The 72,089-nt window shown below is 36.4% G+C and overlaps 1 protein-coding gene across 4 annotated transcripts; it reads left to right on the top strand.

Annotated features, from left to right (window-relative positions):
* The first annotated feature begins 24,833 nt into the window (after positions 1-24,833).
* Positions 24,834-71,172, top strand: LOC114875166 (ras-specific guanine nucleotide-releasing factor 2-like). Of its 4 annotated transcripts, none has more exons than XM_046286701.1 (29): positions 24,834-24,901; positions 26,121-26,346; positions 27,664-27,842; positions 28,531-29,018; positions 32,315-32,537; positions 35,322-35,452; positions 37,076-37,192; positions 53,037-53,143; positions 54,089-54,236; positions 54,428-54,735; positions 56,517-56,746; positions 56,848-57,044; positions 57,375-57,500; positions 57,696-57,798; positions 60,012-60,263; positions 60,701-60,852; positions 61,017-61,399; positions 61,575-61,684; positions 61,797-61,907; positions 62,055-62,276; positions 62,362-62,541; positions 62,736-63,043; positions 63,621-63,748; positions 65,115-65,135; positions 67,927-68,305; positions 68,530-68,627; positions 68,759-69,041; positions 69,173-69,370; positions 69,517-71,172. In XM_046286701.1, the coding sequence occupies exons 5-29, from the start codon at positions 32,510-32,512 to the stop codon at positions 69,733-69,735; spliced, it is 4,539 nt and encodes a 1,512-aa protein (XP_046142657.1). In that variant the 5' UTR covers positions 24,834-24,901; positions 26,121-26,346; positions 27,664-27,842; positions 28,531-29,018; positions 32,315-32,509; the 3' UTR covers positions 69,736-71,172. The 4 variants fall into 4 exon arrangements, with proteins under 4 accessions (XP_046142657.1, XP_046142655.1, XP_046142656.1 ...); XM_046286699.1 differs by having other exon boundaries at positions 60,692-60,852; XM_046286700.1 differs by lacking the exon at positions 27,664-27,842 and having other exon boundaries at positions 60,692-60,852.
* Positions 71,173-72,089: the final 917 nt, after the last annotated feature.

Raw genomic sequence — 72,089 nt, 5'->3', positions numbered from 1 at the left:
GCACGAGGACCTCGATCACGAAGATAATTTTGAAGGCTACGGTACAGAATTTCTAGAAACAAAGAAAATGCTTTGAATCGTAGATCGTTAGAAGCAGTAGATCAGTCGAGGAACCGAGATTGCGCCGTTAGAAGACGGTGTGCGGCAATCACCGAGAGACGATCAATCTCGTAGCGGCGATTTTCAGCCACTTGTGGTCACCCACAAACTGTAGCCACAGCAGAGACAGAGGGGTAAGGGTGGCTACGAGGGTTGAAGGTCAATCGTTGAACGACGAAGGGGGGAGAAAGGACCGATAAGGGTTCTACGTTTTATCTGGCACCGATCTAACTTCGACTTTCTTCCGATTGTAATCGAAATAACCCCAATTAACGCTAATTTCTCGGTGCTCACGAAACCCTTTCTCAAAGGGTGTAACCGTTTATCAATTAGGACATTTAAAATTCTCTTATTTTCTTAGAAAAGAATTTCCAAAAAAGAAATACCTTTTTCTCATTTGCAAATGAAATATACCCCTTTAAAGGTGTTATTCATTGATCGATGGTAATGTTACATTAAAATTGCGATCATTAATAATCATACATCAATTAAGGATACATCTTCATTTATTGAATAAACGAACGACAATATTTTGATTAATATTTCGCACGTCTAATTCATATTGTTTTACAATATGATACCTATATTTGTCCAGAAGAGAGAGAGAACGATTGGGAATGGAATGTTAATTGCATTTTCGGCGATTGGTGAAATTCAATTTTGTTGTCGTAATTACAGGTGATTTTTCATCCCCTTTATAGCGACGATGTCATCGGACGTTAAGTAGTTAATTAGAGTTTTTCAAGAACCCATATCAAACGGATGACGTTAAATAATTAATTTGCAGTTTACGCAAAGCGTGTTTGTTCGTTGTTTCGTAATTAAACCGGATACCTTTTACGATCGCTTTAAATGCCGATTACAGAGGTTCTCGTTCATTGTACGATTTCCCTAAAATGTTCCACGAAAAATCATGCAAAGAGTAATCAAATACAATGTAACATTGTAATTGCTATAACGATCGGATCCTTTGAAGTAATTTCTCGCTAATTAAAACATTTACATTAAAACATTTATCACCTGCGAACCGCGCTCCGGTCATTAAATTAATTAATATTTTCACCAAAATTCCACGATATCCAGCATGACATCTTATGCCGACATACATTTTTTTTAGTTTGACGTCTTATGACGCCATACGGATTGAAATTGTTAGACTCGCGTTTGTTTCACGCTCGAACCGATCTTCTTTATTAATTATCCTCCAATACTCATGCAAATTGGCTGCGAGACACGTTTCGCGTCTGCAGTCGATTAAGCGAACGTTCGGTTCCAAGTTGCCGGCAAATTCGACAAGATAAATATATCGGCGAGGGAGGACGGATTACCCCGACGCCGATAACGCGACGCCGAACAGGGTGGTGGCCTATGATTTCAATCTAGCCGAGGGCTGTGGAACGGGGTTAGTCGTGACCCCTCTCGCCGATGGAGACCATCCAATTTCCGATCGTTCCCTTTGGCGTCGATGGCACGCCGGTCCAAGTTTACAATTAAGGGAGTACGGTACCCGACACGGTAGGCTTCTCTACGGGGAAAATGGCGGTCGACGTTCCTTGGAAAAACTTGATCGTCCAATTTTTCACCATCGCGAGGACGAGCTCGGTGACGAAAAATCGCGCGGTGATCTTGGCGGATCGCAAACGAATTTCGTAATGGAGACTCGACGTGCGACGGGGGGATGGGTCGGTCGACGGGGGTTGAACGAGTTGAACACGAGCGGAGAAGTTGGCCAGAGTGGCGAGAAAGAGGAAGAAAGGAGCGAGAGGAGAATAACGATGAGGCGAGGAAAAGACAAGGGTGTGTACGGGGGGGAGGGATGTCGAGAGAGGTTGGGCGGAAAGCGCGATGAGAGGGCGGAAAGATTGAGACGGAAAGGGTGCTAGCGAGAAGGATGGACGTAGATGGAAAGAAAATATGGCAGGTGAACGTGTGATAGGAGAGAAAGGAAAAGTGTTCCTGGAAAGGAGAACGAACGGGTGAAAGATAAGTTATCAAGGGAAAGAGGGATGGTAAGAAAATGTGGCGAGAACAATGGAGACAAGAATCAGGGTGAAAAATAAAAAAATAAAATTAACTACTACCTTTCATAATTTTATAAACAATTTATTCAAATAAATTATAAATTTTGTATCTACATTTAGAAATACTAAAAAAAAAAAATAAACAGAAGATTGCTAAGTAAATTCTTAATTTCTCGAAGCAATGAAAATGAAGAATTATACGAAGGGGGATGAAGAAAGAAAAATATAGAAAAGAATAAGAAATCATCGGTTAGAGATAAGAAGGAAAAGCAGCGAAATGAAGAAGAAGAGAAAAAGGAGAGACGTAGGGTGAAAGGGGGTGATGAGAAATATCGGGGGTAGAACGAAAAGGCGCGGCGGGGGTGTGAGCGTGACAGAAGGAGAGATTGCAGTTGACTAGCAAGGCTGCCGTAATGAAATCAAGGGTGTAATGGCCCCGTCAGAGCGCAAACCCCCTACGAGCAACCTCGATTCTCTGTAGCCACCCCCATTTTCACCCCGGACAGTTCCCGTACTCTTCTAGCTTTGACGTACCGTAAAACCATTACGCTTTAAGGTTGTTCGAGCATCGAACGTTTGAATGTCGTGCCATTGCGAGAGCGTATCGCTTTTTCCCTGCTTAAATTTACATCGTTTCTTGGCCGATGCCTCAACCCCCTTTTGTTCCAGCTCGGACGGGATCTCTTTAACCCTTTCCCGTAAAAGTGAATGCCAACCGAGGTGACGACGTTAATGAATAGGGGGTTGCAAACTGAGTAGAAGTCACTTTCGGACCTGTAATCGATATTGCTTTTATTTATTTATTTTCTAAGACTATATTACTTTATCGAATTCATAGGTACAAACTAATTTTCTTTGTAATAATTAAAAATTCCAAGAGATACTAGGGGATTATGTTTTATAATTAATGAATTAGAAATTTTAATAATTCCAATAAAAATCTAAGCGATACTATATTTGAAAGTTTCATCTTGTTAGATATACGTGTTTCATACATATTCATTTAGAAAAGAACCAGATTCTTATCGTTAGAATTTAGCGAAACAAAACGAAAGCGCGATTAATTATGAATCGCTGTTAATTAATTAATATCAGTATTAATTTATGAAGAAAATCTCAATATTCTGCTGACGTACGAACACTAGGGAAAAGGACGAAACACGTTGACCGCTGAGTTTAACACGATTTCGACCACGGATTCCTTGCTCATTATCAACCAGATAAATGAAGCCCACCGTCCGGATCGTTTGCATGCATCATTATCATGCAGATAATATCCTGCAATCGGTTGGTAATGACCGGCGAAATCATTGCGTATAAATCAATAAATAAATAAATAAACAAAATAAATCCCTCGCTGTGGTCGGGTTGGCCAATAACGGGACATTCCACGCGATACAGCTAAACAGAGGCAAAGAAAATCTATATCCAGGATCTGAAGAATACATCAGAATTATTAAAAAAAATGACCTAATTGTGATTAGAAAATTTCTATCGAACGTTTTGGACGACCGTAATGGTCAAAGGGTTAAATTTCATTGTTGGTCACCAGTATATGGGCTACAATTGATAGATCGAAACTAGAATTGAAATTTCGACTAACCCATTGATTACAGTACCATTTCTCCTTTTTGCCGTAACCTTCTTTCTCTGTTCCGGGCTGCATTGCGTGGGCTATCTCGACCGATGCGGCTGTCTTTTCCCCTCATTCTCTCACGGGGAGTTTTGCACACCATGGGTTTCATGCTGGCTCTCATCCAGAGCCGGGTTACGATTTCATCCTCCATCTCCGTTGATCCCGGTCGCGTTCTCTCGCTCCTTCTCCGCCTGCTACTCGACACCCTCTCCACCGATCCGCTCCTCCTCTCACACTCCCAACCCTTTTCTCGGTCTCGCTTACTCACGTTGAAATCGTGCTCTCGGTGCATCGCAAGGAAGTTTTGCACACCACAGAGAGAGCGGTACCGGCTCTTTCGCATCCACAGTCAGAATTCCTGCCCCCTCTCCCCGTGGCCTCGTTCAGCGTCCCTGGTACCCTCGATATACAGGGTGTCGTTTAACCGGTGGCGCAACTGGAAAAATTAACCCTCCTAACGGTGGTAAAAATAGTATCGTCGAAGACAGTGACAATTTTTATATATTTTTCATATTCAACCCCCTCATGATCGCTCTTAATATAAAATAATTATCGTATTATTCACCAAATAGTGGTGTTCAAAAATATTTTTCTATTTATCTCAAATATTTCCAGCAAGGAGACCCAGTTCGCACTTCGAGTTTTATTTTCCACCCCCGATATCGACAAATCGAATAGTCAAAAGGTCGTATCCGCGAACGTGATACGCGATCAACCAGAAAATCGTAGCTCTCTCTTTCTGTTTCCTTCTCCTCCTCTCTGCCTAAACGAGGAAGGGATAATGATTATAATAATAATAAGAGAGCCACCCCTGGGCGGTGTATCATAGACGGCGACCTATTACGCGAAACACGACACCGGCGCCGGTCCGAGGCTGGAACCACTTGTAAAAGAGAGCGAGAGAACCGTATCGATGCGGTTTGACCGACAGAGATGTGAAAATCGAGGGAGAACGAGCACGAGGGATCGGCCGTGGGCGAGCAAAGAGGAGAACGAGGGGCAAGGGGACGGTCGAACGATAGCGCGGGCGGAACAGAGAGAGGGTGCAGAAGGGTGGCGAGAGGGCCGCCGCGCCACCGGTGGTGAAACAGAACGGGGCAAAAAGAACGCCGAGAACGAGCTGGCTGGCTGGCTGGATGGGAGGCAAAGACTGCGGGAACGAAAGAGCAAGAGGGGATGGTCGTATAGCTGGAACACGCTCGAGGGAGCCAGGCTAACGGAGGATGGCGAGTGGGTGGGTGTGAGGGCACCGACGAAACGAGAGGAAACGAAATGCACGGGGATATACAGGGTGTCATGTAACTGGTGATACAACCGGAAGAACTCGCGATTCTACGCTATGTAACACCGAACGTATGAACGAATATCTGTAAGAAAATATTTTTTATAAAATGATTTACGTAGCACTTGGGAGAACCAGATGAACGGTATTGAAAATTTCAGTGGAAATTTTTATTTTTAATAAATCTCACTGATTTTCGTAGAATATTTCATTGCTTCAAATATCTAATACGAGTATTTTAATAATACGGGTAATGGTTTTCTATGGAAATTCAAGTGTCACTCAAATCTAGGTGGCATGAGAGTCAAGGTATTAAAGTTTGATTACAATTTTGGAAAGCAAAGCAATTTGATGATATATAATTATTTTAAAACAATGTATTGGATCAATTTCAAATTTAAAGTTTGTTGAAAATAATCATCTGAATATAAAATATTTGAAATCTGATGTTTGTTCAAAATGAAGCATAAATTAGGTCTTTGAAAGGTTGCATTTTTTCTTTATTATTGCTATATCAAGGTACTTAGAAATTTTTATTTCAAAAACCATTCATCGAATTTAATTCATTTTTTTCTTTATTTTAATCTAGAAGGTTTGCCAAAGGTATTTTCACAAAATCCTAATTAATATTGAAGGATATATTTTTATAAATTTTACAAATTACCAAACCAACTGATTTCGAAACGCCTCTCCACCGTAGACATTTCTCGAAATAGAACAGCTTCGATCTACACACAGTTGGTAGATTTGAATTTTTCACAAACTACCATCTCCGAGGCAATCAATTCGAGGTGCTCTCTTGTGAACCGGGATCGTTTTGCCAGGGTGTGCGTGCCGAGGGAACGAGAGCACCCGAGGGGGAGGCTTCTCGACCGAAATCCAAATCCTCCGGAGGCTTTTCCCGACGTATTTTCCGACCGGAGGAAATCCTGTTAACTCATTAATAACTCGGCCGGCATCCAAGAGAAACCAAGAAGGGTTCCACCAGCTACCATCGTCGACGGCGCCACCAGTGAAACGGTGGCTGCATCGTTTTGCTCGCTGGATTAATGGATGAACATCTAGGATCCATGGCTGGGCAAACGATGGTAGGAAGCTCGATAGGAAAGTTAGAAAAAATACGGTTAATCCGTTTAGTATCCATTATGCTCTGCAGTATAAAAAATTTATTTTTTTCCTTAATACAATCATCCCTGACAGTAGAATTAACCCTTATTACTCGTGTAAGGTTCCACGAAACCTCCTTTTAAAAATTTTATTAAACTCTATTGATGTGTTCAGCAAAAAATTATAATTAAAATAACGTTGCTTAACATTTACAAATGTACTCGATCTAATTTTTCTTTGCACATCGGTCTTCGATTGAGAATTCACGAATTCGCTCGAATATTCAGCACGTACACCCACACAGTCCCGCACAGATAGACGGTACGAAGCAGCAACCAACATTCTTCCGCATCGCTCCCACATTCGGCCAATCCAATCCAGGGCATAAAAGGTTCGACCGAAATTATTGGGAAGACTGGACGTACCGCGAAAAACGGAACCGGGCTATATACGTAGATTCGAAACGAGGGGTTTAGTCATCGTTTTCTAAGCGGCTTCCGTGCCGATTCCAAGCCTCCATAGAGATCAGGGAATACATCGGGTCTCGGTGGTTCGACCCACCGATCGATATATCGACAGGCCCCTATTGCGAGAAGCTAATCGCCTGTTCTCAAATCTCCGCCGACCTCCACGATAATCTTTATCAGCCCGGTCTTTCGCCAGACTTTTATCTTTGATCTCCTGTATCAACCGTCCAACGACGAGTATCGGGTCAATTTCGATCCAGACGAAGTATATTTTAAATTAGGTATTCAAATTTGTCGTCGAAACGTTAGATTAGAATTTTACATCATTAGAGAAATATTTATTGTATTTAGAATTTTTGGTTCCAACAATTATTCTCTGTTTTTAATAAGAAAATTTAGAGACAAAATTTTGATCCTCAGTTTAATTTGTGATAGGAGCTGTTACTTTTAACCCGGATGGCGTCATAAGATGTCACGCTCAATCTTTAAATCGCTTTTAAATATTTTAATTTTCTTGAAATCCAGAGGCACCCGAAAAAGACGATATAAATTTTTAAGGGAGTTTCTCTTTTTTATCGTTTTGTATCGAATCAGAGTCGATCACGGAGGCGCGTTTCGAGCATCGTCGCGTGCCGATTCCTCGCGATCCGCTTTTCGTTCTGGCTCGATCGCTTTCTCTTTTTCCGGTTTCCTGAGGTCGACCGCCACACCCAGTGCACGCCGGGTGAATCGATGGAGGACACGTAGGGTCGATGTTAATGGCCTTGCAACAGGTTGAACGAATCGGTCCGAGTCTTCCGACGGCGACGACGACGTCGACGTCGCGCGCCTTCCTATCTGGTGTCACGGCGATAAGCGGATTGCGGGGAAGAAACGCGTTTCCGCCGCTCACGATCGATAACAGTGAATTATATCGATGCCGTGGAGCTGGCGTTCGCGACCTGGCTAGCCGTGAGCTGCATAAATATTTATGGCACGATTGTTTTTTCTCCTCTTTTTACCTTGCCATCGTTCTCTTCTCTTCGCGATGCGTACCTGAAGACAGTCACTGAAACGAGCTTTTTCAAGTGCGTCCTGTGGAATTTTAGAAACGAATTCTCACCTGATAATAGAGACATTTTTTAATAATGATCGTTACTTCACTTTGTTGAGGTTTAAATTATTTTGTATTCTAATAAAAGGACATTTTGCTTTGAATTATTCCCCTCCTCCTTCGTTTAAATACGTTCCTTTGTTCTTCACGTGGTTATTTCACTTTTGCAATACATTTTACCCCCGAATAATTAACACCAAAATTGACAAAAAGATTTTATGCAGAAAATCCATTTATCCACTGAAAATTTTCGGCTCGCACAGCATTTTACATTTTGCAATTCGTTACATCAATGTGAATTCGGAAACTCGAAAGTATTACAGAATAATAATAACACGGTATACACAACCGCAAAATATCGATCTATCCCGTTTTGCTGTTTTAATTGGCCCGCGTGTATAGACGTGAATTTTTGAAAAGCGATTTTTTTCCACCGGGAAAAAACGCCTTCCACGAAAATAGCAGGGCCAACAAATATTTACAAAATCGCAGCTGTTCACAGCTGTTCACACGAAAGTTTCTCCGTTCATGTTGCACGCGACAACCACCCTCGCAAACAGTATTCCATTAGTACCAGTACAACTGGTTCAGAAAAAAGAATCCAATAATTACAGCCTTTCAAAACACTCATGATCTTTAAAAAACAAGTTGTAAGTTCAGGTTATCAAGCTCTGTCTCATTTTATGTTTTGCAATTCGTTTAACATTTCAAGGAAAATCAACTTTAAATCGAATAATGTATTTTCAAATTATTTAAAAATTGATAACGTTAGATTTAAAAAAATCTTCTATTATTATTTCATTTTCAAGCTGCCTACTTAACATAAAAATCAAAAATAATATTTACATTTTTGTTCACATATTTTGTTATCCTTTGTAAACCTCAGAATCGACATAAGATTATTAATTTTTTAAAGAAAATTAAAATTATAAATGAAAAATGGTGTCGAACAATGTTACAGTTCCTCGAGAACCTGATAATCTTCGGGATAGAAGCAAAGAGCATCGATTAACATTAATAGGGTGGAAAATATCAACGAAACGTCCTGTTTTAAGGCTTCGCTGAAACATTATCGAGCAATCAATCGCGTCTGACATCGAACAAATTTCGATTTCGATAAATCTTGTTCGCATCTGTTAAAGCAAACGACGACATTGTCTGAGGAAAATATCCGCGTCGTTTCGCCACGCCGCGAACCTTTGACGGCTAATTATTTCGCTTAATTAAAGTGAAACCCGATGCGACCCCTGTCGGAAATTAAACAACGTTTTCGTAATCGAGACCCGGTCGCTTTCGCGCACCACCCTGCTCTTACCTACGATTTATTTGCGAGAGTAATCGCTCAGTTCGCCGCTGTAAATTTTCCAAAGCCAGACCATAGCCAGAGTGCTGATCGTTTCAATGAATTCATGATTGCTCTATTTTTTCGCTGCGCGTTTCTTTTTTTCCGTTTGCGGTGATCGGTGGTGAGAACTTTTCTCGATTAACGGTCTCCCGATGGTGAATTAACCTTTTGACTGTGTTAACTCGTCATGTCCACTTGAAACGTTAAAAATATATTGAATTTAAATTTATGTGGATCGTTTTCAAAATTCCACGACGAGTTAACTCGTCATCTTCCCTGAAAAGACATTTTCCAAAGACGATTTAATTCGTCACGACGTCGTGTCACTTATAGAAATCCATCACCCATATTAATAATACTTTTATTTTTAATAAATTTCACAATATTTCTATGTATTATTCATCGTTTCAGTGTTCTAATATAAGTATTATTAATTTTTGGATGGAGGACCAGGATCCATATATGCCAATCAACATGTTATTATTGTATACTTAAAAATTCATTACAAATAGGATTTTCCAATTACACTTTGATCGCCTAGCTCCTGTTCCTTCTAAGACTCTATCATTTGGCAGTATCGATCGCAGCTGGAACTAATTTGGCCAGCGACCATGCTCAGCAATGGTATAGTTCGCAGGATCTGGCTACTTGCTACTATCAATCGCAAGTGACACTAATTTTACGTTCGATTGCAATCAACAGTGGTCCGCAGGTTCTGCCACTTAATGGTATCGATCCTAAGTGACCCTAATTCTACCTCGGATCCTAACCGGTACCGTTACCCGGACCACGATATAGTAATTCGTCGATAGAATCCTATCAACCGATCAATTACACCCTCACAGTTTTTTTTTTTTCGGTTCTAAATTTTAGGCGTGAATAAACTGTGCGATGCGCGAGTACAACGTGATTAAACGAAGGATTAATACAGGTGGGCAGGTGCGTTGGCAAACTAATCATGAGAGAGCATTGATACTCGTAATCACAATAATGGATGTGCCAATAAATTTAGTAGCTGCCGAGGAACTTGCGCTTCTTGAACAATATTTGTTTCTTTCAAAAGATTTCTTTCGTCGATGGTCAGGAACGAAAATATTTAACCCTTTCGACTCGAGGATTTTTCATTCTAAATGAAAATTATCCTGCACGTTGCTGTGCTCCTTATTGTCAGTAATCGTTAATCAAAGATAGTGGTCAAATAAATTGAAAACAAAAATATGTAACATAATGCACACGTGCCAGGGTTGAAAGGGTTAGGTCCTTTTATAAAATGAAAAAGAGGAATTCGGTGATCGCAGTCCGAAACCCTAAGTCAATTAAACCACGATTTTCCAATAAAAAATTAAAAAGAATTGAAGCATCCTCCACGAAGAACCCGTCTATTCCAATAATTCCGCTTCAGAAATTCGAAAACTCGCGAAATCCCTGATTTCACACACCGCCAAAAAAAAAGCAGACTCATCTCAAGCGTCACCGATTCCCAATCCTCTGAATTCGCAAAAAAAAAAAAAAAAGAAGAATCAACCCCGTTCGCGCCCGACATGCAGTCCAGGAGGGCCTCGAAACACTTCGAGCGGAAAACCGTCTCTCTCGAAATCGATCAGCACTTCCGGCCACGATTTCCTTCGACCCGTTGCGAATATCCAACCCCGCCACACCCCTTCGACAGCCGCACAGTTATTCACGAACGACCGAAAGTGGCTCTCGATTGATAATCTAGCGAGTACGACTCGATTCCAGCACCCCACCCTTTTGCTAAACGGGAGAGGAAGCGGAGGGCTGGGTGCTGGAGGGTTGAAGATACGAAAGGGTGACATGGGGATATCGAAGTAGTGAAATTTTATGAAAAAATATCGCCAATATCGAGCGGATAAACTGAAGTGTTATTAGCAATTTTTATTTCATAAATAATTTACGAAATTTCAACCAGGGAATTGGAATTACTGTTCCATATAGAATGGGCGCTTTTTTTGGTTAAGATGCACAGTGAAAGGGTTAGTCAGAAAAAATTTTAGTAGTCTGGAATTGTGATAACAGTTAGACGTGGAAGAAGGGTAGATACTAGAGGAGTCCACAAGGAAAACCGGAAAAAGTTAAAATTGGATAAACCGACGGGGCCTGAAAAGCGATTCTCCCTAAGTCCATAGGGGAAATTGGAAGAAGTTAGAACTGGGCAAAGTGGGTTCCATGGGTTTCGTGGAACAGTCCTGTTTACGACCACGGGATAATTGGGATGAATGAATTCAAAGTAGGGGTCAGATTTTGAAAACTGAATCTCTTTATATTCACAAGAGGAAATTTGAAAAAATTAGGATTAAGTGAAGTGAGTTAAATTTAAACTTTACTAATTAGAATAATAACAAAATAGTAGTATTATATAGTAATTAGAAATAAAAATTTAAGTATTCTTAAATTAAACAGTCAAAAATGATAGGGCGAAAGTGCTTCAAATTATAATACCATCATTTACAATGAAAAATATATAATGAAGACTCTATTGTCAAGAGTATTGTCCTCATATTCAATAATTATATTCATTTACTCCAGACACGAATTTGTCACTGCAAGAACGATATGTTATTGCAACAAAAATATATAATTATGAAATACGTACAAATCTGTGTGACAAATTGAAAGATTACATTGGAAAAAAAATATTCGTATTAAACCACTTGTGAAATATTGTTATTTTATTTAATATTCGCGATATGTTATCGCTTTTATGTTACATTTGAAAAGTGTTTATCCATGATTTATAAGAAATGAATCATTCGAGTCAACATAAAATTGATTCATTCATTATTAAAATATTTCTTGAAATGTACAGTATAAAAATCAGGCTTTATTCTACAAAGTAACTTTTCAAATATGCAAATAAAATGATAACTATTATTACAATCTATAAAGAGTACAGGATGGACCTGCAATAATAATTATTCAATAGGGGAGTTGAACAATTTTTAATTCATATCTAATTAGTATCTTGATAATATTGATAACGTTTTCTGAAATTTAAACAAAAATTCCAATATTTATTAAAAATCCATGAGACGTTCACTAACCCTTCTGACCCCTTTCTTCTTAGTTACACTATTGGGGTGAATTCTAAGAAAAATATATCCCTGGAAAGCCCAAGAAATTTATTCTCATTTTATCATAAAATTTATAATTAAACAAGACACCATGAACATTTCTCACGACGAACGAGTTAATTCTCCCTGACCTAAAACTAGTAACCCCCATGCATAATTGCGACCGCTCCAAGATAAATCAAGCAAGGTCCACGGTATAATTTGAAATCAGATCTTAAATCCCCGAGGCGGTGGCTGCCTGAAGCCAACACTGGAACCAAAAGCCAATCGAATACTAAACGCACGTATATACGCGAACACCTCCGCGCACGGATAAGGGTTGAACACAAATGTGGGCATGAATTCGTACACGCAAATACTATGCACACGAACTGGATTGCATAGCAACGCCAAAAGCTCGCGCGCACATTCTGTAATCCCGTTAGGGGGTCGAATCAGGCAAAGCACATTAACCACCGTGAAGGGGATAGTTGCCCTTAACTGCTCTAATTAATATAAGGGTTTCCTCCCGGTCATTCGAGTATCGATAGCATACGCTCGTTATTTGACGTGTTAACCAATTATAAACTAAACTTGCTGTTTAACAACGAAAATTCATTTTCTTATTTTTCCTATGGAAAATGGCTGTTCAAAAAAAAAAGATTCCAATTCGAATAATTGCTAAAAAGAGTGTTCACATATTCGCTCGAAATATCTAGAGATAATTTAGCTCCGCTTTGAAAGCGATAACAGGAAACGGTTCCACTCGAATTAGCTGACACGTGTGGCGAAGTGACGATCGAATCAATCACATCGATAACTTCCGTTTGCGGTCGCCGTGGAAAAAAAAAAGCGTCGTCGTTAAAGCAGATCATCGCATCCAACGCTTCTGGTTGAACTGTTCAACTTTTAATAGAAAACAGCTCCCATTACTCTCCGGAGATTTCGTCCCTCCCGGATCCAAGGGGTGGGACAACGATCCCGGTGACGAGAACTACCCCATCCAGTTCTGGGATGCTGCGTGGTCCAGCAAACGGTCCAACCGAATCTTGATCTCTTAGAAAAGATCAGAAGGTCGTCAACGAACTTCTTTTAACGGTTTCTCCTAACAATAAGATGGTTCCTTTCGAAATCATCAAAAACCATTGTAACTTTGAATTTTATTCACCGTTTCTTTTTTAACCTCCCTCGAACTTTATTTCCGCAATGTTTCAAATTAGCTGAAATTTTTCTTCGAGGTAAGGGATGGCGTCACGAACGAGGCAGCTTTGTTCGCGCCAATTCACAGGGCGGATAATTGCACCGCGTTCCAGCAGAAGGTCGTAGATCCTGCGGAGAACTCGCTACTCTAATTTCCACGGAACGAAATTTTCACGACGACAGGAACGATCGCGATTAATTATTAAACACGCGTCGACAGTCGGCTGGAACACGGAGATTAGCAATCATAAAAGACAAAACGACCGATGCATCGTCATTGATTTTCGACCGGCCACCGAGGTGCCAGTTTGACGCGCGGTTCAGCCAGGTATGATTATCGATTATCGTGTCTAACCGGGTCGAGCAGCCGTGACGTTTTCGTCCGCCGATCACACCGGATAATTCGAATTGTAAAACCATATTTCCGTCGTTTAACGACCACGCGATACGCTTTTTTAAACTTACCGTCACACCCCGTCGTTCGTCGCTTATTTTTACTACTTTTCAGAATATTGGTAGTTATCAAGAGTAGTTATGGTCCAGCATATTTTGACATTTTAAAATAGGAGATGTATAATTACAGTAACTAATTTTTTAGTTACTTTTAGTTTAGGGTTAATTTTTAAGCAGAATTTACACCCTGTAATTCTTCAGCAATAAAAATATATATATTTGAAGGACCGATATCGCTTAAATAGAACCACTTAAGAGCCGACGAAACGTTTCGGTTACCGGCGCTAGAAATTAATTAGCAGCGAAACACGGACCGCGTCGCGGAGTAATTGGCAGCGCGACGACGCCCTCCTCGCAGGGTGTATAAACCGCGGGAAGGGATGCCCTGGGGGTTGTCCAAGTGCATCGACGAGGGGCGCGACGGATAAAAGGACCGAACGACAGGATAAAAAAAAAAAAAAAGAAAATGAGAGATCGATGTAATCTACCATCTGCTAATAATAGAGGCTTTACGCCGTCCATTCATCCACGGCACGGAGCGGCCCGCGTGTTTATGCTTTCAGCTCGTGCTACCCGGCCATAATTTCCAGCGATTTTCGATATGTATCCGTGGCCTCCTCTAAAATCTAGCTCGAATTACGTAATTTCAAAGTCCTGCGACGCGTAATGGACACAAAAGGGACCGCCGGGGATACCATTATGGAGCGAAGCGGAAATGTTAAAATATTGAAACAAGCGCGACGCGGCTACTCTGCTATTCGAGCCGATTTTTATGGAAAATTATGATCTTTTATTTTTTCCTCCCTTTTATTTTTTTAACGGTTCGATAGGATTATAATTAACGCGAGGATATTGGTACCATTTTTTTCTTTCTTTTTAATATTTCATTCATCAGTTAGTCAGAATCGGTTTACTTTTGAATCCGGTTACTCGTTTGAAACTTACCAATGGGGATCGTCGAGTTCCTGACCACCCACGTGCAAGATCTTTTACCGTTCGCGACGAAACTGGAGGAATGACAAAAATTCCATTAACTCTTATCAAAGCCATTTGAAAGCTGATAAGCCCGGTCGACTTCCGAATACCTGGACTCGGCAAGCATTCTTCGAAGCGGCGAAAACGAGTCCACAAAACGAGTATTTGCAATAATTACTTGTGCTATTATACCCTTGGAATTTGAATTAAATAATAATAAATTATTTTAGGACAGGTTTATAAAATCTAAAAATTTAAATAATATTTAAATACAACCACGCGATATCGGGTTAGAATTGTCAGAATTGACTTTCCTTCCGAAGGATTCTCGGATATAGCTCGATCATTTTCCTCGCTCTTTTCGGCTTCCCCCCTTTCTTATTTCTCTCGTGGGCCCTGCTTCAGCCCGAATCTTCCTCTCGCTCCTTCTTTGGTCCCACTCGAGCCTTTCGCTCTCTTCGAGGCTCCCTTGGCGTTCCTTTTTCAGTCCCTTCGACTCGCTTCTCTCTTTTTGGGACCCTCTCTTCTCTTCGATCCTATCTGACTCTTTCTTCCCTCTCGTTTCATCCGAAGGTTACTTTCTTTATTTCTCTCGGATCACGTTTTCTCTTCTTCTTTTAGCGCGACTCCGTCCTGCTTCCGTCGGATCTCCTCGTTTCTCCATCCTGGCCATATAACTGTCGCTCCCCTCGAAGAATCACCTCGGGGATAGACGTCCGGTCGGGCGGGTTCCAGGAGAGGACTGGTCCCTCCTTTCTCCTTCGTGGCCCTCTCGGAATCCTGTTATCGTCACGGCTATCTGCCTTGGGCCGAGTCACTCGACCCGTCCCGCGGAATGCCTAGGATTAAGCCTTTTTCGGGACACGCGATGCCTGTTCCCGAGGTCGGACCATTCGGTGGCGTTAGTTCGCTTCGAAAATAAAGGAGAAAGACCACGAGGATATCGAGTCCTTGATAGATAAACGTTCGATCACGCGATGTCGCGTGATGAATTGTCAGCGATTAACGGTTTATATTTTTAAAATAAAAGGCATGCGATTTCAAAATGACCGAACAAGGATGTGTCTTTCTCTTCCAAGAGAGTCGAGGATATCTTTAATTCCTGGCCGAACGATTTCAGCCCGATTCCCGAACGGTTCGTTTGCATCGCGAAGCTTTTTTCGTGGTATTTAGCCGAACGAGTAGCAATTTCCAGCCGCGATACTCTCGCAGGACTTCGGGGATACCGTGGATAGGGAAACGAGAGAGGGTGATATTCCGGGGTGGAGGGAGAAACGGGCAGAGGGAATTTCGAACGAGAGACCTTCAGCCAAGCGCGAATTAATTCAACGCACAGCCTCTCTCTTCCTCCGTTCTGCACACCCCCTTTTGACCCCCTTCTACGGGGTGGCTGTTCTAAACAGGTACGCTCCTGTTATTTCATAATTATTAAATTATTTTTTATATCATTTATTCGAGAAATTCTTTGACTCCCAATTACCATAGCTTAGAAACATTATTTTTATTTTTTTATTTTTACAGTATTTTCTAAGATACCTCTAATTAATTTGGAAAGGATCAAATTTAATGATCTTTAATTTTAATCATTTTTATTTTGAGATTCTCAATACAGATTAATGAGTTTGAAAATGTTATAATTTAAAAATTTTATGATACCCGAGTGCATAATATTGAAGATTAATAAATTCGTGGACACCCTGTATTTCCCATCCCTCCCAGTCTTCCACGCACACACGCGAGCCACCCTCTTCCCTCGTAAATTTGCCCTCGCCGCTCGAAGGGCTTCGGGGAAAAAGAGAGAACGGGATGACAGACGCCCGGGGATCCTGGCAGCGCGCGGAATGATACAAAAAAAGAAAAATGGGATGAAGGAGAGAGAGAGAGAGATGCCAGGAGAACACTGGTGGCGAAATACCGTACGTCGCCGACCAACGGGAAAGGGGAACGTTGAAGTGGACCGACAACGGGTCGAGAGAGAGGGGGCCTGAAACGGGCCCTTCCAGTCGCGGACACGTGTATTTCCAATTTCCAAAAGGGGAAACGAATTTTTTAACGATGGAGAGGGTAAAAGTTTATACAACAGTTGTCATTTAATTTTTATTTAAAAATTCATGTTGGTTAATATTTTACAAATTCCATTATTTCATTGAAAATAAACAACCACCTTATGAAATGATAGTAAACCATTTATGGATCTAACATTAGAAATCGAAGAAGGGTTAAAAATTCATCGATCCACGTTCTGATCAATTCCCATCGACCAATCACACGGTCCAAGTAAATCAAAGCGTTTGCCTGTTCCAGCAAGTTCACATCTCCGTAAGAACAGCCCCACCCCCTGAAAGAGTCGTGTTCCAATTCACAAAAAAGAAAAAAAAGAGGAAAATTTCTCATAAATTGCAATCTGCCGGCGGCCCGATTCCGCTATCGACGGCGCAAGTGGAAAAGGCGTCGAATAAGAGAAACGACGTGCTAATCGGCTCGTTTACAGTCACGTGCACGCCCACCGTCCGCCTGTGACGTTCGATTTGCATCGGCCACTTAACGGGTGTACATAATATATGTATCGCGGCTACGGCGACCGCAATTCCGATGTCTCACCGCTTGGACCCTCGTCGATCCTCCTTCTCTCTTTCTCCAACCCCTGCCGCGTGTCTCTGTCGCTCACCCTTTCCCCTTTATTTTTCTCACCCACGTTTTTAAGCCCCGTTCACATCGGCGAACTTCAATATTTTTCTACGTCGAAAATATTTGGGGCGGGGCCGGGAATTAGACTGGTTTCTTACAGGGAATTATCTGGCAGGAAAATATCGAAGTTCTATTGCAGTAAATTTTAAGTCTAACTGGGTAAAATAAGGAGAGCTTTGGATATTAATTTAATTTTTAACACTTGCAATTAATTATAATTTTAATTTTTAAATAGGATTTTATCTAGCAAAGCTAATTATTATTCTGCTAATTCATAGTTTAGTATATTAATATAAATATCGGTACATATAACTGATGTGAACGCAGCTTTAGATCTAGTTCCATGTTCGCTCCCTCTTCCTCCTGCCCACGTTACCACCCTCTTCCGTCGCCCTCTATCGTCCGCCTCTGCCACGGCACGTTTCTATCCTCTCTCTGTCTGCGCCTCATCCTCTCCACGGTGTTTCCACCCGCACTCGAGAAAGCATTTCCACCCTCCCGCCGGCGAGAGTAAAGTGAGTTGGCCCGGAGAAGCAAGGACGAAGAGAGGAGGGGGTGGGTCGCGGCGCGAGTGCCAGAGGGCAGGGGCATGCCACCCCTACCTTAACAAGCAACAAGGGTGGAGAATTAATGAGAGAGGGCGCTCTGGCAGACACTTGTGGCTACCGCCCCAACCCTAGCCATCAAACCGAGCACCGATCCACAGAAAACCCCTCGAACTTAACGCACCACGCCCGCCCGACTCGAAATTTAAATTCTAGTTTCGACCTATCGGTTGTACACGAGATACCGTGGGGGAGGGGCGAAAAGTGCAATTTTAGGATGAGATTTGAGCCGAAGTTTTAGGTAACAAAGGTGGGTGCCAATTACGTGTCCCATCTGTAAGGGATGAAAGATCAAAATGTCAGGATAGAACAACAGGTTTTGTATTTGAAATAAATTCATCTTTTGTCATTTTGAAATTGGTACATGATGTAAATGACACTTCATATAGGAAATGATTTTCCATGATTTTATGGATGAGATTCATGTATTAATCTGCATAATGAATATGTCGAAGACATTTGGATCGGCGAGTAATAAATAGTTCAGGGAAATCAGCTGTTCATTAATTATTCATTCAAAATGCTGCTTGTTGCTGCTGTTCAAGTGTTACGTACTATCTAAATGATCTTTCACAGTCTGGTTTCTATCGATACGCTGTTCCCCGATCGAAACTAGTTTCGAAAGCTACCAACAAATTGCTCGTACTTTCCTTAGGAATATTTTCGAACATTTCCATAACCGGTATCGATGATTTACTAATAACAAATGTGTAATTTTATTTACTAGTGCCTTTGTTTAATTCTTTAATTAGAAACCTTCGAATGGAAGTTTCATTATTTTACTTTTTGTTCAAAGATTCCTAGTTCACTAATGACCTAGTTATATTAATAATTAAAAAATATGGAGAATATCGACTGTCTTAAAAAGAAAAGAGGAGAAACCATGCTGGCCGCAAATCGCACCAATTTTCCCCGACAAGTCCCACTACTTTTCCTCCGACCATAATTCACATCGACCCTCCGCGATACTCCTCACCCCGCTCTGCCCTCCTCCAAAAAGTCCGATAGCCTCTCTCTCTCTCGAGTCGTGCAAAAAACAAAACAGAAAAAAAGAAGCAAAAATCCAATACGGATCCGGCGATCCGTGTGCCAACGAGCGAGTAGTTCCCTAGTGGCACCCGATCGAAAAACAGCACAGGAGTCGAAATATAAATTCTAGTCCGACCCTCTGAGATGTCTTAACGCGTTAACCCTTACGCCCCATCACCTCGAACCACCTCAATTTTATCGCACAAACATTTGCTTCCTTCTCTAATCACTCGACAAATATATTTCTTGCATCCAGCATAAGAATCCATTCGATCCAAGCATCTCATCTCGAGTTAAAACCTCGGTCCATTCAACGCGAAAAACCACCCCTTTTCAAGAAACGAGCGCGAGAAGGGAGAGGCGATCTCAGAGAAGGGTTAATCAAGCGAGTGTTAATTAAAAGAAAGATCCCTCGAGCATCCACATTCGTGGATTATCAAAGAGGGTTGGATGCTGATAACCAGATGTCCAATCTCTTCGTTGCCGATCGCGTTTTTGAACGCGGGCAGAAACGCGAACGCGCTCGCGCCTGGTTAATGCGACTACCTATGGACGCATGCTTAATTGCTTTAATTAAAATTCACGCTGCGCGCCGGGACATCGGTCTCGTGGGGTAGCGGGAACACGGCGAAAGGGCGAACGGGGAGGTGGAAGGAGGGATGCGTAGGCACGGTTTATTCGAATGCAGTCGGTGCGTTCGCGAAAGGAAACGGTACCGCTCTTTCTGCCTCGCGCTTGCTTCGGGCTACACCGGGGAAAAAAGGAACGGCAAAAGCCGCGTTCGTTGGTCTCTCCCAGCCGGTTCTCCCCGACCGCTTCCGGTGAGATTTTCTGACCGACGCCGCGGCGAGACTACGCGGACCGAAAATGGTTTCGCTCTCGTGGATTCGGGAAAGTTCAATGAAACTCCGAACGGCTCTGTTTTTCGTTTGATTGATATTTAATCACCGTTAGATAAAACGTTTTATAAAATGACTTTTCCTCATCTCGACCGCGATGCATTTAACGATTTTATCCTTCGCGTATCGATTGCACAATTTATATTATATTTAATAAATCTGAAATGTAACTAAAATGTTCGTTTGGTAGAATGACTTTCGAAGCAGTATAAAAAGAAATTTAAAAAGAACCAAGGAGGTGTAATCAAAGGCAAAAATACCGGGTCCAAAATCAAGTCAGCAGGAAAAGGACAAAGGTTTCGCCATCTGGTTGCTCCCTTGAGCCCCCTACAAGCCTGTCTAATTCCCCGAACCCTCGAGAGGAACGAAAAAGGGGCGGGGGTGAGAGAAACTGGGGGACCGACTGAAAATGCAAAACAAGATGATTTTCGTCACTGCAAGAGATAAAACACCGGGTTCTAGGGTAACTTGATTCCTTTTCATGGAAATGCAAATACTGCACTTATTTTGAAGCATAAGAAGCCTACGTTGCACTAAAGTGTACAGCCAGACATTCGTGTCCCGGTATCGCCATTTTTCTAGCTTCCAATCGTCGTAACTTAATTCCTCGATCAAGCCGAGGAAACGAAGGGAACTCGAGGCTGAGACGGGTCGGGAACAAGTCAGCGCGGAGGAGAAACGAGGGAAAAAGGAAAAAAGAATGATTCCAGCGGAATCAGGAAGGGAGGAGGACGTAAAAACGGTGGCTGGTACAAGGGACGTACGCTCTCACCGGTGGTACGCTCGCGTCTCGTATCGTAAAAATCGAATATTTCCACGAGCGTAGGCGAACACCGGCACACGCGAGCTAGTACCACCTTTATATCTGTAGACGTGACTACGCTACGCCACCATCGTTGCTGCCGCCTCTAGAAATATCAGCTTGCCGCATAACTTCTGTCCGCAAAAGTACAACTTCTATAAATCCAATTTTTCAAAACAATTTTTCTTTCTGTTAAAAAATTTAGCATAATTGCCGCACAGCAATTTTTGTGATTGAATTTTGGAAATCTTGAATTTCTCTAATAAAAATATTTTATTTCACCCTTCCTCAGATTTTCCGACCATTGTTTCTATCGATAGTTTCTCAGAAACGATAACACCGATAGAGTGTACCAGTGATAGGAACGAAGTGGCGGACAGAACTTGCGCAGCAGCCTAATATATGGTGCTGTAACGGTCGTTGGGTGCGAGAGCTCGTGCATGAGCCGAGGGAGAGACAACGGAGAGATCCTCTTCCAGAGCGTGCGAGGGAGATGATCGTCGAAGGCTGGAAAGAGACGAGCTTATATACCTTGCTGTCCGTTGACCCACAGGACCCTCCTGGCTCTGGCAATCCTCGCGACCCTGTTATTTGCATACGCTGACCTCCTTTGCCGATTTCCATGGACAAACACAGACATCCCGCGGAATCTCCAGCCTCCTCCTCCTACTCCTCCTCTCCGAGCACCGCCTTTCGCCGACGTTTTCGCAGCCCGTCAAGTGTTGCTCGAGCGTGGAAAGTCTGACACCGTGAGAGACGCGCATCCGAACCCTGTTGTCTTCGAAGAAGAGGACAACGGGCAGGGACCGTCGGGTTACTGGAAAAATAACGACTGCAAGGGAAAATATATAGCAGGTGGGGACGGTAAGAGGATTAGAACGGGGCCTCGTTAGCGGGACGACAGCGTCCTTCGTTGGGAACCTACAGGGCCCGCGGATATTCGGGTCTGGAAAGATGTAATACGATTGAGGGAGGAATTCGGTTGGGATCCTGGTCCCTTCGATTTATTTTGATTATTGGATTAGAGGAAGAAATATTTTTAGTACATTTATTCGAATCTAGAAGCTGGCGCATTGTTTGTTTATTAGGAATTAATTTTGTAATGGAGACTTTACAGGGGTGTTAATGAAAAAATCTAGACTTCTGGAGTAACACTTATTTTATTCTAGTCTAATTATATTCTATTTTTTGTTTTAGGTAAAATGCTAGCTGCACTGGTGGTAGATCGAAGAGGAGCGAGAAGGGGTTGATTTTCCTGGGGGTGGATGATTGCAATAAGCACTTCATCCTCCCTTGACTTGTGTGATCGTCCAATTGGCGATCAGGAAAGCGCCTAGGAAGATTCCCCAGCAAGTATGACCAGAGTATATTTCCCCCAACCCTTTCCTCTTATTTTTAATATACAGGTCATTCAAATGAATTAATTTTGCAAATGTCATATTTTGATATCAACCCTTGCAAAATGCACACTGATTTGCGATCCATCATTTTTTCATCAGTCCCCAGACACTCTCTCTCACCCCCTCGTCCTTTCGCCATCCCCAAAAGTCGTCGCAAGCTGAATATACTCGACAATAAAGGAAGCCACGCGTACAGACATACGTACGCGGTTAGAAGCTATTGCTCCTGGTATCGCACAATAGGCCTGTGCACATTTACACCATCCCTATCATATCTGGTCCTCGCGAATGAGAATTTCGGTCCTACCTTTCGTCTTCCCTCGATGTCCCTTTCTCTTGATTCCTCTCTGTGCTTGCTTCTCCCTCTTCCGTCGTGTCATTCAAACTATCCATCCCTTTCTGCCTCTCTGTTCGACTCCTTTGACGAAGTTCCAGTCTCTCCCGAGGTCTCTCGCTTTCACGAACTTTGTTACTCTTAATTTCTCTACCGTAAAGTCTTTCTTTGTTCTACGTCACTCCCGCGAGATCTCTCTTTGTCCCTTGATTCTTCTTCCCGTCTTTATTTGACGTTTCTAAACCACTGCTTCCTTCGTTCTATTTTCCCTCGGTTCACTTTTTACTACCATTTGAAATTTCCCCTTTACATGGTATACATATATATGCCTTCTTTTTCGAGTTACTTACCATCAAGAGTTTCCTGCAAGGTGTTCTTCCTTTGCGAAATTTCTTTTTGCTAAGGTATCTTCTCCTTGACGTTTCTTTCTCTCTGTTCACTTCTCAAGTGTCTTTTCCACGTGGCATCTACATACACGTATGTTTAAACCCCTTTCTTTGTTACGAAGTATTCTCCCCTTACCTTGGAAAACTTCATCCTTTTTCCTGGAATCTTACGCTCTTGATGTTTCTTAGTTTTTAACTTCTTACATCAGATTTTGTATTTCTCTTTTCTGAAGCTTCGTACTCGTCAGCTGTTTCGTTCCTCCCATTTTCTACCTTCGAGGTCTTCACCAGGGTTGTATTATATAAATTATTTCGAAAGTTTTTCATTCGAAATGTTGAATACTTACACGTGCCGCGGGTCTGGGTCACGATCGACCTGGCCAGCGTCGTTCGATGGTTAAACAAGACTTATCCATCGAACGCTTTATTGATTTAGGACGAACGGAAGCCGGGTAACCCATTCATTAGCATTTGCCGCTTCTGTGCAAGAAGCGGAGACAAGCCCGTCTGTCGGGGGACCGAGTGGCACGCTTTAACCGTCCAGACGCGGTGACACCCGGCCGTAAAAGGGTGAACGGATTCCTGGAAGCAGGCCAAGAAGCGAGGAAGCTCGCGTGAAAAACGTGACCCATGCCGCGGTCCAGGACCGATACGGTTTTCCACGTGATCCCGAGGAAACTGCCTCTAAGTCACCGTCACGTAGCCACGATCCGCTCCGAGGAAAATTATCCCGCGTCTGTCGGCTTTTATAGCCGGCCTGGGGCGGCTGCTACGAGCGCAGCTGTTTCACGAATACGATGCAATTTCCGCAGTTACAGTCGCCAGGCGTCAACCTCCGCGGCGCTCAATAATTGACGCGTGTCAACGTTGAAATGGGAAACGACCGTTTCCAACCCCCTTTCGCCATCGACGAAAGTGTCTCGAGGATGTATGTAATGAGAAAAGAAAGCAAAAAACTCCCGTGTCATTTTAACGTTAAAGAGATACATTCGAAACTTTCGCGATTATTTGAATTTCAGTGATAGAAAGCCGAAAAGTTCTGAGGACTAATTCAAATCCGCTGGGAGATCGCAGCTATCAGAGCACCGCGATAACGAGTTACTTCTTCGAGCGAGCAATCTTTCGCAATTTCGTAGACAATCGCCGGGGAATTCGATGCACTTGCCGCAATTGCCGCCGATAATCCGCCGACAAGGAACGGGCGACGACGGTCCTACTTGGGCGCTTCGACGAGCTTCACCCGGCCGCCGTGATATCCCGTAAAAGGATAGGCTGCACGCTGGAAGGCAGCCAGGACTCATTCGAAAGGACGTGCCTGGAAGGCTACCAACTTGCTAATGTGTCGCGAGCCGTGCGAGTGCCGTGCGAAACACACGTTACTCCAGTCGATAGAGACTTCCAACTGGCCAGTTTTTTATTCAGGTAATCGCTTTCAGAGTTCATACATATTAATTAATTATAATGGTATAATACAATGTACAGCTGCTGCGGAATGGTATTATGATGGATTATATATATAGAAAAAATTTATTTTTATGGGATCATTATGGGGTAATTAGAATTTTTGTACAAGGTGATCAAAAACTAGGTATAATTATAAGGGTGTTCGATTAAGGGTGGGTATTTTTGGAGGGGATGATAGCTGGGATGACGCTGAACAACTTTTTCCTTTACCAAAATGCTCTATAAGGCTTAGTTTTTGAATTATTAATGAAAATCTGCGCAAACTCGGAGCGCGCCTAGTGCGCAGGCGCGGGCGCAGGAGTGTAGGCTATGAGCCGTGTGCGATGCGCAGCTGAGTAGTTTGTTCGCGGCCGCGGTCGAGTGCGCTTCGTAGCTGACACCTCGCGGCCGAGCCTGCGCGCTCTGATTGGTCGTTATTTTTTTTATTAATAATTTATAAACTAGACTTTGGCGAGTATTTTTATGAAGGAATAAGTTGTTCAGTATCATCTCAGCTATCATCCCCTCCAAGGATGTCCACCCCTACCAGAACACCCTGTTTAATGGTTTTTAATTATTCTTAATTTTTATTGTTACCGCAATTTTTGAACTAATTATTAATTAATTTTTTCTATTATATATAATTATTGTTAGTATTTATGGTACCATCTGTCATAGAATGTCTGAATCATATTTGAAACTTATGCATTGTTGTTAACTTGTTCTTTATAACTGTTTGATGGTACTGTATGATAAAACAGAAGTACAGCTTTTCGTATGCCCTCTATCTAGCAGAGATATTTGCATTGTATGATAGGTCTGTTTTTTAACTGTTTGATTGGAATACGATAATGCAGTAACCTGTGTTATCGTCAGTAAAGAATTGATCGACTAAAAGTAACTTACTAGTTGCAGATATATAGTAATCTTCAATCGTTAATTTACCAATTGTAAATAAAAAAGATATTATTTTATTATATCGAGATCAGGTAGAGACGATTAAATAAAAGGTGCATCGGTTCGTGTAATTAATTTGTAAATCCAAATATGTCGTACCTTAAAAATTCGATTTCATCTTGAATAATAATTAATAAACTAATTTCTGTCTTTAATTTGCTGGTACATAAGCTTCAGTTGATAAATGTGTTATCGTAATAACCGTCATTCAATCTAAACAATTTCGTGTATAGAAAAATCATTTCTCTGACCTATATTTTATATCCCAAAATTATAGTATATTTTTTACAAAATTGATGGATAGGGAGTTAACAAAATCTTTTTATTATTTGCCTTTGAAATTAATTTTAAAATATTTAGTTATTCAAAATTTAATTAATTGCAAGTATGATACAAATATTTATTAAATAAAATAATTCACAATTAATCTACTTAACGTCTATTTCAAAGGTTTGCAATATATTTCACAAAATTAACTTAGTACCATAGCAGTAAAATTGCATCGAAATTACCGCGATTACGATAGTTGAATCGTAAAATCCTCATCTCTGGCGGTGGTGCAATTAGCGCAACGCTATTAACATTTGTTGTTTGGAAACCAGAAAATTACTGCTCGTCTTTTGTCTGCAATTAAATTATCAAATTATATATGAGATATTGTCAGATAAAACGAGTTTCGCAAAAGCTGTACTTCCAATTAAATTACTGTCGGATTCATTTACTTGAGCTTATTCCCTATTATTAGATACTGATAATAATAAATTACTAATGAAGAAAAAGTGATCAGCTATTCCTTGAATTAATTATTCTAATATCTAACAATTTCAGAATTTCAAAATTTCTATTTTGAATACAAATTCTGATCACGCCATTGTTTGGAAGTCAATTGGAATTCAGCAGAAGAAGTGTAATCATAACAAGAAGCATAAGAACACCGGAGGATGTTGATATAGTAGGATATGAAAGCCCGATAGCTGGAACCAGATCAGCGACCTGTTTCGCACAAGGGATTAGGAAGACGAAGAGCAGCAGGAATATAAACAACGGCGATATGGTAACGTACGCATACTAAATTCAGTCTTTGAAGTAAAGTTATGAAGCAAAGTTAAACTGCAAACTGATATTCTATAAGAGTTAATTTATGTCACCAAATCATGATAGACTTTTCATCTTCCAAAATTGCTTACTTAATGCGAAAACATAATTAGTTTTAAATCATGGCTATTTAAAATAATTATTATTCTAATTAACAGTAGAATTACCAGCGTTAAATGCACACTGATTTTTAAATTGAAAATTGAGATTTTCTTTATTTCACCAAAAGCCAATAGAAATTATAATGTAAAATTAGGAACCTGAATTCTGTCATTTTGACCCATTTGGTAATTCTACTGTTATTAATGCGAAAATTTAATTCAATAAACAGAGGTAACATTTCTCTTCGCATTTCCCACGTTATCACAGTCTCTCTAAACAGAATGTTCTTCGCTGTGATAACAAGAGCGCTGAGTACACTTGTAACTTCGTGAAACAATGATTGAGAATCACTACAGCGCTGTTCAGTAAGAAAAAGAGCTGAAATAAAGTAAAGAAAATACTCTTTTAGAAAGTTTAAACCGACAGACGTCTAAAACGTTTGATCGATTGAGGACGAATCCGTATTTCATTTTAACATCTCAATGGAATTGCTAAGAACTTCTTACCGTCCTCCTTTGATATAAACAATTTACCAAACGACGGATTGATTTAAATAATTCATAACAGGAATTTCTGTTCTCAAAACAATATTTTCCATACATAAATATGAATATCAAACACTCTCAAAACATGTGAAAGATTTTTTGAAATCTTGTCTTTGAGAACAAATTTCTGTATGAAGTTTAAATCTACCTATTCTTCAAGTATAATACGTTCCATCAAAAAGACTCATAACAATTTATGGTGACGTTGAAGAATCTGAATAGCTCTGCTTTCACGTTGCAAGCGGCAGCTTCCACTCGCTTTGGTACTTTCTCGTAAGAAAAGAATCCTACTTATCTTCAATTCGTTCGGTTAAATCAAAATACGATGCAAAACATTTCGAATAGAAAAGTTCTTTTCAACGATACATGGAAAACCAGCGTTTTAAAAATAGAGGAGCTAGTTCAGGGGCGGATTGTCCATGGGAGAGGGTTGAAAAATTCTCAGTAGACCAAAAGGATTTAGAGTTTAATTAATTAATTAAAATTTGGGCCCCTTGTCTCCCAATTCACTCCTGGAGGACTAGCTCACAATTTTATGTTTTTATTGCAAAATTTTCATTTCTAACATTTTCCTATATCAAGTCCTTAATTAGCGGTGAAGTTAGTTCCCGCTTTCGTTACGCTTGCAGACATTTAAGTGGATGAAGATCACGAAAGTATGAAGATCCTCCCCCTTGGCAAGTCAAGAAATCCTTCTCATTCCATCCAAGCGGTCACGTTCGAGATTCCTTCGACATATCTTCGGTAAACCTCCTGGTGCGGCGATCCGGCACAACCTGGATCGTAAGCGACGCGAAGGGGAAGTTTGGTACGTCGTGGAACACGGGATACGAGATGCGGATATTTAGAAGGGTCAGATTGCCTGGAGGGTAGTTATGCAGAGTTGGATGCCAGCTTTTCGCAGTTCCAAGCTAATTTCTCTCCCTGCTCGCCATTTATACATACTAGGTGTTTCGATTCAATTCTAACAATTTTATGCAGAGAAAGAAAAGCATTTCCTCTAGAAACATAGAAAAGATTGTCATAGTTATTAGAATATTTATATCGAAGACGAGGATAAGTGGTCAATTGCTACTTTGATAATTATTCATTTACAGGGTAGTCTATGGATTGATAGCTTTAGATTTAGATTAAAATAATTACCACCTTCCAGTGAGAATAATAGGCGTGAAAAAATAAAATTTATACCTATTTTAACTATTTTAATAATCATTTATTTACAGAGTAGTCTAGGAGTGATAGCTTTACATTTAGATTAAAATAATTATCACCCACCAGTGTGGACAATAGACGTGAAAACCCAAAAATGAAAAGCAATTAATCAACCTATTTTGCATAATTAGTATAATGATTAGGTTTCGAATAAAACACCCTCCATCTAAATAATATAGAAAAAAGGGGAGATGCAGGAAGTTATGAATCAGGCTAGTAGCAACCGGTGCATCGATTCATCGATTCGACGGTAGTCGTATTGAACTTGATCTCATTTCTTGCAGCCCAATTAGCCCACATATAGATCCGCCCATGCCGTGGGGTGGCTTTCAACGGGAGTATGCGCAGTGACAGGTGAGCGCAGCTTCTGGGGTTGGAGAAAAGGCAGAGCAGAGGAGGCAGCCCCGTTAACCCGTGGCGACGCGTCGGGTTAGGCACGTCGCGACCCCCGACGCCGAAACATCATCGGCCATGAGACGGTCGGGTGCCGGTAACGGGCCACCAGTCTCGACGATTTCGTTCCTACGAATACCGTCCTCTTCGTCATCGCTTAGGCCGCGATTTTTCTAATCGAGATTCTCGATTAAAGATCGTACCTTCTTTCGCGGTTGCGAAGCAGCCACGGACATCCCTGCATTCGCGGACATCCGCACTAGAGGGAATATATATTTAAAGAGGCAAGGAGAGGAGAGGGGACACTGAATCTGGAGCACGAACAGGTGGTGCGGCATCAGTCGAGCACTGGGGAGAGATATATCGGGAGAAGTAACAGGTATTGTGATAAAGAAATACATATATTTTTGTTTTATATTTTAATATTTATTTATGGTTATAAGAAATTTACCACTGTTAACTTATCTTCTATCGTAAGTCTCGTTTATAAATTTAAGTAATTAGTAAAATTATGATTTAAGTATTAGGATAAATATTTAATTAGGTATCATTCATTTTTGGTGGTGTTATCTAGATACCCCTTTTCGATATTGGAATATTTCAAAATTGTTTTAAATCTCCATTCTTTGAATATTTTTACATTCGTCTAATGTTTATTTTAAATAGGCCCTGTGGGGTATTTGGGTACCTCAGCTGTAAAGGAACCGTTATTACCACTTTGCAATTAAAAGAATGGTAAAATATTGAAATATCCCCTTTTGCTTGTCATACTTTAAACCCCTTATCATTTGAAATTCTGATAAGCGTATCCATGAAAATGCATACAGTAGAAATTATGCATTTTCTAAATAAAAACGTAAATAACAGTTCATTTTTAAAGGAAATTTTCAAAAATTTATTACTTCGCCTTAATGATCCAGTATTCATTATCGAAGGGTTAATTAAAAGGGTAGGAATAATTTTACAAAATATCGCATTTCTTGCACGAATTAAATTGCTGTACCGCGTTTACCAGAGATGAGAGTTCAATTTTGTTGTTCGCTGCGGAATTGAAAATTTTAAATTATGCAAGTACACGAACTATCGATTTGTTTTTACTACTCGTGAAACTGTTCGGTTCTTTTCTGGTTCGACGAAAATTCGTAGAGAAGCTTTTTCCTTCCTGATTTACGGCCTAGCTCTGGGGAAAAGTCTTTAACGCGACCTTTCCCTTCCAATAATTACTGAACGGGTAATTTCAGGCAATTTTAGACCAATTCGTGACACCTTCTCATTGATTTCCCGATCAAAACTTTTTCTTCTACTTTGTCATTTATTCCGCACCAAGTTACGGAATTAATTAATTAGTGATTTATTCGTCACATAATTCCAATTGCTTTATATTATAATTAAAAGGATTCGTACAAGGCATTAATTAATGGAATTTTAAAAATACAATATGTTAAAAGCTTCATTAAATTTTTAGTAGTTTTTGTGTTCCTTTTAAAACGAAAACGATTAATAATTTTTATCATTTTAAAATATTTGATACTTTCATTTTTGCATTTTGTACGAACTTTTTGTTATAAATCAGGATTGATACTCTTTTAGAATAGAACATTGATTGGCTATTGTCCACCGGTTGCCGCGATGAAGCAGAGGATATTTCCGGTGATCAGATTCTCATTGTACCAGCGTCCTCGAACTTTCGGTCGTTCTTTTTCATCTATTTCCTCTATCACTTTTTTTGGGATTTAACGTTAATCGAAACTTGACACTAGCTATATTAAGCCACCGTTTAGCGTGTTTTATGAGCAAGTTAAATGATAGATGACGTGTAAATATTAGATTTTCCAATATAGAAGGTAATACTTTCAATCGTCTGGAAAAAGAAAATAATGTATAATTATATTCGAAGTTTAATGATTAGATTCTATAATACATTTTTACGATTTTTATTCAATCTAAATATCAATGAGAATCAATTAATTAAAGCAAAATATAGTAAGTGGATTATGTGCATCAATTGGGTACATGTTTAATAATCAGTTAATTTTATTAATGCAAGTACATTCGAATAATTTTAATTACATTATATTGATAATGAATTTGAAATAGTCACTGAATGCAATTATAGGTTTGTTAAATAATTCCTCTCTAAAATATAAACGGTGTGTCTTTGTAGTGAAGTATTTAATTACGTTCGTTTTCAATAATTACATCCGTTATCGAATTATTAACAACAGGATACTTTCCTTCATTTATAAGTATGTAAATCCTTTTATTGTTCATATAAATAGCGATTGAACAACAATTAAAATATCCTGTAAATTGATTAATTGTCTGTCTCGATAAAGATCTGGCTGTTTCGTATTAAGATTATTGATGAGGTGCTTATGTAGTTATTTTTATTGAAGCTTAAGCTTGAAATTGATGTACCATAAGAGGTATTTTATGGTACTTTTATGTTATCAAATCCTGATAGAATGTATGCGTTTCGAAATTAACCATTTGAAAACGAATGTTAAAGTATAAGCTGGGGTCTGATTAGGTATTTCTGAAATATTAAAGTTAGAATATTAGAAAATTAGAAAGTTAGAAAGCTAGAAAATTAGAAGATAAAAAATTAGGAAAATTAGGAGAATAAGGAAAATAGAAACTTGGCAAATTAGAAAATTAGAAAATTAAAAAGTTATAAATTTAGGAAATTAGGAAGGTAGAAAAGACTTAGAAAATTAGGAAATTAGGAAACTTGAAAATTTGAATATTCTAAACTTTTGAGATTCTGAAATCTAAAAATTCTTTAATAATATAAAAGTAAATTTCTATTAAATAATAAGTGCCCTGAGTCCTGAGAAAAAGGAATATCAATCTTATCAAATTTTGTTAGATTTTTTGCATCGGGAAATACCTCATCGAAGTTAGACGTTTCACCTTCCTATTTCTCAATTTACTGAATTTCGTTGGCGAAACTAAAAATCAGTTTCAGTAACAGCTTTTAGGTCACGGAATAACGACGCTTAAATAAAATTTCGCGAATCACGATCGCGAGATAGAAATGCGGACATTTTCTGGGAGATCCATGAATATTCCGAGAAATAAAAATACGTTAATCCTGCGAGCTCGTACGCAATATTTCGATACGAAATGGAAAGATTTTATTTATTTCCAACACCAAATAAAATTGGAACGTAACGGAGAGGCATAGGCGAGAAAGCGAGATAGCAATTCAGAATATTTAATCGAGTCAGTCGAACAACAGATGCGAGATTCAAAACAAATATTCCCTTATTTGAATGATTTATATCATTACACGGGTGAATTGTTACTCGAATTAAAAGAACTCTGATCGTTTCATGAAATTTTATTTAACGTTTTTAAATCGCGATTTACTGACTCTTTTTTTTTAAGAATTAAATTTTCATAGAAAATTTTAAACCTGATTTTTAATAAAAGTATAATACATCTTTACTGGTATTTATTAGACGAATCTTTGTCTACAATTTAAAATTTAATGATTAAAAAAAAGAAACAAAATGGCGACGCTGTAGCTTTAATAGAGAAACACTGTCCTGGTTTATTTATTGCAACCTTTTATACAAAGATGATATAATAACATAATAAGGGGTTGAAAAAACAGCTTATATATAAATTATTGTATAATAAAAATAAGGAGATTTTTGTTTGTCCTTTTAGATCGGTAGAAGCGTTACGTTGAAGAAACTCGAGAAATTGGAGTTCCTAAGGTACTTACGCCACAATAAACATCCGCGCACGCTATCTCGCTGCTATTTTCTCTACCACGACACCCTATACAAGGTATTCTGGACAATCAATATTTATTGTGGAGATCGTCGAAAGGAAGCGTTCCTTTCTCAACAACCTGTGATCATGCTCAGCCCAAAGATGCAAAGGACCGGTGAGTTATAAATGAAATATCATCCTTGCCGAGCTAAGGGTTCGTTTAAATACATTTTTCAAAACTTCCTTCGCATCTCGTTCTAATGAAAGGTTTCGAGGGATCTTCGGTTGCGAGGAAATTTCGAAATGGAATATTATATCCTTCGCGAAAGAACGCGAAAAATTGAGTATTAAAGATTGCAGGAAACTTTACACTGAAAAATTCTTGAAATCTCAGTTGGAAATATGATAACGCTCGTTTTATTCGGTCCGAATATCAGGTGATGTAATTTTAAATTTGTAGTTGTTAGGACGTTCTTACCTTGGATTTATAGTTCTTTTGTTACAAGCATTGTTCTCTTTCATCGTGTTCCATGGAATGCAGAAGTTCAAATGAATTAAGCAGAAAATTCTGGTTATTGTAAATTTTTTAGAAATGTTTAAATATATTCGAAAGTTGACCTCTTTCTGCAAAACAAAAAACATTTTATTTCTTCTTGTTTTAATTTTTCTAATGGAAGTGTAGTTTTATTTTACAAACTCCATTATGAAACTGGAAGCAAATCTAGGTGTAGAAACAAACGAAAAAAAAAACAAAAAAAAAAAACTTGAAAACACGTAGAATCTTGTCAATGACGTATGATACTGTTTTATCTGCGCCCTGGGGCTTGTGTTACCCCAGTTGAAAACATGGAAACTTTTGAAGATAGAATCTTCGAGGTGTGGGGGGAAATTCCTGCGGAGGATATCATCAAAGTGACAAATGGAGTTTCAAAAAGCGCGATTATGTCTGTAAGATGGATTGTAGTTCGAACGTGTATTAGATTATTGTGCATCAAATCGCAGATTTTCAAACGTAGATAATCTAATATAATTTCATGACATAAAAGTGTCTCGAAATGACACTTGCGGCATGTAGAATTAAAGTTTAAAGTTTAATGAAAACCGCTATATAAATGATTCATCAATATTGTTAATATAAAATAATTGGTTCTTCGTTGAAACAAACAATAGATCAATACGACAGTATTTGTTAATAATGACGACCAGCCATTTTGTATAACGAATATTGATGATGCGTTTATGTAGCCATTTTCTAAAAGCTTTAAGCTTTAAATTGATGTGTCATAAGTGGTATTTCGTGATACTTTTATGTCATCTAATTAGTTTATAACAAGAATGAGTAAACACGTGTTGAAGTTACAATTAACCATTGATGATCGTTCTTAATTGATTAGGCAAAGAAAATTATATTTCGTTCTTCGAGAAAATTACACGAAGAAGACTTTTGACGCGAGTTATTTTGTAATACCGGAAGTTGATTTACAACATAGCTTGCGCATACAAGTGGAAAGATTCTTAACTTTGTAAACATCGCATTCGTGAACTGGTATGTTTGTCGAAGGATTCGAATAAAGAGATCACTGCGAAATCTTCCTCGTTTACCAAGTTTATTCAATTTCTGATAAAATGAAGCCCGATTAAATCAGATTACCATAAAATTATGATCGCTTGAAACAACGGTCAAACGATGAATATTAATCAAATTGAGTAGCAATTCAGCACCTGTATAAGTCAAATGAATGAGTACAAACAGAAGGTTTAATTACTTAAATAATTTTCTGATTTAATGAAATTAATTTTTTGGATACTTTTTAATTTGCAAACGTGATTAGTATAATGAGGAATTTAATAGATATAACTTATTCTGTTTGAATTTATTTTAAAATAATTGTTTCTAATTAAAATAATAACGAGTATTAAATAAAGAGAATAGTATAAATAACAAAACAGAGAAATAAAGAATAATTCGATTATAAACAAAATTCTATTCGAATAATGTAAAATTCTGCTTTATAAAAATATAATTTTTATTACAATGAGCGCATGAAATTTTTAATGTGCTTTAGACATTTCACTTTATCTATCGTTTTGTGAAATTATAACAATCTGTTACGAAAGTTTGCAGCATTAGAATTGCAGATAAATGTAAATATTAGAACGGAAACAACGTGTAGAATTCGCGGTTCGGTAATCCGCGAAACTTTATCGAAACGTTTGGTAATCCAATATTCAACTTTAATATATGCAAACTTGTCGCAATTTTGTATGTCGCGTGTTAATCTAATGCAAGAATATTCAGAACGCACGCGATTTACAAGCCTATTTCAAATTCTATCGAGAGACTAAAATCTACGTGCACGTTTCCATTACGAATAATACACCGTATCGAATAAGAGCTATAGGCACTTTTCAGTGATTTATATTTTCAGAAAAGAATTTCATATTCTTTCGCTATGATTATAATATGGATTATTCAAGTAGTATTTATCCGGTTTTTAAGACGACATGGTCAAATTTTATCAGATCATTTTGTAGAAAAATGTTGTTTTCACACGTCAGCTTAATAAATTAACAAAAATTATCATATAACGATTAGTTATTAGAAAATATACCGGTTATTCTGTTTCGAAGAATTATTTGCTAGAAAACGTTTTCTCGTGTTCTAAGAATCGGATATTAAATAATCTGAAAAAAGAGGAACAAAAGAACAGCACTAAAAGAAATAATTAAGTTTACTGCCAAGTCCGTTAGTTGGTCCAGAACGAAACTTTTCTTCTTTTCCTTTTTATTATTTTTCTTTTACCGTCAAATAAAAGTATAAATGGGTGGTTGGAGTTAGTAACGAAAAGAATATAGAAAAAGTGTAAAGACGTGGACACGGTCATACTTTTTTTTTATTTCTTTTCTTCCTTCAATCAAATTACCAAATTTCGAAAGAAATCTTTGTAACATCTTACAGTGAGGGTGAACGATTCGCAACTGGTCATGCTTTCGGAGAAAGCTCATTACGATCACTCGTTGACTGGATATTTGCACAAGCGGACCGCCGACTCAGGAAAGTGGCAATTACGATGGTTCGTTTTATATCAGGTGAGTCGATACTTTTTACCTCTTCTACCCAACCTTTTTTTAACTTCATTTGAGAGGAGAATGCGGGTATTTTCGCGATTTTCCCGAGACAGGTCAGAGAAATTAACCGCATTGAATCCCTTGCGAACGAGCCGTTTCCAAAGGACCTTTAGCTAGCGGTTTTACAGGACAAAAGAATTTCCCAGCCTCGCGGAGACGTACGATACCACAGTCTAGTGTAAAGAATTAAAATTCAATTAATTCTTTGTCCCGTTAAACGCCTGGGATTTTCTTATTTTCACTTTGGTTTTTTTTTAGAAATTCGTGTAACTCTTTTGTAGATTAGGAGGCTTTGAAATTTCAAAGAAGTTTGTATTCCATACAAAGCTTATTTTATTGTATAAACTAAACAATTTAATTTCATCTTTTAAACATCAAGGAACGAGTAATTGATTCGGATAAAGCGGTAAATTAGAAGAAAAAGGATGCGTCTCCCCAATGGTTGACTTGTACTACTGTGCTTTAACACGTTGACTGCAAAAATTTCATCAATTATTATTTTTATACTTCACAAATTTTATCTATCATTTTCACAATATTTTATTATATTTTTTATTCATAATTTCAACTATCTAATAGGAGTGTTTCTAATTAGGTCAAAGAATTCCTAATGATACAGGAAAATAGGTCACTCATTTATGCATGATGTGGCAAAGTGTTACCATAAACATTTCTACCTGTAGTACTTTTATTCTACATATACAATACATTCTTAAACTTTTATATGTCCCTTAAAACTCACCCTATAATTAAATTCCTCCAATTCCTTAAAAAATTCCTCGATAAATGCGATTGCTCGAAGTTTTCAGTTAAAACTGCACGCTACTTTGGGTGCATAAAAAACTTTTCCGTACCAATTCATGCAAACAACCTTAACGCGTCATCGGGCGAGTTGTTTCCCTTTTGGAAAAGAGTAGAAAGCTTCGTATTTTCAATGAACTTGTTCGAAAAGTTCGAGAAAGTCAGTCGAGTGCCGTTGAGGAATTTTGCTCACAGCTCGATGCTTTGATTAACTTGCACTCTTTTCGGCAGTTGTTCGTGAAAGTCGTGAAGTGCAGTTCTCATACGAAACAGTTTCCGATTTCTCTTCTTCTGCCTTTTCATCCTCCTTGCTTCAGCTCCTCGTTACCCGATAATTCCCTTCCACCAGAACGAGTCTCCTCTCTAAACGATAAGTGTACTCTATCGTTTCGAATAACGTAATTGTGTTTCGTTAATTTGCAATATTTTAATAAAATTTTAAATATACATCAATATGCATCCATGTACAACATCGAGCAAAGTAGACTATATCTCCAGGAGAAATGGCGTTACAGTGGAAGCAGGAATTTTTACGATATTAATATTAAAAATAATTTGGAAACGAAATGATATAATTTTTAATCATTAAAAAGGGGGCTTCGCCATTTTCCCTGGGAAAACCATCTATGCTCGATACTGTACACGTGAAATTATTTATTACAGTTTGATAAAGGAATTTTGAAAACGATACCGTTGACAGAAACTCGTTTATCAATTCTTTGCTCGATAAATTGGACAAGTTGTTTTGGACAGATGATAACTGTTTGAACATGTCTGTTTCAGAATGTACTGTTTTACTACGAAAATGAAAACTGTACGAGGCCCAGCGGCGTTGTTTTGTTGGAGGGCTGTTACTGCGATCGTCTCATCACCGCTAAAGGCAAAGAGCAGGATAAACAGGTAAATGTATACAATTTTCTTAGAAACAATTTACGATGCATCAAATTAATTAACTTCCTCGGTGAATAAATTAGGGAAAGGTACTATATTACGTATTACACAGAGAGTGTATTTTTTATCCAAATTTATAATCAGAAGCAACAGAACAGATCAAACACTTTTATTTTTATAAGATTATAATTATATATTAATTGAAAATTAAGTTCACGTGAAATGTCGCCATGTATACTTCAATGAATTTTCACGCTTACATGGTTAGAACAGCGTGTTATAAATCTAATTTGATCTACTCACATTTTCAAAGTAATAATTACCTTTTGAGGATGACGAAGGCCAACTACCATTATCATTTAAATCGCTCACTTCGTGTGTGCACACGACATCGGGGTCAAGTGTCATGTGATACAAGCTGCGTGCAAGTCGAGTAAGCTTTCGCAAAGACTCACGAACACGAGACCCAGAACAGGTGATTCGTGTCGTGGCTCTTTGTTTTCGTATTAATACAGTCTCTTTAGATACGTGCGATAACAAATTAACACCGACACACGTGTACGAAGGCGGTGGAATTTTTAAGGGCCGACGTAACAGGCAGTGGATTTAGAAAATGTTAGATTTAATTAGAAAATATTAGATTTCATTTAGAAAATATTAGATTTTATTTAGAAAATATTAGATTTCGTTTAGAAAATATTAGATTTTATTTAGAAAATATTAGATTTCGTTTAGAATATATTAGATTCGATTTAGAAAATATTAGATTCAATTTAGAAAATATTAGATTTCCTTTAGAAAATATTAGAATAGGCATCAATGTGGGAGATGATAAATTTTTGAAAAGAGCTCTTTGACAATTTAGAATCACCCTGTACTTTCTTTCATATGGAATAACCGAACCGTGTTACTTCTGGTGACAACGAATTAAACGCTTTGTTATCTTGATGAAGTCACGCGCTTCGCAAACTGGCCGCAAGCGAAAATGTCGCGAATATGAGAGAATAGAGGAATTCATTTGGGAGGTCTCCTTTGTTCCGGCATTACCTCAATGCAAGTGCAAATGGAACAGATATCGACGCGCACTCGTAAACAAATAGAAGCAGAAATACCTCTTGCCTTCCAGCTGATGTTTTCATGTAATTTTGTATTCACCACCGTTAAAAAACAAACTTCATCATTTAAATCATTTAACATCCATTTAACAAAATACCATAAAACGTGTCACAATTCTAATTTTTCATAAAAATATAACTCTGCTTCGAGGATCGTTAACTTCCTCGGTAAAATTTAGTATTTGCATCGTATAATTTACTTGTTACGATACATGTAGGTCACAATGGTGGCGAGTGAAAACGCGTGGAAGAAAAGTTTTGAATTTACGACAGAAATTTGATATGTTATCTCAAAGTGACACGGGTACGTACAGAGTTAACAGGATCAGGTTCCGTTAAAAATGCAAACGTTTTCCAGCCAACTCACCGGGCGAGAATGCAGGCGTTTCTGTTGCAGCTTTGCGTTAAAATAATTAAAATAACTTGAACAATGGTCGTCGCATGGACATTAGAGCTAAACCATGTAATGTTTTATTAAAACTACTGTAGTTTAATTAACTTTTAGGGGAACGTGTGCCACAGACAATATATTTAAGAGTTTATGTTCACGATATGAATAAATTATAATAATGAAATGGAACTAAAATACCGTATGAAATTAAATAATTTTGTAAATATGATACTTAACATTAATTTTTTTAAACAGAGAATTATTTTAAAATTTGTGCAATTATCTTCTCTTAAATAAATGACATGGTCTATTGTTCACGTTGTCATATATATTACCATAATACGTGAAGTTATAATCCCAATTATGCAGGCAATTGTGACAGGGAAAATACCAAGGGAAATATTTCAAATTTGATGTTTAAAGGGTAGTGAAATATTGGACAGGTTGATAACCGAGGAAAATTCGTTGATTTTCTGCTGGTGTGAAAAAGAATTTTTTACTTCACACGTTCTAATAGAGTTCCAACATAGTTTTATAACAATTATCGAATCAATTTAGATGAAATAAAATGAAACTTTTTAAAAAAACATTCTTCGACCGAAGTGTAACAAAGGTTATTCTATTATCTAAAAACGTAGCTACAAACTTTTGCGGATAAAATTTGTAAAAACGAGAGATTAATAAACTTCACGAATTAATTTGTTACGATGCAACCGTAAATTCATAAAGTCAATGAATATAGTTACACGCAAACTAGAAGTTTTGTTTATAATCTCGTAGCGTGAAAGTACCACGCTTTACAGCAACTTTTTAATCCTCGGACGGCGGACCGTGGAGAGAGCCATGAGCTTTGCACTTTATAAGCTCTGAGAACAGGAGCATTTTCTAAGCGTTCATCTAACGCAACACAAAATACCAACTTACCGAATTATCTTACCTAATTAAGACAATGTTCCGTCTGCTATATTACCACTATCTTTTGACTTCATGATCACACCATCGCTGTAGAACGCGAGACGTCCAATCAGGTTCTCTTCGAGACCAAGTAAAACAGGGACAATGCTGGCCGTCAGACAATGCTGGGCTAAAACGGTACGAACACTTCGACGTAAGAACGATGCTGACGGTAGTCATAGTCATTGTTTCGTGAATGCTTGCCACGTCAAGGCTATACGGGTGCAATTGATTTCTCAGTCGAGGATGCGATTCCTTCTCCACAATAGGGAGAGACACAAGCATGCATTCGGATAAGCAAATTCCCTCTGTAGAAAAGATTCTGGTTCAGAAATCGAACGATCTGTATGTATTAAAAATAATATTCAATATAGATATAAAAAAATAAAAGGGAATTTGAAAATAAATTTAAATTCTAATTATACTTCGCCATTCAAGGGTTAATTATAATTATCAAATTTTTAATTAACGACCAAGGTACAATGAATTAATTAAATTCTGCTTACTTTTAATTGCACATTCGAGGGAGAAATATTTGAGCTTCGATAAAATGTTGAAAGTAACGCGAGGTATTTTTTTTTGTACAGTTTCAATATTCGAATGGTTAGTCGAGACCATATGTCGGATTATATTAGAATTTACAACACATTCAACTTCGTTTTCACGTTGCGTTAGGAAGTGTAGCTATCTGTATGTACCCCCAGAGCAGGAATTAATTAAAGATCTGGTTGAAAGCGGTTCGCGTAGAATGTACGAGACTCGAGGGAAAATTCTGTGGAAAAACTGTGAAACAACGATGCACAGCCTTTCCATTGCAGGGTTTCCTTCTTTTCGCGCTTCTTTTGCAACTCCTATTAGTGGCTTGTTTCCATCTTCTACACTGCGGATAAAACTTGTCTTCTGTTATGCTTCGTTAGAGTTGAATTTTCTCTAGAAAGAAATACGTCGAAGCTGGATTTTTATTCCTCCAATAAAATTAATTTTATAAATAACGAGAGTCAAATTATTTTATTTGTTATAGAATAGAATAATTTTGATATTGAATTTTTTTCAAAAACCTTGAATAATGAAATGCATTTTTGTCTTCTTTTCAATTTTAATTTCACGTCGGATATATTTCTGAAAATTCGTTGTTGATTTTAGACGTGGATCAGCTTACATGCTTAATGAACACCAACTCTGAAAATTAATTAGTAGCACGAACACCATGCTTCGTTATCGTGAATTCATATTGTGATTATGGAATCGATTAATCGGGATGTTAAGATGTTTAAAATTTTACTTGTTAAAAATAACTGCCCTATTACCAATTTATCGAAAATATGAAATATTTGCAGAGTGCTTCTAATGAAGAGTCACAGTATCGAAACACTAATCAATTATCGATAAACTCAAAAAGTGCACTGAAAAAATATATCAGTTACATGTTTCATTTGGTTATACCGTATTTATCCAGGGCAGTGCTTTAAATACCGGGGAATAACACGATCAAACGAGCTGCTGACCTCGATACGTGGAATTTTTATAAAGCATTCTGAAACCTATACCAACAATAAAAACTAATAACCATGGGTTCATAAATATTTTTGCAAGCTTGTAGCATTTGATTCTCTTCTTAAATTTATAAATTTGTACAACAATCATATAGAAAATTTTTACAGTATAGAAATTCTATAAAAACTCTTTGGAACAAGATTTCAGTATGAATAACAGGTTTTTGTAAATAACAAAATAAAAGTTGGAAATTAAATGTTTGTTAGTACGGTATGGTTTTGAATAACAGGTAAGCAATTAACTGTATTATTCGAAGGTTAATTTGTTTCTCATTACTGTCATACGCACTTCCTGTTATCCATATCTCTTATATAAGGAGATTCGATAACTCTCCCCTTCGCTTAACTGAATTCGTGAACACAGTTACCTGTGTGAATGCACAATGAAGATTTTAATAAATGATGTCCCTCCGCGAATGACGTAGAATGAGTAGACTATTTTCGTTTAATCGTGGTATCAGGTCGAGGATAAAGGGACATTTGGAATATTTTCGGTCAAGGTGGACGAGTTCGTCTCGTACTATTATTAAATGAAATGCTGTTCATTAATAACTAGACTTCATAGATATTATACAAAGATAATTTATAATATTTCAGATATTTTCAGCGTTTGGTTTATTTAGAAAGAGATGAGAGGGACTGTGGCTTGCTAATTAATTAATGTATTAATTAAATCAACGTTATTATACACAAAGGGCCCGGGGGTCGGGGTTATCAAATCTTTGAGGACCCTTTGGTTAATAACTTGGTTTGAAAATTAAAATTTATTATAAATAAAATTAAAGACAGCAGTGAAAAAAATGTTCAATCAATTATTTTTGATACAGTAAGTGGAAGGCTTAAAAGGGAGCTCGGGGTTGCAGCCCCCTTTAGACCTTCCTTTGGTTCTCTTCATTATTTTTTTATTTCGTATATTATAAAACAAATGAAAATCTAACGAAGAACGTAATATGAAAAAATATTATATTTTAAAAAATGTGGCCCTTTGTGGATAAATATTCAATTAAGTGATGATGGCGAGCGTGTTAATTAAGTTTGAAAACAGAATAATGGCCATTGTGAATGTTCATATGAAATGAAAGAAAATTCTGGAATTAAATGAAAAATAAAGGAAAATCTGAATTCTGAGGGATTTAACGTCAATTTTTTGCATCTTTTTAGGAATTCAATATATGAAACAGTTTTTGCACTACTTTTTAGATTAAATTTCTAACAAAGAAAACAAAAAGCACTCTATATCTCCTCAGTTTTTATTTCAGTGTTGCAAGCCAGCTGAAATAGTCGCCTAGGTATTCAAATACGCAGAGAATTTACATTGTGTTCGAATATTTACTTCAGACCGTGTCAGAAAGAGCGTTGAATTTACATATTAATGTTACATCTGCATATTATCTTTCCAGAAATGACGTCCCAAAATCGTGATCAAATTAGACTAGGTACACTGAGGTAATTGAAGGAACGTGTCAAATCGTTTCACTCGCTTATTCTTCATTTCCATAATTTAACAATCCTTCGCAGACCTCTCAGATAATTAAATATTATTTTAGAGATGAAGTGTCAATTGTGTATTAAAAATTAGGTTTTCATTATTTTCGATTCAATTTCCTTTGGCAATTATAATTTGTATGAAAAGAAGAATATTAAATTGACAAATGGTGTAATAGAAATACAACAGAAGCGTAATGTATATAATGGAGAAGTAATGTAATTAAACGATGGAAGAATTTACAGTCCAGAGACTTTGTCTGCGGTAAAAGGGTCAAGCAAATTAATCTAAGTGCAAGCTTTGTGTAGCATTACTCGGCTCCTAGATGTTTGACATATTGCCACTGGAGATACAAGTTCCATATAAAAGATGATACAGTCATATAATCGTACAGGATGATTCAAAAGTGATATTACAGATATTTCCATTTAGGAAAATTCTAAGATTTCTAAGATTTCAAAATTCTAAAATCCCAAAATTTCAAAATTCTGAAGTTCCAAAAGTCGAAAATTCTGAAATTTCAAAATTCTAAAATCTAAAAATTTTAAAATTCTACTATTCTGAAATTTTCTCGTACTAGTTTACAAAATCCAAAGCTGAGCTAATAAGTCCAACCCCTCAGGTAATAACCCCGGTTACGCTAGTGAATAATTCTAAGAATTTCTAATAATGTGGTTGGTGGATTCCTGCGCAAGTTCGAACATCACCCACATATGGGTGAATGTGTTAATCAAGATATTCAAAACTGCAAATGTATACCACATATTGGTTTGAGGGTTGAATTTCAGCTGGTTACATTACATTGTGGAAACATTGTCATGTATGCAATCTATGCGGGAGAGCGAGAATCAGTATGTGGTTAATTGTAAACGAAACCTGGGCGCTAAGTGGACGGTGACTGTCCTGTCGTAATTATACAAGCTGAGGTGTGTACGATCAACCGGAATGAAATTATGCCGGTGTACGGAACTCGGCAGGGGTTGAAGTTTCAACGACATGCGCAACAATGCAACTAAAGTTTATCTAATGCAGCTATTTGGGTCAGGGAAATTAAGGTCATGAAGTCAATTAGACGTTTGATACATAACGGCAATATAACATCAGATTCTTGCAATAATAATTTTGATGGAATATTTTATTTTCATTATTTAAAAGAATAAATAAATTTCTAGTCATTTTATTATAAATTTAAAATATATTTCGTATTCTGATTATTAAAAATACAGGTAATTGTTGATTTTCAAATTTCACTACCTTGTATTGTTAATAAATTTTTCTTTTTTTAATTATTAAATTACGTTGCACTCGAAGTGCTGTAATATTAAAACAATAATTGAATCTTTCGTGATGGATAAAAGATACTGTTCAATTTATCTTTCTTCGAAAGTAATGGTCTAAATAGAGAGAGAGTAATAAAGAAAACAGGACACACTTAATTATGTCTAACACGGTTCGGTTGTTTTAATGAAACGAGGTTGATAGAATCGATTACTTATAATCAACCAAAGGATGAGCAACATCTGGCTGTATTCTTTCTTAAAACTTACACCTTGACTAATGAACTCGATCAACACCTTAATGGGTAAGAATTGCAAGAAAAATTGAATCTTCTTAAAAGCATTCAAAAATTTTTCAATAAGTCAAATTCATCCAATATTATGTTTCATAACATAGATTCTATAGATGTTATATTTTTTCAAAATTAATAATTCCTTTAAACAGAAATTGAAAAAATATTCAAAGTTTACAATTAAAATTTAAAAAAAGGAATAAGAAATTAAAAAAAATTTCTGTTCAAACGTTTCCCAACCTCTTTCCATGATATCATTTTAAATTGAGACTGCAGAAAGTGCAAATTGAACTAGTAATCCATCAAGTACATGCTAAGTACATTTTTCAGTACGTCGGGTAAACGTTACTCACGGACAATTTCTCGCTAACCTCGATACTACGGAAGCAGTCTTGTTTCTCTCCTCTTCCCATCCGGTCAATCTTTCTTTTTTTCACGCCACGCCAATTAAGGTGGAAAAGTTTTATGATAAAAAACTCTCGAGGGAGGAACGGAAATAATCCTTTACCAGCTCTTCAGCTTGTTACGTCACTATTTGCTCAGCGATCTTGTTCCGGTACGGAATTTCAAGCTTGTTACGTTGCGTTAACGAGCTTTCAATTGAACTATCTTGTTTTCCGGAATAGTGAGCGGCAAGCAATTGCGCGTGAATCAGCAAAATATCTTTGATAAGTTAAAAACCCAAGTGAAAATACAATTACAGTCGTGAATCAAATATAAAATTTTAGGATGTATCTTGAATTCCGATGAAAATTAGCGTAATTATTATTTATTCATTTATTTAATCATATTTTATTCGTCAGTTTGGGTCTTGATACATAAAAGAGAGACATAGACACTTGCTTGTTATTAAAATAATTAACATTTGTATAATTAATAACATGGTAAAGTGTTCTATTAATTATCAATGGAAATATATGTATTATACAGAAATGGAACAATCCATTATCAAACAACCTTGATGTCCAACAATGCTGCTAATTAGTGCATATCGATGAGGAATTGTAAATGAAATAGAACGTCGCTTGTAGCTTGTTGCAAGCTCTAACCATATCCAGGCTCCTGTTTCGATAGCTCATAAATCTTTCGTTTGCCACAAATCTCACCGAACCAGACCAGATGCTCGTTTGCTACGCAAAGGTTCCTCGTGTTAATGAAAGGGAGGCTATTAATAGTGATCGTCGCTGAGAATTTAATGCCCGTTTCGCTAGCACGGGGTTAAAGCCAACCTGTAAGCCTTCTCTTCGATTCTGAAGTCTTATAGGGGTTAAGAGGACAAGGTCATTCCAATTCCTTCCCTATATTTCTCATCTGTTGGCCCAACCCTTGATCATCCACCACTGGGTCACTTTGAACCCCAATATTATATTTTCAAAGTGATGGTCACGAAAGAACATGTTTTTCATTCAATTTGTTTTCGGTTACAAATTGAACATATACAAAATTGACAAATTCAATCAATGATAATTTTACATTTATTAGTATGGTAATGGATTCTGCTGGCATAAGTACCAATATTAATTATTTAAACAGATAATTAATTATTAAACCAGCTTCACTGGTACTGAATCTAGAGAATTGCACAATTTATGTAATTCAAAGAGGAACAGCCAGTAAAACTTGAATAAAATATTTTTAATAATTTCTTTTGTTTTGTTTTAGTCGATCATTTAGCGAAGCAATATTCTCTTCGACGTTTTGCTATTCTTGCATTAATTATGTAACTGATGTACCACAATGCGATTAATCAAATCGATAATAGTAATCAGACAATAGGACGATTATGGTAATTAATACTATTGCGATGTACTGTTAAGATTATCTCCAATTTTGCTGGTAATTACGAGATCGGTTTCAATCTACCATCGAAACGATACCTCGAGGAATTCTCACAAAATAAATCTGTTCTAATGAAACTTAATATCAGTGAGCTTTTCCTGGATTTTCTGTATATCCCTTTCACAGGGAATCCGATTACTTCCGTTTCAGCCATTGTATTTTGTTACTCCATTTACCGCAGAACAAGCCAAGTAAGGTCCCGGTACAATCGTAAAAAGATTTCCATCCAACGCTAGATTGCAGTTACATACTTTAAAACTAATGAAACTGCGTTTGATGTATTTAATTTATTTAAACATTCTCAGATAACAGTGATTTTATTTAAAATGATGAGGATTAAAATATTTAAATCATAAATTTGGAATTTTCGATATATCTGCGTTAACTAATTTCAATAATTCTTTTATCATTTTTATTTATTTTTATATTTGTAATTATTTACAAATATAATTATTTATAATTTTACAAGTTTAGTAACGTAAAATGTCGAAATTCCAAGTTTGAAAGTAGAACAGTATAGCATTGGTCAGACTGGAGAGGCACGATTGACAGATTAAGTAGTATAGGTCAGCGAATGGTCAGACATGGGCTATATTATTGCATACATGTTTTATTGCACTGTTTAACGAATGAGAAACCATTGTAAATATAATTTTGATAAATAATAGAATAAAACACTAGATTTTCAATACATTTGTATCATCTAATCATAATTATTCTTTTTTATTTTGAAAAATAGAATATTTTGAAATATCACTATTTTTTCTGCAAACATTCTTCTCTACGGCTGTTTTTCTAGTTCCGTTTGGAACAAAGTTACGGCCTCGTCCATTTACCAGAATCACCCAGAGTTTTGTTGAAAGCTGTTGATTTTTCTGTGTTGATAGATCTGTGTTGGTTAAGCTTCTTTTTATTCAGCCTCCCGGATACCATAACCTTTACAAATCCCTGAATCATCCTTTTTAGTACCTCGTATAAAATATAATGTAACGATGACGAAGTACCATCAAGCAATAAAGTACCTTCACCCTTCTTTCTACAGTCTATACAATATTTCCTCGCTTCCTCTTTCATCCCTTAAATGTTCACACCCTATCTGTCATAACACATTCGCAGCTGTTAAGGTAGTAGTACGTATTCTATAAACTGCAGCTAGTTGCTGTTGACATACTAGTACGTCTCTTTAAAATCCATAACTGCTGCTGACGTAGTGCTTGTACATCTCTTTATATTTTAACACGTTCACAATTGCTGACGTAGTTGTAAGCCTCTTTAAAGCCTGTATCCGGTGTTGCTTACGTACTGTTATATCCTTTTAAATATTCATCGCTGTAATAGTACCTTAAAGTTAAGAACACAAGTTGGGGCAATTTTGGCTCGAATACTGGATGATAAATTGTCGACAGGCTGGGTCAAAAGTCAGAAAAGAAGTTTTTTATTTAATAGTTATTTTATTACGTATTCTATATAATAAAGTTTTTCGGTCTTTTGCATAATAAAAGAAAATTATTAAAATTCTATGAATTTCGTAAACCAGTCTAAAAGTATTTTATAGTTTATAAAATTTGAATAAAACTCTGCGGGTTTTCAGAGTGAATATTGCATAAGCAACGTTAATTTTGAAAAACACCAAGTGACGGAAGTAGAATAGCGTAGCACTGGTGAGACTTATAAGTCACGGTTAGCGAATGAAGTAGAATATGCGAGCGTATGATCAGACTCGTATGCCGCATTATGACATACATATTTCATAGCATTATTCACTAAATAAAAAATCATTATAAATACAATTTCATGTGAGAATATTATTATAAAATTTCATAGAATTAATATACGTAAAATTTTAATAGAAATGATTGTTAGAAAGAAAAGTTCTACGTTGACTTTTGGTCGACTCTGTAAATACTCCTCGAAAAGGTAACATTTTGCCAGGTTAATAAACTAATCCAAAGCTCTTCAGCTTCCAATCTTGTTGAACAACCACACAATAATAACACACATATCCGTAAACAGTCTGGAAACGGTGAGGGCGGAAGAAAATTGGAAGGGATGTCGAGTGTAAATATTTAACGGGGGTCAGGGAGAAAACAGTTCCCTAGCTAGTGGAAAGCAGAACCTCCTAGGGACGTAACTTATGCTGCTGACATAAAGAATTGATGCTCGGAAAATAACTTCCGTCACAAACGAGACTAGCTTCCGCGTAATAAGAACAGTCCAGCGTTTTTGCTAACGTAAAAAATACACTTCCGCCTTGAAGGTAAAATTAAAACAACATCTTGGCATGATTGCTTTAAAAAAATCACATCGTTTTTCTTTGCATTTTCTTACAGTTTTAGTCTTCGTTTAAGATTATTAAAATTAGAAACAGTATTGTCATCAAATAATTGAACTGGAATTTATATTTCGGCTCGGGTACCATTAAACCACATGACAAATTAGGCGTTCGCCAGTCAAGAGCCCTTCAGTCGCTAAAATGGGGAACGAAAAACCACTCCAGGATAAATACACATTACCATAAATCAGCCAAACGTTCTTCAGGCCTTCTTACCCTTGTCCATTTCTGCTTTCCTCTCAAAGACCTGTCTCTCTTTTTCCTCGACACTACAAATATACCTACCAATCGTTCACCCTCGCATCCACTTCAATACAATAAAAAACAACCAGTCACAAAAAGAAACTAAATTCTAGACATGTGCGACGACCCGAAAATATCGGGTCGGGTCGGGTGGGGTTGGACTCGGGCCAATTATCGGGTACTCGAAATTTTTGGGCTTTTCGAAAATTTTTGTTTTCGATCGGATCCGACGCGATTCGACTCGAGTATCGGGTACTCGAAATTTCCAACTTCTCCCTCACCTACACTAAATTCCCATCAATTCACGTTCACGTGCCAACGACATAGAAATTCATAATTGACATACAGAATATCAAAGTGACTAAAACTTTCAATTACACGCTGAATCACTGATCACTTGCGTCACGGAACTGGTGCACTTGCTAATAAAATCATTTCACACAGTACGACAGTTCTACTCCAGACACTATCATACACTCGAATCGTTAGTAAGCAGAAAATCATAAGGGAATAGGTTAATCGTCCTTACGAAACCACTGTAGCTTTTAGACGTTTCCGTTCACCAGGGAATTGCTGTTGCGACTTGTCGTTATCGAAGCTGAATACGGAATTACCAGACTGTACAATCGTAATCCGGTTGGCATAACACGCAAAGGAAATTGGAACGACACAGATTAATGATAAACGCTTTAAAACAGCTTTCGATTTTGGAGAAAGCTTATCTCTGTCTCTGTACTATAAATTGTTTCCTTTAAAGGGCAGCCTTTGTTAAAATGGTATCAAGTGGCTTTGGGTTAATTAGTTAGGTTCATTAAAATTTGATCGATTCGTTAGTGCAACGTTCTTTGAAAATGTCTCGTTTATACTTTAATCTGTTTAATTGGTTTGAAAAACCGGTTGTTATCGTCACAAATTGTAGTATATGCCTTTCAAATAATTAAAATCAGAGAGGGATTCTTTTCCAATATTTTTTTTTTCAATTTTCTCCTTTCAGGATTAATTGATTCGCGGGAAAACTCTCATTATAAAATAATCTGGTGTTGAGTAATAAATAACAAGCTTGATGATTTAATACAGAAATATGCTTTACAAATAAATCTCCCATACTTTACATATTTTATTCCTGTAAAATCGTCAAAATGAGCGTGCATCCGCTTTGCGAGGGTTGAAAACGCGTTCCTGTTTATTATATTACAAAGGTTATACTTTTGTTATTATAAAACTTGCTTGCCAGTCGATGAGTAAGGAACGAAATGCTCGGGATCGATATCAATCCCGAGGGACAGTAAAGCATAATTTCGTGCTCCATGGAATCCAAAGGAACGTTAACAGCCAGTTGATTAAAGGCGCTAAGATAGAAGTTGCCGGTTAATCCGTCATGATTAAACGAAATCCCCGAGAGAAATCGACGTCTCTTTCTGTCGTGGATACTTGGTCTGTCGACTGGTCTAGTAACTTTTCATTCCGAGGACACGAAGATATTATTGATCTTTCTTTTTACCTGATAATTCTTACAAGGGGACGATCTCAATTTGTCGATTTTGATCTGAACATTAGATTCCCTCATTTCATTAATAATATTATTAAATGTAATTATTTATAACACGGTAATTGTTAAGCTGAAGCTATTAATCATTTCATTTTCCATTTTAGCATCATTTCAAATACCGAATACGAGTGTTATTAATTAGGTAATTAGAAAATCTAATGATATAGGGGTGGATTTCTATAAAAATTCAAATGCCACCCAAGGAGTTGAAATTACAGAGCAATTGTAACTAATATTTTCTATTATTTTATCGAACACCTGTACACCTAGAAATTTGCAAAATCGGATTAGAATCGAAACCGTGCAATTGGGGTGGTTACGTTGTTAGCGTTCGCAGACGGTTGTTTTCCTATAAAAGGGGGTAAGCGTGAAACGGGGAAACTGCGCGTAGCTTTCGTGGGATAAGCTCCCACGAGTACCTTATTTTTAGCTCGAAACAGAATCGATTTATCCCTTCTGATGGTATGCTGGCTAGCAGCGTGCCGCTGCGGCATCTGAAACAGCTGCTGCACAGGGAGAAATGGAAAATAGAGGGTAGAGATAAGCGGTGAGAGGCAGAGAAACGAGAGCCGTATGAAAAAGGATCGCGTGGAGAAAAGAAACGAGATGAACGTAGACAAGAACGAATGAAATGAGGTGTTTTATGAGGATGACGTGAAAATCTCCGTTCATGAAGATAGAATTTTATTGAAAATCTCGTCTGAGGAGCCTCTAGAGCATTACGGTTTTAGTTCAACGAGGGTAGAATTGGGTTTAGGTAATCGCAGGATTTTCTATTAAAATTACTGTCTGATCAGATCAGTAAAAAATAATGTATATTTTAATATCACATTTTATTAGAATATTCGATAAATAATATTTTTCTGCGTAAAAATATGGTACATTAATATTATTACATTTAGTTCTTATAAAGTCTGACGTAAATTCATGACAGAAAAGTATCTAAAAATACCACTTATGATACATCAAATTGAAGCTTAGAACTTACTTAAAAAGACTGCATAAAGGTTTCAGCAATATCTTTAATATACAATGACTGGTCTTTAATTATATCGACCAATGCGGTTCTATTACAAAGCATAAAACTCTGACGCGAATTCATAACAGAAAATTATTTTAAAATACCACTTATGATACGTCAAATTGAAGCTAAAAATATGCTTAAAAAGACTATGTAGAAGTTTCAGTAACACCTTTAATATAAAACGGCTAGTCTTCAATTGTAGCATCCTTTACGATTCTATTGTAAAGTATAAAAGTCTGACGCGAATTCATGACAGAAAATTGTTTTAAAATACCACTTATGGTACACGAAATTGAAGCTTAAAGTTCGTTCGAAATGAATACATTTCAAACCCCGAGTGTCGAAATGAGCAGACGGAATGCGAGCTTTCTGAAAGTTGTTCCGAGAAGTTTCGGAACGTTCGGCTGCGTTTTCGGATATTATATCGGGTTCCAAATTGGAACAGCAACAGGCGGACAAAAGCTACGCGATTACCTCAATATACGTTGACAATAAATACCGGTGACCCTGTTTCGCGACCATATAATAGACGCGAATCGGATTAACGACCGCAGAATCGAAACGCATCATGCAATTCATAGCCCATATGCATCCGGTATCGTGGTGTTAAATGGCAACGTGTCTGAAGATAAAGGACGAATGGAAATTGAAACTATGCGCAGATAAATATGGCGATATTGATAACGACAGTAAATCCTTGATACAATACCGTTCGATTTCAATAAACAAAGAAGTTTTATGTTCAATCGTCACAACAGCTGGTTGCGCTGTAAATTTCTACAAGCATTAATATTCTTGCAAGGTCAATAAATTAACGTTATATTTTTTTTAAGAATTTTCTTTTCATTGTAATTCAAATGTTTTGACATCGAGCAAAATTAAAATAATATGAAATGCGAAATTAAATTAAAATTGGGGCTCTCTCCAGGGTCCGCTGTCCGTGGATTAAAAAGATTTCGTTTATAATGGCAACATTCAACCGAGAAACTTCGTATATGAACTAGGTAACTGTATGTAGGAAAAAATGACCTGCACAGAATGTTCTTTCATTTTTCCTGTTTATATATAGAAGTTTACGAAGCGTAAGGTCAAAGGTAGATCGCGAAACCATCGATTGCATCGTTTCAATCTGTCAGGTGTATCGGGCACAACAGATTTCTCAGCTATATCTGATAATCATTCTAGAAGAATAAACTTGTGTTGAAAGTTCTTTAATACGGAGCATTCAAAATATTGAGTTAAACAGTATTCAATTTTTAAACGTACAAAGTCTGATACGATTTTATGACAGAAAAGTGTTACGAAATGGAACTTATGGCACATCGATTTAAAGCTTAAAGTTTAAAGCATAAAAGGACTGGTTCTTTATTGAAACAATTAAGTCCATTATTAAATATCTAATATTTCAATGGAGAATCAGTCATCTTGTATTGATGATATTTATAAAATATTTATATAGAAATTTTTATTACATTTTAAGCTTTAAATTGATATGCCATAAGTGACATTTTGTTATACTTTTCTGTCATGAATTAGCATCAAACTCTCAACCACCCTGTTATAATCAACTACCAACAATTTTATATTAAATCAACAAAATTTTTCATAATTATTTGCTATTAAAATTAGCCATTTTTTAAAACATATAAATGAATTTTTTGGTCATCAATAAACTACGGATCGCGTTCGAAAATTGAAATGGAACATGAAATCCTGAACAAAGAAAAGTTGTTGGTAGAATTTTATAAAAAGCAGAACAATTCAATTGGCTAATCGAAGTTCCACGTTCCGTTTCAGTGCTGTTTCGCAATATCCTACAGAAGGGAAAATCAACGGCAGTACGAGCTGAAAGCAGCCACCGAGTCCGACTGTAAAACGTGGATCGATGCTATACGCGATGCCAGGTAACTATTCGCTGTATAAATCATAGTTCAGAATTGATACAACCGTCGCGGAATGGTTTCGTGTTTGGAGAGGCTGAATGAGAAGCGAACGGTCGGCAACAATGGCAAAAATTAATTACACGAAGCGCCTGTAGTGCAAGGTAAAGCCTTATTAAGTCATTATCGGTGGTGTTGCATAAACCGCAGGAAATTATTTCCCTCCGAGGGATGAAATACCCTGACATTGTCGGTTATGATTTTAATTTGCAACCAAGTCGTTTCCTTATAAAAAATCCGCGAAGATTTACGATTCTTTTCAAAGTTTAAAATGGCACTTTTAGGTGACTTCTTAATTACACCAATTTTAATTAATCGTCCCTTTAAAATTCTTTTAACTTCCATTTTTTTTTCAACAGTGAATAATTATTACATTATTTATAAAACAAAATGTGCCATTGCAGAGATTGGAAACTGATATATGTAACATCTTAGGGGATGGTATTTCTTGTACGTTGAAAAATGAGGAAGATATTTTCTGAATTATTTGTACACCCACCTCGTACGTTATATAGAGGATAAATTTCCTTTTTGTTCGCGTTAGTGCCTTAATGGTTTTGCCTGTCTGACAAACGTGATCGCCCTGGCAAATGCCTGCAGGTGTGTCAAACGATCCCAGCTGCCTCTTCGTGCGTCACCAGTATCGCACCTTTTTCATCAAGTGTTTGGTTTTCCTTTTATCCGTCGTGCTTTCGACACTCTCGTATTATCAAAAGAAAAATAATATTCAAAATACCATTTAATCTCAGCTTGAAATATTTCTTTTTAATTTTGCCCAATTCTGAACACAAGAAACAGATATTTATTAAAATGTCATATCAGAGTGTTATCGCATTGTGTTTCTGATTTAATTAAATGGCAAATACGAGGGGATATCGGTCTCAGCTGAAACTTGCTTACTGATTATAGTTTCAACAAATTGCTGTTGCAAAAGGAGGAGCTCGAGCAGAAGCACTTGCACCTGTTGCAGATCGTCGAGAGCGAGAAGACGGCTAAGTGGCAGTACACACAGCAATGCGAGGAGCTTGCATCGGAAATAAAGAAGCTCCGAGCGGAAGTGAGTTCAAAATCGCTGGGCACATTGTTGACCTAATGAAATTGCGATGGAACTTCAATTATTCCAGCTAATGGAATTTGAAATTTCTTTATTGCCTCTCTTGAACTGAACCTATACATAAATTGCTTTCGCTGTTATTGAAAATTAATTTTCAATTTATAGAAAACAATTATTTTAATGGTTTTTGTCAGCTATGCACTTTGAAGAAGGAACTTAGACCGGTAGCATCGCCGTATGCGACAAGACCCGGAGTTCAAAGGACCATGTCTCATGGAACCGGAAGCTTACACATCTTGGGCCCGTCGTTGGGTAACGACGATCATGGCATAGGAATTTCCGGATTCGGACTACGAGACATCACGGAAGGATCCATCGAGATGCAGAAGATCAAAAAGGTTCAGAGCTTCTTCAGGGGCTGGCTGTGTCGTAGACGTTGGAAACAGATCGTGGAGCAGTATATCAAAAGCCCTCATGCAGAAAGTATGCGCAAACGGAACAGGTAAGATAGAATGTTACTTTTCATTTTTATTTAAAAATTCAGTTATCAAATGTACTATACAGAAGAACGCCTGAAGCGTTGCAGAAACCATAATATTATTACATCTCTTTATTTTCCTATGGAAATATCGCGACACGGTTGAGAGGAACGTTTGCTTTGTTAAATATGCACATACCGTTACTGTTAACGTTTTGCATTTTCTACATACATTTGGATTATAAAGCATCGAGCATGATAGGCTTCTCCAAAGAAAATAGAGTTGCCTTTCGCCCTGTAGGATTCTTTGGGTTCTTGGATTCCTGAGTTCCTGAGTTCCTGGATTTCTGGGTTTCTAGATTCCTGGGTTTCTGGCCCCCCACCGTAACCCTTCCCTTCCTTGCGCTTTCGCTCCTTCTCGTGGGCGTTCCTGAGAAAAATGACGATGGAGGGGAGAAATGGGAGGAGCTTCGGTAAGCCTACTTTGCTTGATACTGTACATTTTGAAGTGCAGTTATCATGAAAAATAATTAATTATTCTTCGTCGAAATGAATATAAAATCCACGGGGTTTCTGGAGAACATTAATATGATAAATTTAAAATATCAAAGAGAAATGTGAAATTTTCATTCCTTTGTCATTTACAGAAAGCCCAACTATTATTATTATTCATTGTGTTGCTTTTGATTCATTAATTTATTGAAAGTGCAATGTTGAAATAACAACGGTATCGTGTTTAATGGAACTTTGTAACAATTTTCTCGGAATATATTTACACAGCAGAAATTTACTTCAAATATCTGTGTGCTTCGTTTTATATTCCCTGGAAGATAATTATGTTAAATTATAATTATTTCATAATTATTCTGCTTGGAATCATAAGTTGCGTTTCAAAACGTATAAAAGAGATAAAAATATTTTAAAACGAACAATGTAGAATGATACGTCCTTATTTAAAATATTTAATTTGAACCTTTAATTCTACATAAATTAAAAAAGAAGTCATAAGATCGAGGGTTAATTGATGATTCGATCTCTTTGAGCAATTAAAAAAAAATATCTGTTGCTCATTATCACCTTTCTATAACAGTAAATCAAAATCAAAGACGAACACACTTTGATATGTTTCCTTGTCGGACATATTGGAAATGATGATTCTGGCGAGCGGAAATTCATTAGCTGTGAATGAGAGATCGATTCGCTAATTACACTGTCTTCGGTGGGAAGATCCGTTAATTATCTCGGCTAGCTAATTAAAGCCAAAGCGAAATTAATATGCTTGTCGTCGGGGATTAAATTGCTATGTTAAAAGACGCGGACATGTTTTATAATTAAAATCGTTCTATTCTATTCGTACTCATCCTTTTCACTGGTATTTAATACAAAAATCGCCTTTTACGAGACAACGTATAGTGCTTCGCAGCACGGATATAAATTCTGCTACTAAAATATCTCATGAAATGGAAAAAATTTCTGGAAATCAAAAGGTGGAAAATGCAGACTCGAAGCCCTTTCCATTTTTCAATAATTGGTCAATTTATTTTCTTTGCGTAGTAAAAGAAAGCTTACTTTATCGAAGAGAACCTTCTATCGAATATTAATCTTTTATTACATCTACTAGAGAGCTGAGTGGATTTAATTAAAGTTTTATGAAAGTCATTTGATTTTAAATCAAAATGTTTCAAAATGATTCTTTTGGGAACTTTGAAAGCTCTTTTATTGGGGATCTATCGTTTATAAAATAAAAAACAAAAAATGTAAAATTCTGTATTTGATAAAAAAAAGAAATTTTCTTAAAATTTTAGCTTGGTATTTCAAATGGTGGAAGCTGAAGAGGAGTACACAGAACAGATGGAAATTTTAGTGAGCTGTTTCTTGAGGCCTTTCAAGATGGCTGCCAGTTCAAAGAAACCCCCTTGTAGTCACGAGGACGTGAATAGTATATTCTTAAATAGCGAAACAGTGTTGTTCCTCCATCAAATCTTTCTGAAAGGTCTCACTTCGCGTATGGAAAGCTGGCCCACTTTAGTCTTAGGTATGTTTTTAATTATTATTTCAGATATTTTAGGAAACTCTTTAATTGAAGATGGAGAAAAATTTCAGATGATTTTACATTTATGGATTTTCTTTCTATAGGTGATTTATTCGACATGTTATTACCAATGTTGTCAATTTATCAAGAGTATGTGAGAAATCATCATTACAGTCTTCAGGTGTTAACTGAATGCAAGCAATCATCACCCTCGTTTGCTGCATTGCTCACTAGGTTGGAGAACAAGAATGCTTGTGGGGGACGTTCTCTGGAGACTTTTCTAACATATCCTATGCATCAGGTATACTAATTACTAGCTTTACTACTATCAGGTGTCGCTCAAAGTTCTCTTGCTTTAACCACTAAAGCACCCAAGAGATGGGGCAGGGTCGAAGTGTCAGTTGACTCCCTATTAAGAAACCAAAAACCTTTTCTTTTTAATATAATATTTTAGAAAATTTCAGAAAACGTTGTTAGGAATAAATAAAAGTGAAGAAAATTCGATTTAATATCATCATGATACTAGTGACAAGGTTCTTCATCTCTCTATTGGATAATTATGATTACACCATTGATTTCAAAACCTTTTGAATTATTTAAATATTTAATGTGATGTATGCCTATTTTTCAGATTCCAAGGTATATTATAACATTGCACGAACTTTTGGCGCATACTCCATACGATCACGTAGAACGAAAAAGCTTGCAAAATGCAAGGCAACAGCTGGAGGATCTATCGAGACAAATGCACGATGAGGTATTCAATAAAAATATTATTATTTAATATTTTTCAGTAAATTATTGGTAAAATTTAAATTTTAGATCATGGGTTGATAATTAAATTTTCGATCTCCAAATAATAATAATCTTTTATCATTTATATGGTAATTTTGTAATTCTTCTGCTATAGAATTCAAGGAATATTAATAATATATTTTTACTCTTGTTTTAGGTCAGCGAGACGGAAAATTTAAGAAAGAATTTGGCCGTGGAGCGAATGATTGTCGAGGGTTGCGACATTTTACTGGACGTTAATCAAGTATTCGTTCGACAGGGTGAGCAATCTTATTCTTTTTTTGATGTATTTAATGCAATCGTGTTTCTTACACGATTAACGAAATATGTCGATAATGTTCTGACCTAGTTAGTGAATAATCGTGGAAGTTTCAACAAATGGGTAAAGCAAACAAAGTTTCCAACAAACGTGGGGTACTGCAATTTATGTGCAAGTGCAATGAGTGCAATAATATTACTTCTCTGCAATGCCAGTTACAAATATTTCCATTAATATATAATAGTTTATTAAATAATATAAAATTGCAATTTCAATCGGGTGTAATTCAAATTTTGAATATTTTGCAGAACGGTGCAACTGCATCGTTGATGCTGCAACGATGCACCTGCATTTTATACTTGTGTCATTTTTTTTTTAAATGAATATTTATTGTACCCTAGAGACTGCAGAGTTTTATTTGCACAAAACAATAGCAATTTCCATTTTAAAAAATGCTGCAATTTAAAGTGCATATAAAATGCATCGTTGCACTTCTGACAGAAGTATAAATATTGCAGTTCTGTTTGCATTGTCTACCATTTTCTTTTAACATTTTTTTTTAAATTTCAATTATGGAAAGGTATTTCAATTGCGTAGGAATTTACTTTTTCATTTCCTCAGAAACGTCGGTAACGAACCATCATCCATTTCATCCCCTTGCTTTTACCCTGTATCGAGAAAATCAATGGGTAATTCACCACCACAGTCGGTAAACTCGCGTTTGTGGGTGGCTAGACGAATTTACTCTTCAAGGTTCGGCACGGAAGTTCGTGAAAAGCGGAAATTTCGTGGGCCACAGGCGCAAGCGCGCCCCTAAGCTCCTCAGAATCGATGGTGTGATATGTTCGCGTGTACATAATCTACGCCGAATTCATTCGATCATGCGCACAAATAATAATCAGGGCTGTCATTGGAGCTTAAAAAATTCCTTATAAATATTTCCATCATTTTCACAACCATTTCCCTTATTAACCATTAAAAAGAAACTTATATAAAAGAATCCAAACAGATAGAAAGATTCTAAAACCAACTGTTGCTCTTCAAGATCCATTCAAGAATTTTTAAATTCCAATAAAATATTAATATCAATTACAATTTTTATTATAACCATAGATTATAGAACAACTTAAACAAATTTTACATAAATTTTTATTTAAAAATAAGACTCTTTTATTATAATCTATTTTGAAAGGTGCTGTTCTAAAGTAAACAGAAATACAAAAGGAAGGAAAGATAAAAGATTCTTATTTTTATAAATAATTTAAATCAGGAAGATTTATTAAATTTTTATTTATTCAAATAAATAATGTTGCTATGGAAGGGAGAGACGTAGGCTGTAGACAGCCCTGACTCCTCGTGTTTGATCTCGTATCACATGGTCACCACGCAAACGTCCTTTCATCTTTATAGTGCGCAGGAAAAGCCCCACCCGCCAAGTATTTTCTTGTTTTCTTGACGAAATAATTGTGACACCGTGCGTTCATACGAATTTCAAGAGTGTGAGCTTTTTCGAACTCCCATGTCCTGTGGCGGAAGTTGACGTGTCGCGACATGGGGTTAACGGGGCAAAGAACGAAACACAAACACAAGTTTCATTCCGACTATTCGGCGGGGTTTGAAAATGAGATTGTGTGTATTTTAATTTAAGACTGATCAGAGTCTGGTGAGACATTGATAGTACAGGGACCAAGAAAGTATACAAAATTGCACTGTTTGGGAACAAAGGACATTCAGGTAGCTGACAGTAACATTTTCCTTTCACGTTACCGTGAATTGAGTGTACGTAAACATTGGAAATGTGTTGATTAATATCTCGGGGGACGTATCCTGTATTGAATCAATGGGTATCGTAATTTTAGATTGATGGGAGATGAATATTTTGGAAAGTTTTATCGGAACTTATCAGTTTTCAAATTGGTGAATGGAAATAAATAAAGGAATGTCAACGTGAAAAGTTAAGTTTCTTTTTTAGGTTGTGAAAAATACTGTAATTTATAATCACCAGTTTTCAAATTTTCGAGATAAAAATTCCCAAATTCAACTCATTTTCCTCGAAATAAGAAATCTTATTTAAAATCTTCCTCCCCAATTTCATATTTCATTTAAAACAAATTACCTGTCATTGAAGTTAAAAGATGATCGACTAGATTTGCAACGACCATATGTTATTATCAAGATTTTTTTTATACTAATATTTATGCTTTTTGTTTACAGGTACTCTTATTCAGATCATAGATAAACCAAAGGGAGCTCGAAGTAGATTGAGCGCAACGTTCGGTGGCAAAGGAGGAGGCGATAAGGAAGCAGCTAGGCAGTGCTTTCTTTTCTCGAATCATTTGTTGTTAACGACACGTCAATCAGACGATGATGGTCGTTTGAATCTGGTCCCACAAATCGGGAAAATACCTTTGTCCGATGCGGTATTAGTGGAAGATCCCAACGATCAGAGTACTGCGGATGATGACGGTATTACAACAATATTATTATTTAAATAATGCTTTTTGCAGCTTTGTAGAATTATTTTATTGCTAGCAATGCTTCATCACATTCGTTGCAATGATCGACACCGTAAATTTAATTTGTTCAAGTAGTTATAATAAGGGATGAAAAAATAGGGTGCTTCTAAATAGAAGTATGAAATAAAAATTAAACCATTCTGGAAAAAAATTAATTTATTATTACAAATTTAAAAAGAGATAATGTATAATATTCTTCGGTTAATATTTTCCGCTTGTAGCTTTATAAATAATTTCTTTAGTTTATTTGCAACCATTCGACGCTTCAGGACCGCACCAGCTCGTCGCGTATTTGGTTGCTCTGCCTTGTGACAAAAGAGTGTTCAATAATTTATATATAATAAACATAGTATTGCCATGACTGCGAACTGATTTTAGAACTGTCAGTATGTTCGATGTCCAGCGGTATCAGCGAGAGCAGCGGAAGTGGTAGCGGAAGTACAAGCACTCAGCTACAGAATCGCGATTTTAAAATTATTCTTGATCTGAAATCGGGTGGACCTCAAGTGACGGTGCACCTTGTAGCTCCTACAATTCAGGTATCCATATTTCTGTAGATTTAAAAATTATTTTTTTAATTTCAATTATAGATCATTAAAGAAAAATAATTTTTAACAAAGAAGAAAATCAGGAAGAATTTTATGTATAAAAATAAATAATGACTATTTTATTGTTTGGTCCTTAAAAATTTTAATTAATACAGGAAAAGGCCGCCTGGATCAGCGATATCAGCCAGTGCATGGACAACGTACACTTCAACGATTTACTTCGTGGCTCGTTGTCGGACACCAGTTCCGTCACGATGCCTCAATCAATCAGAAACGACCCGAAGCTGTTCAAAGACGACGTGGATATCAGATTTAGCAGGACTTTGAATTCCTGCAAAGTTCCGCAGATTCGTTCAGCCACACCTGAACGTCTACTTCAACGTCTGACGGATCTGCGGTTTCTTAGCATCGATTTTCTTAACACATTTTTGTTAACTTATCGAGTGTTCACCGATGGTGTGACAGTATTGGAAGCCCTGAAGAAGGTGTTTTACGAAGCTGAACCACCTGATTCTGAAATTCCCACTGGTTCTCTTGTGTAAGTGGAAATATTGCAAAAGTTTCGTTTCAAACACTGTTATATTATTATAAGTAAAATTTATTTTATTAATGAATGCAACAAGATGCAATAGGGCAATTTGCTTAATAAATGCAGTAAAATGCAATAATGAAATTTGATTAATAAATGCAGTAAAATGCAATTGCACTTTTAGATCATTGGATGTGTTGGGTGGAAATACGACGGAAGGACAATTGCACGTGGATGACCGAAGAAGAAGTAGCATCTCACCTCGAAGAACCAGCGGAGCTAGTTCCGTTTCCGGTAAAATTTATTTCAGCACTGTCATAATTTAGCAGAAACAAAAGAGCATATTGAGAAATGAATTTTCTTCTTTGAAACAAATAAAACAAAGAACCTTCATTTATATTTATAGGGTATGGATCTGAAATTAGCGACAGTCGTGAAGCAAAAAGTCACGCTTCCTGCGATTCCAGCGGATATACACTCAATTCGAAAGGATTTTGGCGAAGTGGGTATCAAAAAGGTAAATTCCTTCTATTTGCAGTATTCAATATTTTTCATTTTTGACTCAATAAATTTCATTGCAGTAATTATGCATCCAGGGATATTTAAGAAAATTTAAGAAACATGTCTATAGACAAAAATGATTGTAATTATCAATTAATTTTAGTGGACGAGGAGCAGCCATTAGGGATGCTCACAGAACCTCCTCCAATTATAAAACGTAGTCCTACGATACAGTCGTCCACTGCATCGATTGGTTCCCAGTCATCATCAACGCCACACAAAATCAGTATTCGCGTGGATAAAGAAAAGAAAGAAGAAGACGATGGATGCCACTTAACCATACCAAAACTAATTGCTGGTTCCTCCAGTTCTGAGACCCTTACAGGTAACATGATTGCAAGGACCTTTGTATATTTTTATAGAAACCATATACCTATTTATGTTTTGGGATGTGCATTATATAATTTCAGATAATACTCTAATAAGTGCACCATCCTCTCCAAGCAATCTGAGTTCTGTGACTTTAGTTGAGTCAACAGGATCAGGATCAGGCTCAGGATCGGATCGAAGCCCTCAGGAAGGAGGTACTTTTTCACGTGGTGTATCTGAGGATACTGATACACCTGTGGCATCGGAACCTCCAAATGATGGTAAGTTTATAATTTTCTAGGTTTCAGATTAATTAGATTTGGATATGAATTATTAATAATTTCTAGTATTCTGGAATGCTATGCTTATCAACCATTCTTCCTAGGATTTTCTTTACCCCTATATACGAATTCCAGAAATGATTTTTATTTTTATTATTACTAATCTTGAAGAATATATTAATTTATATTTCCAGTCGCGGATTTCAGCTGCGATGATTCCGAACCCGAAACTCCAAAATTGTCAAAAGAAGACCGAACACCCCCACCTGATACACCTCCACCTTCACGAGTGAAGCCTGCTGAAATAAATGAGAAAGAAACAAGTAAAAAAGAAAAAGAGAAGTACCATACAATGGAGAGTGATAGCACTAGCTCGACTGTACAGATTCAATCTTCTCAACAAATTCAACAGAAACAATTCCATCATTATGAGCACAGAGCATCGATTGCATCTGCACCTGGTGCTACTGCAAGAAGCAGTTCGATTTCTACCATAACTGGAGTATGTTAATTGAGAATTTGTTTATATTAAAATTCAATTTGCATGAAATTTTAAGTAATATAATGCAAGGGAGCTTATATTCATTTATAACAATTGCCTTTTTTTTATATTTGAGAAATAATCTATTTACAGCTTTTTGCGTTGAATAATTAAAATTGAATGTAATTTCTATTTTGCACGTATTATATTATTATTTTCAGGAATATTTCTATGTAATTAATAACACAAATATTTATTTGTTTATTTCTTGCTTTAGGTTTTAATATATATCTTCAGCAGTGGCCACAAGCTCTCTATTTTATTTTAACCCTTAATCGAACAGATGAAGTACCTAAACCCTACTTCAAATTCTTAAATACAGAAGAAATTTATTTAGCAATGTTTTCAAATAAAGAATCACACAAGTTTTCAAATAATTGTATCAATATTAGAGATTTGCAGGGCCTTAGTTCGAGGAAGGGTTAAAATGGATAACACTCACGAAGGGGTACTTAAGAAAACACCTGTTCAACATTTCAAACAGAAAGGTTTCCTCGGGGTTTATATTCAAATGTTCTGTATTAATTGACTTTTACAGAATTATTGGGCAAGCAGACGATCAATTCAAGAAACCGAAATGTCTTCTCAACAAGGCAATTTCCAGCACGATCAAGCGTCCAGTAAAGCTGGAGTAGTGATAACCAGTTTCCGGCAAAGTCATCGAAGGTTCGTTCCAGTATTCCTGACGTGTTTAAGTGTTTACATCCATACATTGTTGTACACATTATTAAAAAGTGCGCATGTCAATCGATCTGAGGTTTTTTATTTCCTGACGATTATACATGATTACCATACGAAAAGTATAATTGAAAAAGAATGAAAAAAAGAGAAATTTAGGATCACTTGGTGTATTCGTTGAAAGGGAAACGGTAGCATGCAATTGTCGAGGAAAATGTATCAAAATGGTAGAATAATTATTACGTTAAAAAAATGACGGATCGTTGCTTCTGTTGAACATATGGCCTTGAATATATTAATTAAGGAACTGAGCTGTACATGCGTTTATATTGTTCAAAGATGAAGAGAAAAGAAATTATCTCTATTTCGTTTCACGGTATCGCTATTGAATGTTGATTGTAATAAAGGTATTTTTCACTTTCTTACGCATGAGTGCTTTGTCTCGGTATCTTACGTGTTTTCTTCCGCCTATAATAAATCTTCCTTTTCTTTCGTAGACAAAGGTATTCGTATCTTTCTGTCCTTATTTATCAAGTATCATCTATCATTTATGATATAATTGCATAATTTTATAATTTCACTCCACATATCACATTTAGTTTTCTCTCGTTTCGATTCAATATAGTTAAGTCCTTCTTTAGAAATTTTTTAAAATAACATTTGAAGATCTTTTTATTTTTATCGATGAAGAAATAGAATTATACCTGTTTGAAAAAAAAATTGATTATAAATGAATTTTATTTTATATTTGTTGTTATGTTAATGAAGAGTCATTCGTTCGGTAATACAGTTCGCAAGTAACATTTCTTTTTTCTAAATGGAAATGCTTATATTATACACTATTTCATTGGCGTAATGTGGTAGGGGCCTGGATGAGTCCTCCCCAAAATTGAGGACTCAACCCTTTATGATTTAAATATTTTAACATTACAAAATTTCTGAATTTCATGATTCAAGGATTCCAGATTTTCAAAATCTCGGAATTCAAAAATTTTAAATTAGCAAAACTTCAAAATTCCAGTTTTAAAATTGCAAAATTCCACAGTGTCAATAATCTCAAAACTTCAGAATTCCAAAATTCCAAAATTTCAAAACTCCAGAATTCCAAAGTTCCAAAATTTCTAAGTTTCAAAACTCCAATGTTTCAAAATTTCAGAATTCTAAAATTCTAAAGTTTCCAAATTTTTAAGGTACCTGGCTCACCCTAAAATCCTAATTACGCCAATGCTATTCATTTGCTATTTCGAATACAATATTCCTTTAGAGAATCGTGAGGTTAATTCCTTAATCCTGGATAATATTTTAGTTGTTTTAATGCAATTGTATTTCATATGTCGTTTTGTGTCACTTATAGCGTTCGACCTGAAGCTATCTGGTAAGTATCATCATTTCTGCTTCTGGGAAAGTGCAACTTATCACTTTGCGTGGCACATGGCGGGCTATGTTTCACCAAATCACATATACATTCCTCTGTTCATTTACTGTTTGCACTGAATTAGTGTATACTGTTAAATTTGTATTCTGGTCTCACTGAAAATCACCTGTGCTGCATAAACCTGTTCATTTAATTGGTGTTTTGTACTGATTCATTTCAGACAACTCGTTTGAGTACAATAACGTAGAGACTTCTTAAATTTTATTGTGTATAATATGTATAATTAATGTAATGCAGAAGATTTCATATTTAGTGTTCTCAAACGAGGATGATGAGCTGAAATGACTTACGTTGCACGATTGATATGAAAATTTTTAAGTTATAAAATTTTTTATAACATTAGACGATGATTTTATAAGTTAGAAGAAAAATGAAAACCAATAATAAAAGGAAAAGTTAAAAGTAAATTGTACAAAATAATTTTAATAACTTTAAGTAGAAGGATAATAATAATAAAAGGAAGGAGTTTACATTTTACATGTCCGATGCATGAATGTCCCCTTTTAAATTAATTAAAAGAATCTTCTTATCTTTCCAAATCATTGTTACATGCAAACAGAACCTTCAAAAAGTATTTTTGTAATTTCTTCATATCCTATTTTTTCTATCGATTGAAGTATTTTAACAATTCTTTTGAAATAATAATTGTCTTTGTAATATTTTTCAATAACAATATAAATCTGCATTGGTTCCTTGTAAAATACATATACAGTACTTCTTTAAATGCTTTATATGAACTAATTTTATTTTCCTGTTAATTGCATTGCATCATGGGCGAACTAAACGAAATAGAAATAGTTTTAATATATTAGAAGCTTCTTTTGACTTGACGTTCGCGTTAGAATTAGCCACTTATTGTTAGATTTAGTGCAATAGATAAATATATCCCTTGCATCGTCGATATTTCTGTTAGTTGATTAGATGCTGAAATGCACTTTAGTGTACGTTCAAATTTAGATGAAAAAAATCATTCGCAATAGGCTGATTAAAAATCAAAATAGCCCTCTTCAAAGGTGAAATATTTTTTCGATTTTTAAAAATAATATCGAAGGGCTGCATCCCTTAGAGCAGAGGTTGGCAAACTTTTTTTTTATAAAAGGCCAGGTATTAGATATTTTTGGACTTTACAGGGTCCGAGGTAAAATTTAAATAGTTATGTAGGTACTCATTAATAATGAAATAGAAAGTTTCTACGAATGTATTGTCATTTTACACAAATTAAAAAATCTCACAGGATACAGCGTATTTCGAATGATTAGTAGAGATAGAATCAAGTAGAAGTTATTCTTTTCTATATACAACGTAGTTTGTAGATAGAAGAGTAATAATTTTATTAAGCAATTGCAATTTAATTATCCACCACTGTTTGATGTATTGATTGTTAGAAATTGCAGAAAAAGAAACAAACAATTTAATAACAATTTATATATTTCCAGAAAAATAATTTACGTTAAGAATATTTTTAAATAATCATAGTTATGTAAGATATGATAACTTGAATTTAATTAATTATGCTAAAATAATGAAACACATTACAAATAGTATTAGGTCACTCCATACGTAATGGTCAAGTTCTGACCTAATTTCATGACATAAAAGTAATGCAAAATAGCACTTATAGTATATCATTTTAAAGTTTAAAGTTTATAGAAAAAGGCTGTGTAAATGCTTTTTCAATATTCTTATTACAAAATGGCTGATTCTCTGTTAAAGCAATTTATAGCTCACGAGTAATATTTTTCAGTAGTATAGGTCAACAAAAAGTCAGCCAATTCGTATAAAAGTTGATAAAACGTTTATACAGATATTTTTATCAACTTTCAGGCTTCAAAATGATTTTCTGTAAATGCTATTTTAAGGTAATTTCGTGTCCCTCTTTCTATGTTCCAAAATTAGTCATTTAATATGCATTAGTCCTTTAGTCGTTTAATAATTCTCAAGCATTATTGTTAATTCTCTAACGTTTTGGAACTGCTAAACCTAATCCACGTAAAGAGAATTTATTCTCTTTAAAAAGATAGATAATCGTAGCTTGACCAGAGAAAAGGTTCTCGACTATGATTAAATTATTATCACTCTAAATTCAGTTTAATTAATTATCAAGGAGCTGTTTAAAATATTCAAATTTACTGTTCCAGTTCCACGTATAATTCAACCACAGCTCGATACGTCTATTAAATCACCGCAGTTTATTAACATTATACGTCGGTCGCTCTGTTTTATCTATCCTATTGTTATAATAGAATTATTACACGTTGAAGTGTGATACTCGAATTTCGAACAAAGTTGCATGCTTCGAAATTGGATACGTTTGAAATAGTACATAGATACGAAAATTTGTGTGGTAGATATCCTTTAAAATAAATTAGTTAATAAAAAGGGAAGGAAACTAAAATTTTATAATTTAAAAAATTGTAAATCTTATACTATTAATTGCAATAAGTCTTTTATTCTTATTTTAATTTTCCAAAGTTAACTTAAATTGTTTCTTTAGATAGCATAATTTCAGTCCAAATATCCTTGTATACATTTCATATGTTTGGGTCACAATTGACCCTTTGTTAACATATTAAACAGGTCTCAAATCTTTCAATTCCTTAGGATTTCTAGCATTAATAATAATTTAATTAAAAAGCGTAAGAAAAATCTGAATGATTGTCACATACTCAAATATTATCACCTAAAAAATGAATAATCTTGAAAGTAACAAATATTTTCTTCCAAATGATAGGAGCAGCACATCGACGGCTGCAACTGCATTTGCAATTGCAACGTCTGCGTCAAGCAACCCTCCAGACAAAGGGATAGATGGAAACAATCGGTGCGGTTCTTGTCGTGACAAAAACAGACGAAAGGAATCAGTCATGTCAACTGCAGCCACTATGCGGGTGTTAAATGTTTTGAGGCATTGGGTTTCGAAACATGCTCAAGATTTCGAGTCTGATCAAAAATTGAAGAATCTGACGATAGAATTTTTGGAGGATATCATTTACTGCCCTAATTTGTTACCAGCTGAACACAAAGCTGCAAGTCAACTTCTTAGGTTGATCACCAAGGAAGAACCAGAAAGCAACAAAGTGGATCTTAAGAGACTGTTAACTCCTCCAACTGTATGTATATAAAAAATATAAGAAATTTTATTTAATTTTTTTCTAATTAATATGAATTAGAAAAGCAGACAATATCTATTTATTTCAATAGTTTTCAAGGCTAGATAGATGTAAAAATTTATTTTAAAACTATTTCTTATAATAATAAGATTATTAACAAATTTATATAGTATCAGATATTATTTATGAAATTTTGAAATAACAATCATCTGATATTGTTTCAGGTGCAAACTAAGGAAAGTATTGAAACACTGTCTGCGTTAGAAATCGCCGAACAAATGACATATTTGGATCATAAGATTTTCGTGTCCATTTCCAGCGAGTGAGTAAAGTAGAATTCTTTTGCAAAATGTTTTTGCTCAAACATATATTTTTTCCTACACCATTTTTCACAGATAACAATAACCGATTCTTTTTAGAATAGATACTGACTTTTTGTTTTTTATGTTTCAGGGAATTCCTTGGCCAAGCATGGATGAAAACGGACAAGGCTGTCCGCGCACCCCATATACTTCTGATGACAAAAAGATTCAACGAAGTCTCGCAATTGGTTGTTTCGGAAATTATTCGCCGTTCTAATATGTCTGCAAGGGTTGCAGCGATTGAAAAATGGACAGCTGTCGCAGATATCAGTAGAGTTTTGCACAACTATAACGGGGTACTTCAAATATGTGCAGCTTTCACGAACAGCAGTGTCTTTAGATTGAAAAAGACGTGGGAGAAAGTTTCGAAAACGGTGAATTTTCAATAAATAATTCGTTCTTTTCAACAGCTTTTAAATCGAGCACTTGGAAATACATTCAAGTATCTCAAAATGCAGCATTGTGTGATAAATTTAGAAAATAATATAATATAATTATTTTACAGACGAAGCAGACAATCGAAAGACTTCAGACGATCGTGTCGTCGGATGGACGTTTCCGAAATTTAAGAGATGCCTTGCATCGATGCGACCCTCCTTGCATCCCTTATTTAGGACTATATCTAACCGATCTTTCTTTTATAGAAGAGGGTACACCAACCATGACTGAGGACGGCCTTTTGAATTTTTCAAAAATGCGAATGGTATGTCATCTTTAGAGAAGTACCGGACCACGAAAATTTCGAGTACTCGATACTTGGAATTATTTCACGAAATTCTACTTGAAATTCCCGAAATTTGGAGAACTGTGTTTCGGGAAGAATTTTAAATAAATGATCTTTTATTTCAGATCGCTCACGTAATTCGCGAAATACGGCATTTCCAACAAACGCCGTATAAGATCGAATTGATAACAAAGGTAACGAACTACTTGCTGGACCCATCGTTGCTTCTGAACGAGAAAGATTTGTATCGGATGTCCTTGGAGATCGAGCCGAGAACATCCAGGCTAAGTAGTTCGGCATTGATTAATTTGCCACCCTCTGCAAGCCACGCGTCAACAAAGTGAATCTAAGTGTCAAGTTACTTCAAATAATTATCTTATTCTTCAGCTAGATTTTAGATTAAATGAAAAGATCCATATTGATTGTTAAACATCTCGTCGTTGAGAGAAACAAGTAACCTTTAGAACCAGGCCTGGTCAACTGGACCCAGTACTCTGACCTTCTGATCCAGCTGGAAGACAGGATAATTAAAGAATGGTAAAAAGAATATTTCTAATTTTTTTTTTCTATTCTCGAATAATACAATAATAATTTCTGTTTATTTAATCCTTTCACTATTATTAGTGCAAAGAGGTGACATTTCAAAAAGGAAAGCTTGCAATGGAAATTTTCATATAACAATTTAAAATAGAAATATCTATGTTTAAAAATTTTTATTTTGTTATACGAATAATGCCCAACTCTGCTACTGATAGTTATTGCCCTTTCAGACATAATTTAGCTGCCCCAAGGGTGATCGAGTTGTCCAGGTCTGCTTTAGAGGTCTAAAACGCGATTTAATCTTTCTACGAATAGTAGTATATGAAAAAAAAAAAAAAGATCGTCTCGTTTACCTGGTACTGTGAAAGATACGCCAACGTACGATAGTCATAGTAAGAAGAGTTCAAATTTTTAACCTCAATGTTGATTCTTTACGGATTTTACAAAACATGATCCTCGTTCTTTGATCGCAAGTATGAGATCGATTGATGTTTCACTGAAAATTGTAAATCCATAGACGGATCTGAGACGAGGGTGTATCCTATATTTCCTCGAGGTTATTCGAAAGTAGACGTCCCATGTTTTCTCCCTTGCGAATAGTAATGAAACGAGATCGTTTTGTGCCGGACTGGAGCCGATGCATTTTTAAAACCCCGTCCATTTCTGTCCACTCCCGCTCGTCGTACGCAGTAACGTCCGTCTTTCTGTATCTCAAACTCGTGAATTTCAATGTACATTTACGTCGAATCCACGGGACACGTAGTTGAGTTTCTTTGAAAAGAAAAGAAAATACTAGAAACTGACATACAAGAGATGTGTTTCTTTAAGTACGGTCTATTTTGAAATATGAAAAAAGTAGGACAAGTTGATATTTCCACATTTCTTTAAAATTTAGAATTTTCTTATTTAGCAATTATACATATTAATTTTTAATTTCTTATGTTTTCTTACAACCAGAGTATTAATATACACAAATTAATCAGATATTTCAAAATGGAATTTGCTTAGAAAATATACAGGGTGTATCATAATATTTTAAATGAATTTGAAATAATGATAAATCTTTAATAACGACGATTAATGATTTTACACAAATGAATCAACAACTAAAAAACTAAGGCATCAAATTAGTTCGTACAGTATATAGCACAGTAGGCTTCTCTCGGGAAAATGGCATTACAGGAGAAGCAGGAATTTTTAAAATCTTAATTTTGACGATATTAATATTAAAAATGATTTAGAAACAAAATAATACTATTTTCAATTATTAAATACTATAAAATTTAACGTGCGATTAAGAAATATAAGTATTAACATAAATATCAATTCTCCCGCGTAAACGCTTACGCGCGAGTGGTGGGGGGGCCACAGACCTATATATACGGGACCCACTCCGCTGCGCCGTCATTCTCTCCGGGGATGCGCGTGGGGAAGGATGGGAGCGCCGGGAAGGGGAAGCCTCCTTGGAGAATCGGAGAGGGGGGTATTCGGGAGTTCTCGGGTAGGATCGAGAAATTTGAAATCCTCGAAAGCCCAAAAGAGGCATCGCCATTTTCCCGAAGGAAGCCTATTATTCTCGGTATTATATATGTAATATTTATGTGTCTTAAATCGACTACTAAAATTATGTACATATATTTTGATACAGCCTGTATATTATAGTGTTGTTAGAAATCTTTTCAATTGGAATCGAGATTATTTCTATTGGAACGCGGATCGTGATACAATATTGAATTGTCCTATATCCCGATGGATTTGCACGTGATACACTCTTGTTTATTTTGTTATATTACAGTTATTGCAGTTATCGAAATGTATACATCGTCGAGAGACGACGTTAAACCGGTGGACGCTGTCAGTAACACTGTAAAAAAAAATACGATCTATTTAAAGGGGGTGGAGATTATGGAAGGAAAAAAAGAACCTGAGAGATTTTCGAGTATGGATTTTTATTTAGCATAGCTCAATCGAGCAGTATTACTATTTGAAACCACGAGAGTTCAAATGAAAAATTGATATTTAAAATATAATACTAGAGAGGATGATTAGGTGAAAAATCGAAGATTGTATTTGACAATCAATAGCTTAATGACTTGATATTGCCTTGAGTCAACATTTTTTATTCATGGACTGACCGGAATTTTTCTTTTCTCCTCTA

Source organism: Osmia bicornis, chromosome 8 (assembly GCF_907164935.1).
Source record: "Osmia bicornis bicornis chromosome 8, iOsmBic2.1, whole genome shotgun sequence".
In the NCBI taxonomy this organism is placed as follows: Eukaryota; Metazoa; Arthropoda; class Insecta; order Hymenoptera; family Megachilidae; genus Osmia; species Osmia bicornis.
The sequence above is the reverse complement of the archived record's forward strand: the minus strand, read 5'-3'. Positions and strand labels throughout refer to the sequence as shown.

Bases quoted from the DNA above. Each gene is read 5' to 3' on its own strand.
- LOC114875166 (XM_046286700.1), top strand. From the start codon at position 32,510: ATGCTCAGCCCAAAGATGCAAAGGACCG. The intron at 65,136-67,926 runs GTAAGTATCATC...TCCAAATGATAG, and splicing joins GTTCGACCTGAAGCTATCTG to GAGCAGCACATCGACGGCTG. The intron at 68,306-68,529 runs GTATGTATATAA...ATATTGTTTCAG, and splicing joins GACTGTTAACTCCTCCAACT to GTGCAAACTAAGGAAAGTAT.